The sequence below is a fragment of the Rhinolophus ferrumequinum genome (assembly GCF_004115265.2).
Source record: "Rhinolophus ferrumequinum isolate MPI-CBG mRhiFer1 chromosome 15 unlocalized genomic scaffold, mRhiFer1_v1.p scaffold_54_arrow_ctg1_1, whole genome shotgun sequence".
NCBI lineage: Eukaryota > Metazoa > Chordata > Mammalia > Chiroptera > Rhinolophidae > Rhinolophus > Rhinolophus ferrumequinum.
In genome coordinates, this window is record NW_022680357.1 from 15,999,625 (window position 1) to 16,055,521 (window position 55,897).

The window sequence follows — 55,897 nt, forward strand, 5'->3', positions numbered from 1 at the left end:
AAAGAAAAGGAAAATTCTTATCATCCAGAGAAAACCACTTTGAATACCTTGCAAATGAGCTATTTAGTCATATACGTACACGTTTTTAAAACCAAACGAGGGCAAATGTTGACATGTCATTTTGTTGCTTACTTTATTGCTGAATAGTGTTGGGTGACCACCTTCCCAAGTGCAAGAATACTTCTCTACACCGTGATTTCAATGACTACAGAGTAGGGGATGGTATGAGTCCACCACTCTTTACGCCTTTTGTTGGTCAACAGACGATTTCTAAATTTTTACTAGTAAAAACAACACTACAATGACTATGTTGTAGCTAAAATAGTGCTCCTTTCCTTTTTCATTTCTTTGGTCTAAATTCCAGGAAAAGGAATCTGTGTGTGTGTAGCAATGGACACCCCGACGGGCATGACTGAGATGGACGTCAGAACCCGGCCTCCTAACTCTTAGCTGTCTCCTGCCTCTAGTTCTGATTCATAACCACAGCTCAGATTCTGGAGCGTTTGTCCACGTCAAGAACTGAGCCTGCGTAAGCTCACTGTATCCTCACAACTCAATGACGTAGTGGTGGTTTTCCAGTTTCCTCAGTGGGGAAACTGAGTCTCAGAAAAGCCAAGTGACTTGCCCAGGGGGGTGCCTGGGAGTTCCCCAGGCTGAGTCCTCACTCACCTGGAGCCCCCAGGCTACAGTTCCCCTCACCCTGTAGTGGTGTCCCTGAAAGATCCAACCCTCTGAGATCACAGATGGCCAGCCCTGAACCGATGTGTCCCAACAGACAGAGTTTGTCTCCGGCCTGCCCAAAACTGTCTCAGGGAAAATCCAGCGGATGGAGCTTCGAGACACGGAGTGGAAGACGTCTGGGCCAGCCAGGGCCCGGGGAGGCCGCAGGGTGCTTTCCTTTGGGTCCTGCCCTTCCCCTCCCATTTCCCTTTGGGTCATCGGCCTTCCTCTGGAGATGTGACATTCCTTATGACAAGACATCTGATTTTTTTGTCTTTCTCTGGTTATTAGCTCAAAACCTTGCCATGTTAGATGTAGAAAGAAGAGAGGGAGGGAATGAGAAAGAGGTAAGGAGAGCGGAACAGACAAAAAAGGAAGAGAAAGGAGAGAAAGAGTAAAACAGCAAGACAAAGTAATTGACAAAGAAAAAGGGAGGGAGGGAAGATAGAGGGAGGGAAAAAAGATACAGAAGGAGGAGGTAGAAAGGAGGGAGGGAGGGAAGCTTATGACTCCCACAGATGGACAGATAAACGGACAGTAACCAAATCAAGTAGAAAACTGGCTCTTAGGAAGGAAATGGAAGGCTATGGCTCCTCATCTCACCCCTGAGACGGAGCTCCGTACTGAGAGGCTTTTGTGTGCGGTTGGGACATTGGCTTCATCCCAACGTCACCGCAAACCTCGGGGCGATCACGAGCAGAGGAGGGGGACCACCATGGATGGAGCCTGAGCCATGTGCCAGGCACTGTCGTAGGCATTGTATAAATACTACCGTGTTTCATCTCCATGCGGCACCTACAGACCTCAGAGCTCAGCTGTGAGAACCGCTTAAGCCCCGCAGAAACGTGTCCCTTCCTCCATGGCTCTTGTTTGCGGTGGTAGCCACTCTTTCTAGAATCAAGTGACAAAATCATTTAAAACTCAGGATCCGAAGGATTGCCCTTGGGGGAAGCACAGAAGGGGAGAGTGGCGCTGCTGGAGGACAAGGCACAGACTCAGTTCCTGGGGCCTCTGGCACCCCCAGCACAGGGACCCGAGGAACAGGAGGGTGGGGAGGATAATGAGGGGTTCACCTACAACCCAGAGACAGAGGGTGAGCCCCCTCCCCGCCCCCACCCCCGCAGGGTCACGTGAGCTGGAGAAGAAAGCGAAGGGTCTCTGCGTGTCTACGACTCTTCTTCCCGCTGCTGAGTAACAACAACAACGACAACGGTCACAATAATAAAACCCATCACGGATCGTCAGGCACTACACCAGGCGAACACGTACATGATGTTCACTGTCACGCTCTGATTCAGGCACGACTGCTTTCCCCATTTTACAGAGGAGGAAACTAAGACTTGGAGAGGGTAAGCGATAGCCCCCAGAGTCACCCCGCTGGGGAACGACAGCGTCAGGTACAAACACACGCTCATCTGCCTACGACGCGTGCGCACGCCCTTCAGAGAGCTTGCCTTCTCTTCTGGCCCTTGACAAAGCCCGGCTCATACGGTCGTCTGTTAAGATACCCACCGGAACGTGGCTGTACTGTGATGTACGCCCTTTGGAATCCACTAAAACACGCCACGGTTTATGGTTGGCGTACTAGAGACGCCAAAGTAATTAGCAGAGACGCACTCTGCTAATCAAATAGTAAAACGTTGCTTTTCACAGTCGGGAGTCGTCCGCGTGTGAGGGGAAGTCACTGAACTGACAGCTTCCCCAAACGGAAACCAGCAGATCGCTCATTCTGACACTTGCACTGCTACCTTTACCCTACGGTGAGCATGTTTTTGACCGTAGCCCCTGACTCAGTGGCTGGTCCACACTCTCTCTACCTTCTCCAGGCTCACGAATGATGGATGACGGGAACCCATGCCTTTGGGGGAAATCTATGACCTACTCAAAACCTGGGTTCTGCCTCTCCACCCTTCTTCTCCGCACGGTTTGTAGACAGCAGTCATATTAGTCGTACATTTCACAAAGACTGGTTTACTGTGACAACCATGACATCCCCAACCGTGGTCTTTTCCAGGGTGAGATAAAGATAGATCATCTCATGTGCATGTCTAGTGTAACCCTTTGAGACACCCCAGTCACCCCCAGAGCCGAGAAGTAATGATTGCCAAGTCCCTGTGGCACAGTATGGGACGTGCACGACTCGTGTTAAGGCACGAGATATCCCAGGCTTGCTGCTGTTATTCAGACAGGAGGAGGGCTGAGCCTGGAGAACGCCAGTCACCTCACTTACACCCTGTATGATTTCAAGACCAGGTTCCAGTTGCGAAATGACAGAAGGGGTGGCCGTTTGCTCACATGATAGAATTTGGACTTCATCTGGAGAGTAACATACTTGGTCAACCATGCAATTCTAAATGATTACCCTGGTAACCGAGTGAACGTATTAAAGGATGATTTGAAAAATGCTTAGAAGAAGAATTCCTTCCTGGAACTTGGTGACTTAGTGACTAAATGAGGCCGGTGAGGTTGAGGGACGGGAGCTGCCGAAAGATGGAGTCTAGGTTTCTGATTAAGTACACCGGGGTAGGTGGTTATGAGACTCGCCGGGACAGGTAGGGTTAGAGGTTGGGACATGGCATTCAGTGGTGGTCATATTCATTTATCTCTGTTATCTGTGGAATCCTGAGTCTTGGACAGATCTAGTAATCCGCTGCGTGTTTGAGTTTGAACTCAGGGGAGAGGTCAAGATTTTAAAGATTTTCAGTGTGGTTTAGGCAATGATTGAGAGAGAAAGGCTAGGAGTGAGATGGGCAGAGTCCATATGGGGTGACAGGAACTGTCAGCTGACGATGATTTCTGGGAGAAAAACAATGTTGAGAGAGAAACTAGAGAAAGAGGTTCCCATGGGCAATATTGAGAAAGACGCCTCAGAAAAGGCGGGCTGTGAGAACAGAAAGGCAGGAGACAGCGACTCAAGAGTTGATTCACGTTGCCGAAAATGGCCAAGAGTCACAGCTGAAAAGGATCCATTGCATTTGGCAGCAAGCTCATAAGAAAATGTGTTTCCAAAAACAAACACACAAACAAAAAAAGAGTTTCAATAGAGACGTGAAGAGTAGAAAACAGACAGCTGTGGGCCACCGGTGAGGGATGACGAGATAAAAGCAATGAGTGGAGATGACTCTTTTTAATAAACATTAATTGAAAGGAGAAGGAACCCAAGGAAAGATACAGGGTCAAGACAGCAACTTTTGAAGGAGAGAGGGACTTGATCACATGTGGCAAACATTGCTTTTCTCCGACTGTTATGGACTGAATTGTGTTCCTGTCATGCAGGGTCTCCAGTCCTACTCCCCGCACAACAACGCAGGACATGGTGAGGCCAAAAAGGAACAGCCACGGAGCCATAGATGGGGGAGTCACACCACTATAGTCTCGCTGGCGGCTGGGTTAGAGACACAGGAAGCAGGAGCCACACGATCTGCAACCCACTGTCCTCTTCTCTGCCAACCAATCAACGCAGCCACGGCAGTTCTATCAGTGGCTAGTGGCTAACCAGTAACAGCTGATGGCCAGCTAGTCACAACGGATGGCCATCTACTACCCGAGCCAGCACCTTTCCATGTGAGGATGAGAGCCTGGAAACTGCTGTCTGGGACTCTGTCCCCACAGACCCCCAAATTTCACATGCTGAAGCCCTAATCCCCAGGATCTCAGAATGGGACTGTGTTTGCAGACGGGGCTTTCTAACAGGAGATTAAATTACAACAAGGTTATTAGCGAGGGCCCTGATCCAGTCTGGCTGGTGTGTCCTGATAAGGAGATTAGGACAGAGAGACACAAGGGGTGCATACACAAAGAGGCAGCAAGAGAAACCACCTGCACGAGAAACCAGCCCTGCCAGCATTTTGATCTTGGGCTTCCAGCTCCCAGAACTGGGGGGAAATAAATTTTTGTTGTTCAAACCCCCCAGAGTATGGTATTGTGTTACAGCCGTCCTAGCAGATAAATACACCTACCCAATGGCCATTTCCAACACCGCCTGCACCCCATTTTGTTCCCTGGTAAAAGAACCCTGATTTGGTTCAGAATCAGAGGGAGCTCACCACTAGGACGTAAATTATGAGTGAGTTCAAGAGCCCTTTCCCAGTTCACTTCAATTAAGTCAATCAGAGCTTTGCTACTTCTGTGCCTTTTTTTCCCTTCATGGTAGAGTTTGTTACTCAGCAAATTTTCACCCTCTACTCACCCACCGCCCCCCACCCAAACCCTACCGGAGGTAGGAATAAAGTCCTTCACTCCATGAGCTCAAGCGTGGTCCTATAACTGGCTTTGGCCAACAGAGTGTCAGCAGGAATGATGCAAACAAGAGGTTTTTGATGTGCTGACATCGTGACTGGATCTGGAGCGGCACTGGTCCCAGAAGGAAGCCCTCATGGTACAGATATAACCCCAAAACACAGCCTGAAGCTGAGCCCCCCAGACAATCTGCTGACGTGTGAGACAAACCCCTGTGCGCTGGTGGAAGCCGCCGAGAGGCGGGACTTGTTTGTTACACAATGTCATCATCGTAATAAGTAACTGACAAAAGCTTAATTCCCATTTTTAACAGAGACCCAGGCTAGTCTCAAACACGGGCAGGTAACCATATCTAAATGGGGTTTTGTGGGGACAGAGCCAAGAGTCCAGTTTCCAGGCTCTTGGCCTCACGTGGAGGGGTGCTCACTCGGGGAGTAAATGGCCATCAACTGTGGCTAGTTGGCCATCAGCTGTAACCAGTGAGCCGTTGGCCACGAATATAACTGCCGTGGCTACGCTAGCAGCAAATGGGGGCCAGCAAGGAGATGGTGGCTGGCAAGCGCGGATTGCAGTTAGCACAGCGGGTTGCGGACAGTGTGGCTCCTGCTTCCTGTATCTCCAACCCAGCTGCCAGCAAGACTATAGTGGTATGACTCCCCTACCTATGGCTCCGTAGGTGTTCCTTTTTGGCCTCACCGTGTCCTATGTTCTTATGTGAGGAGTGGGAGCAGAGACCCCGCGGGCCACCCCACATGACTCCCCACACAACACATGGCACAGCGAGCAGGGTACGGAGCCGGCCAAAGTTCTCCGAAGGGCGGTGGCGCAGTTTGTGTGTATGAACACTCAGTCCCAGGAAGACCAGGAGGAGCAGCTGCTGGAGAGCTGGAACCCCGTGGAGGGGTGGGAAGACGTGGATGGTTCCCCAACCAGCATAGGCTGAAGAAAGCGAAGGTTGTTGCGGCCCCGTGAGCTGGAAAGTGCTTGCTGGGGCAGCCCGGATGCAGGACTTGTAGTCCCAGGAGGAAATGCTTGCTGAGTCCTCCGTGGGAGCTGAGGGTGAAGTCAAGGTCATCCCTCACCCCCAGGACAGCCTTGGCGAATGACTATGGACTATGGGGAATTGCCTTCCATCCCTGATTTAATGGACAACTTGACTGTTTGGGAACATACCACCATGTAGTGGAACTGGCGGATGTTTGCTTTTGTGTCTTGACCGGCCACCATCAAGAATATGTGAGAAACCCTGGCTATGCCCTGAGAACCCTGACTGTGCCCAGGAAGACTGGCTGTGCCCAGAAAGACTAGTGGTACCTGCGAAACCCTGGCTGTGCCCAGGAAGTCTGGCTGTGCCCAGAGAGAGTGGCGGTGCCCTGAGAGCCCTAGCTGAGTCCAGGAAGGCTGGCTGTGCCCAGAGAGAGTGGCGGTGCCCTGAGAGCCCTGGCTGAGTCCAGGAAGTCTGGCTGTGCCCAGAGAGAGTGGCGGTGCCCTGAGAGCCATAGCTGAGTCCAGGAAGTCTGGCTGTGCCCAGAGAGAGTGGCAGTGCCCTGAGAGGCCCTGGCTGTGCCCAGGGAGACTGTTGGTACCCTAAGAAGCCCAGGAAGTCTGTCTGTGCCCAGAAGGACTGGTGGCACCCTGAGAAACCCTGGCTGTGACCAGGGTATTGCATTCACCTCCAGACTCCTCGCACAGGGCCCCTCATGGAAGACGCGTGTCGTGTAGATTGTGAGGCAAGACCCTGTAGGGGTGGCGTGTGGGGACAGAGCCAGGAGTCCAGTTTCCAGGCTCTTGGCCTCACGTGGAGGGTTGTTCACTCGGGTAGTAAATGGCCAACAACTGTGATTGGATGATCATCAATTGTGGCTAGTTGGCCGTCCGCTGTAACCAGTGAGCCATTGGCCACTAATATAACTGCCGTGACTACGCTAGCAGAAAAATGGGGGCTGGCAAGAAAATGGTGGCGGGTTACGGACAGTGTGGCTCCTGCTTCTTGTGTCTCCAACTCAGCTGCCAGTGAGAGTATAGTGGTATGACTCCCCTACCTATGGCTCCGTGGGTGTTCCTTTTTGGCCTCACCGTGTCCTGTGTTCTTATGTGGGGAGCAGAAGCAGAGGCCACCCCGCATGACTCCCAGCATGACAGGTTTAAAGACACCAATTTGTGCTTTCATGGTACTTCTTTTCAGTTTCTTCCATCGTGGCAATTAAAATTAGTTTCTTAATTACAGTAGTGGTGTGGAGTTTCATTTGGATGATTAATATATGTTTTGTTTTTTCATTTAATTTTTAAGGGAATCAATGTAAAGGAAAATATTGAGTAAATAAGACTACAGGTAATTGTGCATGGTTATAGCAAAACTAAAGAAAATAAAGAAAACAAAGGTGAGGCACCTGACTGAAGTTTGAGAGACATTACAGTAAGAATGGGGCAAGATTACAGAGAATGGAAGGGATGGGACCACACTGAGAACCGGAAAGAAAAGTGTAGCGGAAGGACCCAAGATGGCAGAGTAAACACTGTGCCTGCTTCCTTCTGTGAACACGTTAAAATTAGAACTAAATTACAGAACACTCAACCTTGAGAACCATCTGAAGTCTGGCTGAACATAAGTTTTATAACTAAGATATGAAGAAGCCAGGACGCTGAGTTGCCCCTAGGAGGGGCAGACGCAAAACAGGTCCCACACGTGCATGTGGTGGCTGAGGACCAGCAGGGATATCTCGGCCGCGGAGGGTCCCCCCCAGCGGAGTGAGGGATCCCAGCCCCACGCCAGGCTCCCCAGTCCAGAGTACTGGTACCACAAAGAGGAGCCCCCACAACACCTGGCTGGGAAAAACACTGGGGATTCCGACCATCCAGGTGAGATGGAAGGTGGCAGGAAACCCAGACAACCTCTTAAACGGCCCGCGTGCAGACTCACTCGCTCACAGTCACTCACCTTGGGCTCCGGTGAGGGGGACGGTGACTCGGGGGGGTGGGCAGCCTGAGGTGTGCGGCTTCAGAGCAACAGCTGGAGGACAGTCGCCATTTCGCGGCGAGAGGTCCTTCTCCTGTAGAGCCAGCTGGGAGCCATCTTTTTTGTGTTGAACCCGCCCCCTACGCTTACCCCTACTGACTCAGCTGGGACCCCACCGCACCCAACTCTCCCAATGCCAGAGGCACTTTCTCACAAGCAGCCAGCCCCGCTGGCATTGCATTCTCTCTTAGAAAACTATCAGAGTCCGACAGACCCCAGGTGGGGGCGACTGGCCTCTGTGTGCTCTGAGACTTTTGCTGAGTCGCTCCAGGCTCAGCACTGGCACCAAACCAGAGTCTATATTTACCTGGTGACCACAATCTTCCCACTCTACTGACTCACTAAGACCCTGCCTCACCCGACTCGTGTACTGTACGAGGCTTTATCAGAGGCTGAAACTTAAGAAAGCAGGCAGGTGGCAGTGTCCTGGCTTTTTACAGAGATACCCCAGGCCCGGTACTGGTAGCAGCTATCCTCGGTTCACAGCACGGCCTCTTCCACATGCCTCCAGGTTTAGCACAGGCAGTGAACAACCATGGATCACTTTGTAGCTCCTACAAGGTAGTCCCCCACTGGTCACAGGCAGTGGGTGACCTGGGCCTGCACCAGAGCCCCTCCCAAGAGGTCCCAGAGCCAACATACTTGGAAATAGACTTCAGACCACAGCAGAGCACCACCCAATTAGCCCCACAAGTGGCACACGCAAAGGGCAGTCTCAGCAAGCAGCAGAGCCCACTGGAGCAAATTCCACTCAGTAGGGTAATGCACCCCACCCCTACATTGCACAGCAGCCCATAATCTGTGGACGTGGCCAAACCCCACAGCCAGTCAGACTGAGAGCCAATGCCACCCACTCATGTGCCAACAGCAATCAAGACTCAACTGTAACAGGAAGGTACACATAACTCACAGAAGGGACATTCCTGGAGCACCCAGAGCAGGTGACCAGGCAGTCTGTGCCAGGGCCCCACAGGGCATCTACTACATAAGTCCATTTGGCCTTGACTGGGAGACAGAGAAGATCTACCTAATAGATAGAAACATGCAGGGAGAGGAAGCCAAAATGAGGAACCAAAGAAATATTAATACATCCCAAATGAAAGCACATGAGAAAACTCCAGAAAAAGAACTACATGAAGTAGGCAAGCCACCTACCAGAGACAGAGTTCAAAACAATGGTTATAAGGATGCTCAAGGAACTCAGTGAGAACTTCAACAAAGAGATAGCAAGTATAAAAAGGACAAAGGAACCATAATAAGAACCAGTCAGAAGTAAAGAATGACTAAAAAGAAGAATACACTAAAAGGAATTACAAACAGACTAGATGAAGCAGAGGATTGAATCTGTGATTTGTAAAATAAGGTAGCAGAAAACACCCAATCGGAACAACAAAAAGAAAAAAAGAATCCAAACAAATGAGGATAGTTGAAGAGACCTTTGGGACGACATCAAGCGTAACAACATTCTCATCATAAGGATACCAGAAGGAGAAGAGAGAAAGCAAGGGATTGAGAACCTAGTTGAAGAAACAATGACTGAAAACTTTCCTAAACTGGTGAAGGAAATAAACTTTGAAGTCCAGGAAGTGCAGAAAGTCCCAAACAAGATGAACCCAAACAGGTCGACACCAAGACACATTATAATTAAAATGGCACGGGTTAAAGACAAAGAGAGAATCCTAAAAGCAGCAAGAAAAAGGCAACCAGTAACTTATAAGGGAGCTCCCATAAGATTGTCAGCTGATTTCTCAACAGAAACTTTGCAGACCTGAAGGGACTGACACAAAATATTAAACATGATGAAAAGCTAGGACCTACAGTCAAGGATACTCTACCCGGCAAGGCTATCATTTAGAATTGAGGACAGATAAAGAGCTTCCCAGACAAGAAAAAGCTAAAGGAGTTCCTCACCACCAAACCAGTATTACAAGGAATGTTAGGGGGACTTCTTTAAGATGGAAAAACAAAAATCAAAATTATGAATAATAAAATGGCAATAACTACATATCTAGCAACAATTACTTTCAATGTAAATGGATTAAATTCTCCAATCAAAAGACATAGGGGGGTCACAACTTGAAGCTGAACGGCACCCTCCACAACTAAGATTGAAAGGACAACAACTTGACTTGGAAAACAGGCCTGGAAGTACACACTGTTCCCCAATAAAGTCCTGTTCCCCTTCCCCAATAAAATCTTAAAAAAAAAAAAAGACATAGGGGGGCTGAATGGATAAGAAAACAAACCCCTTACATATACTGCCTACAAGAAACTCACTTCAGATTGAAAGACCCACACAGACAGAAAGTAAAGGAATGAAAAAAGTTATTTCATGAAAATGGAAATGAAATAAAAAACAAAAAAACCCCAAAACTAAAAAAGTTGGGGTAGCAATACTTATACTAGACAAAACAGACTTTAAAACAAAGGCTATGACAAGAGACAAAGAAGGACCCAGTAATCCCACTTCTGGGTATTTATCCGAAGAAACCCAAAATGCTACTTCGAGGGAAAGAGTTCATCTATCTGCCTGTCAGCATGTCCAAACTAGAGCTTGCCATGCTTCCCTCGAGGGTCCCTGTCTCAATGAATGGTACCCTACTTACCCAACCACCACAATACCATTCTTTCTTTTTTAAATTTCATTAATGATTTTTATATTGATGACATGTGGACATGTTGAAATGATAATATTTTGGATATCTTGGGTTAGGTTAAATTTACTGTCAGGATGAATTTCACCCCCGTGGAGCCTCCTCTGGCCTCTGCCTACAAGAGAACTCACTGTCTCTCAGATCCTTTCTTCATCTCATCAGAAGTGTCCATGACGATAGTCCTGACTTATGCTCAAGGGTCAGCATCTCAGTCAGCATTTCATTCCCCTAAAAGGCAGATGCTATCCTGGTGTTCAGGAGCTGGCCGCCCTGCCTGGTCCTGGTCACTGGGGAGGGCAAAAAGCCCAGGAGTGTTCACTTCCCAAGGAGCCCAGGAGGAGACACCCACGGACCTGGATGGGCATCAGGAGTTCTGCATGGCTCCAGGACCTACTTAGGAACAGCGCGGGCACGTGGCATGAAGGCAGATCTCAGCTTCCACAACCTCAGAATTTACTGAAAATGGCGTCTTTCCCCTAGGGCTGTGGGCTGCTTAGTAGGTAGTGAGCTCCCTGTCACTCCCGGGATTCTTGCTTGCCTCAGACTACCTGATCTCCAAGTTCTCCATTTCCTTCTAGAGACGGCCTTCTTGGGCAGAGCAAGACCCGAGAAGTGACCTGATAAGGCTCAGTTGTCAGGATAAAGGTGTGTTCTTGATCGGATACCCCCACCTCCCGCAAGATTCCCAGGCCCAAGGAACCAAGAAGGATGAAAACGGAAAACAAAGCTCAACTGTGTGTAGACAATATCTGGTTTCTCCACCGGGGGATGCCAAATGCATTCATTTATTCAACAATTATTAGTGATTACTAGTACTGATATTGTCTTACCCAGGGAGGATACAGCTTTAACAAAGAAAATTCCCTCCCTCTCGGAATTCACATTCCAGTTCGCTGTAGGAGTGGGAAGACAACAAGTAAGCAGTCAATAATTAAGAGAAGCAAAATACAGAGTCAGATAAGTGGTGGGGAATGGTCTGGAGAAAATTCAGCAGGTAAGAATCCCACTGATTGCATTTCCCCCCATTTTTAGGGAAAGAAAATATCTGGGGGGGGGGTGGAATAAATAGAACCGTGTACTTTTGAGAGGGGTTTGTTTTGTTTCCGCAAGACTTACAATAAAGGCCCACAGCCACGCGTCCCTCCTTGGGCACAGTTCAGCGGGCCCGCTGGGATGTTGTGTTGTGTTGAGAGGTACAGAAAAGGGCATCATTCCTTGTCCTGCCCATACTAGTCAGGCTTGCTCTCTGGTTTCCTTTATTTCTATGCCCAACCCACTGGTAATGATCCAGGTGTCACGTTCCATTTCCTGATTAATACTCACACGGGCAGTTTTGTCCTCCTTTGGATTTACCCAGTTTTTGTCACTGAGGCTGTCGCCCAGGATTGTGCCGGTAATGCCCAGATGAAAAGCATCCTCCTTTGGGAAGTTCCTCAGTGATTTCCAATCTGATGATTTAAAGGCCACAATTCAGTGAATCTTCACTTTTAGGTAATGTATTTTTCAATTAAAGATTCTCAACTAAAAATAATAATAATAATAATAATTTACATTTCCTTGCTAACTGTTTTTATTTCATTTGTTATGAGCATATTTGACTTTAGTTCCTGAGCGTAGTTATTTAAAGGTATAGCACAGTTACTAAATTCCTTGTCTACAAATTCCCAGATATGGGTCATTAGTGTTCTCTGTTGATGTCCTTTCTCTTGGAAATGGGTCATGTTTTCCTGTTCCTTTGTGTGTCTAGTAATTTTGAATTTTATGCTGAACATTGTCTATCACATGTTGTAGTGATTCTGGATTTTGTTCTGTTTTTCTGAAGCGTAGTTATTTTGTTGGTTGGTATTGTTTGCTTGTTTTAACATGGCCATACTCAAACTCCAAACTCTGTCCCCTCTGCAGTTCCCAGAAACAGCCACTCATCAGTTCTTTTAGCCTGAGGCTGAAAGGAATCTGTGTAGTTGGGGGATCAGACATAAATTTGGGCAAAATGTACACACAGAATTTTAGGATCCCTTTCTCTGGCTCTCTCTTTCTTGAAGCTCACTCAATGCTGTTCATTTTCTCTAACAGTAGACTCCCTCCGTTTCCTGATAGCTTTTGGTTACTCACTAGTACATTCTGGGATTGTTTTTTTATGTTTTGCCCAGCGTTTATAGTTGGTGTTTGTCAGAAAGCTGGTCCTATGGGAGCTACTACTCCATTACTTAGAGTGAGAGTTCTGTAATTATATCCTACTTGTGAATGATTTGATTAACCTCTGCCAATCACCTATACGAATTGTGAGTATGTACACTTTAATTCAACTGAAAACATGAATTGCCCTCCCATAAATGTTATTTTGTGATAATATGTGTGTGGAGTTCCCAGGCCAGGAAAGCATTCTGCATTGTAATCAACGCACAAGCTCCAAGTTCTGCTTTGTTCTGCTTCAGGGTTCTTTGCACTTAGAGTCAGGACTGTTGGCTCCCAAAATCAAAACAACGGATTAGCAAAAAATTCTGGTTTGTTTGAGTTGGACGTTATTCCCAAAACCAACCTGCACTGGTGAATAAACATGGTGACCAAGAGCCAAAGATTTACAGGCAGGTGGACCTTGATTCAAATGATGTTTCCACATTTCCTGGCTGTGTGATGTTGGGCCAGTAGCCTAGAGTTTCTGAGCCTCAATATTCTCATTAGTAAAACGGTGGTAATGATAGTACCTTCCACATAATGTTTATATTACATGACATAATACATGTAAAGGCTTGTCACATTGCCTGGAACATAATCAACATTCATTAAATTGGACTCAATATTTTTCAGTCATGAAAAATGTCTGAGTCTCAATTTATTCATCTCTATAAGGAAAAGGAAACTACCTACCTTGACGCATTAATATACGTATAAATGAGGTTATGTTTATAAAATCCTTCAAACAAGAGCTCCTTACAAAGTAATTATTTCTTCTCTCTTCCCATTGCTCTTCAATAATAATAATACTCTTACAATATGCCAGGCACTGTTCTAAGCAGACTACATGTATTATCCCCGTGAATTCTCTTATCAATCCTAGGCAGGTACCATTATTCTTATTTTCAGGTGAGAAAACTGAAACACGCATAGCAGTAATTTTCCAAGGATCTGTGTAACCTAATACTTGGTGAGACAAGAATTTCGGTCTCCCCATTTGCCTCGAGAGTCTCTGTTTTAAAAAAAACAATAACTGCCATCTGGAAAGCACTGTGCATATTTTCCATATGTGAGGCATGTATGAGTGTCTTCTAAACATCATTTCTAATGGCTCCCCCCCAAGTCCGTGCAATATTGTATCTGAAACGACTGGGGGAGGCATTGATGAATTCTTGTCACTTGGTGAAAGATAAAACCGTACTGAGATTTTGCAGTGTCCTCAATTTCAGAGCCGAAGAATTTTTCTATTTTCTCCTAGGGTGGATGTTGCCCAGGTAATGTCAGAGACCATGGAATTGTAACAGCATTCTACGAGGTCAGGGAGGTAGTAGATTGGGGCAGGGAGGGTTATCACTTTGTGAGTGGTGGAAATGTCTAACTAGTATTGTTTTGTACACCTGAAACTAATTTAAAAAATAAAAATAAAAATAAAAAATTGATAATACAGAAGAAAGAAAGAAAAAGACAGTGGGAGGCCCTCCCTTTCAGTACCCAGGACCAGACAGGCCTCAGTGGAACAACTCATATTTTTCCTTTGGTGGAAGAAGCCGGAAATCAGCAATTGAAAAGGGTGGCAGTTAGGACAGAAGGAGAACATTGTCTGGAGGCTTGAGCAGGGCAGACTACGGCTTCAAGTCCTGTCCTTGCCTTCTACAGCCTTTGAGACCTTGAACATGTTAGGGAATCGTGTCAGCATCAGTTTCTACAGACAAAAAACATGACCTATGATATATGTCACTGCAGAAGCCAGAAGCCTGAGACTCAGCCTCAAGGCTCCTCTTTCTTCATTTCCTCTAGCCAAACCGTCAGGAAGTCCTCCTAATGGTATCTCAGAGTCATCCCACATCCACCACCTTTCCCACCTTTATTGCCATCAGTGTCGTCCAAGCTGCCATCGTCACTTGCTGAGACCATAGCAATATCTCCTAAGTGGCAGCCCCACACCCATTCTTACTCTTTAGAATCCCTTCTCCACAGAACTGCCAGCGAGTTTCTGAAACACAAATCTGACCATTTCTTTTCTGAATGCTTTACCTTCCTGTACTGCTGTATTTCAAAACTAAGTAACCCAGGAAAAGAATTACTTGATTGGATCATGTCTCTTTCCTCTTAAAATCTTCTCAAGGCTCCCCATTGCACTTCGTACAGAATCCAAACTCCTTATTACGGCCAGAAAGGTTCTGCGTGGTCTGTCTCCTGCCTGTGTCGGAACCTCTCTTCTTTCTTCCCCTCCCTCAGTAGTCTGCCACCCCAGCTCTCGTCTATTCCTTGAAAATGTCAGCCTCAAGACTTTGTGCTTGCTCTACCTCCAGCTTGCAATGCTTTTCCCATGGTTCCCCTTGCCCCAGTCACACTATTATATGACCTTGTTCTAGTTTCCATTTTAAATCCTCTTGCTTATGTATCGATCTTTTGCTGGTTGTCTTCTGCGTCATGGGAATATAATAAACTCCTTGGGAGCAGTAACCTTGCCTGACATGTCCAAAGCTATATGCATACCTAGAGGTGCTCATGAAATAGCTATGGAATGAAGGAAGGAATACACCATAGGTTTGTTATAGGATTAAGGAGGGTAATGGGTGTAAAGTGTTCAGGTTGACAGGAGACTAAGCTGTACAAAATCACTCAGGGAGCTAAGCTGATGGAGTCTCTGCCACATTTTGATGTGACCATTTCCACACGTGGTTTTCAGGGCTACTGAGTCAGGGGAAGAGAGCACAGGAAACTCATGCCTGCCCGTAAATGCTCTAGACCAGAAGTGACTTGTGTCACTTCCGCCTGGAATTCCCGGACCAGAACGGGACTTCAATGGCCTCACTCTAACTGCAAGAGAGGCTATGAGATGAACACAAAAAAAGTGCATAAAGTCTTCAGAGACTTCTACTGTCTCTCCCATATGCCCATGGTTAGAGATGAGAAAACTGCGGTACAAAAGGACAAGAAGCCTGCTCAATGCCCCAGAACTGGCAACGGGTAAAAGCCAGACTGAAACCCCGGCTACCTGTCTTCTTGACCCAACGCTGATGTCACTGCCAAGTTCTCTGCCAAGTTCTCCACACAGGGGGTCCACTGAGCTCCAGGGAGTGTCCCATGGACTTTCCTTCCTGTCCCCATTCTCTTCTCAAAAGTGACACTTCTTCTGCTGGAACGACAGGGTTTTTGGTTTGGTTTGGTTGTACTTTGATACTTTTGGTGTTTCATCTTTAGCTTACTGTGGCCACTCAACAAGCCCTGCCTTCTCACCCAGTCCTTTCCAAAAACTGAAAGCCTCTTCTGAGCTAGAGGTTTCTCATGAATGAATCGCCCGGCAACAGTGAGACCCAGCTCTAGAAGCCAGGCTTGCCCCTTTGCCCTGGCAGGTGTGGCCAGTGATCTGTGGTGGTGACTCTGAACACAGGTCTTCCTCTGCCTGGTTCAGTGGAGGTTGGGAGGCAAAAGGTACCGGGGAAGTTGGGCCAGGCTACTGGCGCTCCCCCCAGCTGCACCCCCAAAACGCTCTAGTAGAAAACTAACCATACAAGCCAGTACCTGTGACAATCCAGGCTTATTTGGTGCAATAACAATGTCAACTCAGCGTCTACATTTCTGGGCTAGGTGCTCGACGGGCTTTCCACCATGCAATCCTTTCAGAGAACCCACGGGACAAATCCTGTTAATGACCCCAACTCGTCCATTTTTCAGACGAGAAGACCAAGGTTCGAATAGGTAAATGGTTTGCACATGGTCCATCTCCTAAGTGGCGGAGCCAGAATTTAAGCTCAAGACTTTGGGGTTCAAACGCCCTGCATTTTATTACTACACCTAACTTCCAGTGAGAATCCCAAATGAATAGAAACATCCAGCGTTGATTATGCCAAGCACTGCTCTACATGCGTTTCACGAATCATTTCATCGAATCCTAACGATGACAACAACAAAACAGGAGACAGGTGCCATCACCATTTTACAAATAAGGAAACTGAAGTGTAGAGAAAGGAGGTCTGTGAAGGTCAAACAAGTGGCAGACCTGAGGCTTACACTCAAATCTTTCTGCCTCCAGAACACAGGCTGTAACTACGAGCCACTTGGCTTTCGTTCAAATGAAAACACTGGCAGTACGGGGCTGGGAAAGGGGAGCAAGGAGAACCTGCTCCCTTTGATGATTTGTTCATTTACACCACAAGTCATCCGCCGAGAGCCAGCGGTGATCTCATTATAGTTTGTTTTCCTGATTATTTCCATAGAGGCTGGTGATTGCTTTCTGACCTGTTTTCTCTGTCTTCTCCCTTCTGAATCATCAAATCGCTGCCAACTTCTCTGCCCCGATCTGTGGCCAGGAGCTATTCCTGAAAACTGCTGACCGGAGAGAACTGAAGGTACAGAACTGTTCTTTCTCTACCAATCCAAGAACACTTTCACCAACGGTTTCCCAGACAGTACCAGGTAAGACGGAGGCGAATGACAGGCAAATGACAGCTTGTGTGTGTGTGTGTGTGTGTGTGTGTGTGTGTAGGGGGGTAAGTATATACAGAGCCCTGAACTTAAAATATGAAAGTCTACTTTCAAGTTCTGGTCAAACCAACTTAGAGGTTGGCCGTCCTTGGGCAAGTCTCTTCTCTGTAACTTCATTTCCTTAACTGCAAAAGGAGGATGGCGACGTTGTTATTTGATATGCCTAGCAGAGTGACTGGTACATAGAAGGTGGTCAAGTTAAGGTTTGGCAGCTCTGCATGGGGTAGGCTGTGGGAGGAGGGTACAGAGGGGAGTAAAACAGGCCCAGAAGATGACTATTTGAAAGAAAACTCCACTACGCAGAAGTGGGTTCAGATTGCATAAAAGGGAGTGGCTTTCATTTAAAGAAAATGTTTTTAAAAATATCTAACTAGGGGGTTGGCTTCAGAATTTGCTGGGTGTCAGAGGGTATCTCAACATGTATGGAGCCATCCCCTTATTATACACAATGCTGGCGAAGTGATTTATGTAGATTTTGTCACTCCTTCTTGTGGGAAGCTGGGGGATACGTGTTATTCCTGTGCCTCCAAGTTCACAGGCAGGAAGAGTGGCCAAGTTCACCCAGCTGGTAGGCGGTGGAGCTCCGGAACTCTAGGTTCCCCTAGGATACACTAAGTGTGTCGTCTCATGAAATAAATAGCTCCTTTCTGCCGAAACATGTGAAATCAAAGCTCTGAGGCAGGAACTGTTTGAGGCACTTTGTACCCGGGCATAGAGTATGAGTCTAGCTACCTCTCAGAGTCACGCGCCAAACTGACCAAAGTACTTCAGAAGGCTGTTCTTTAAACCTGTGTCATAAGATTTCTAGAGGGTGGCGATGCTGGCGGTCTAATTAATCTCTGATGGTATCTAAACCCCTATGTGGCACATAGTAGGTCCACAATAAATACTTGATGAATGAAAAATAGATTTATCTGTTATTCTGAGATTCTGTGGGCACACTGGATTTTCTCTCCCCAATTTCCATCTTCTAGTTTTCTGAATTATGACAAAAAGGGAAGAATCTTTTATTTTGTTGAGTACCAACAGATCAGGCCTTATTGTGAGGAAAAGGAGAAATGAGACATAGAGATATAGAAATGAGACACAGATGTAGTTTCAGATATAGTTACACATATCAATAGTTATATGTAGTGATGTGGAGAGCGATATAGTTATAAATACAGATAGACATATGGTGTCATTAGAGACAGTGGCAGATACTGCTATGGCTATACATATTGACATAACTATAGATACAGAAATTATAGACAGAGACAGACATATAAAGACGGGTATCTCTGACGTGGAGCCCTCTTCACACCCTGGGACACCAGCTTTCCTACAGATCAGTGTGGACGCGGGGCCCTGTGGTGTCCACGTCCGGAAAGCTACTCCTGCTCCTTGGTGTGAGACTCCAACTCCAAAGGGTGAGCAGCCATTTCTTTTGGTGACGCCTAAGTATTCCATGCGAGTTTCCCCAGAGAGAGTATGAATTCACAGTCACGCCCGGATGTGGAGTTCTCGTCTGAGTCTGAGTCTGTGCTTCCATGGGGTGGTCAGGTCCTCATGCATTCTCCACCACCACTTTAGGACACAGGTGCTGTGAATATTGCCATGTTTTAGAGAGAGGTTAGGAAAACTCCCCGGAGTCAGGTAGGTGCTGAGGGAATGGGCAGGACTGTGAAGCTGTGCGTTTGGCCCCGACGGGCACGTTTGCAGCTGCCACCGTCTTCCTCAGCCGTGTGCTGTGTTAGGCCTCTCCTGGGAGCAGACAACGGCAAGCACCTGTGTAAAATAATGCCAAAAACACGTCTTTTGATTTGACTAAGAGAGATGTGTTAGAATTTCAACATAGGAATTTTAAGGAGGTGCCATTTCCTTGTTTGTTCTCTCCTTTTTGTTTTGGTCTTTAGCCATTTATTGAGGGGTTATTTGCATGGCGCTTGGGTACTTTACGGAAGGTGCTAAGGTTATTCACACACCTGTGTATAAAAGTAGCAACGGAATCTGGTATTCTGGCTTAAATCCGCCTGTAGAGGGACGTAAGTGTTGGGAAAAATAGCAGGAAAGGCAGGCTTCTAGAACCAGCTCTGCTACTAAACTCACCTCGAAAGTTTGGGGCAATCCTGGTCCCTCTTAGGACATTGGCCTACATCAGAGTGTTTAAGCTCAAGTGTCCACAGAGGCTGGACAGGTAAGTGGAGAAGCAAGTATGTGTGAAGTGGTGGACACCCTGTCATTTAACATCAGAACATCTCATTTATTTAAATGAAGCAGACAATTCTCGGCTCCAGCCAGTGGGTGCCAGGCTGAAATACAGGCCCAGTATTGCTAGACCTTCTAAGCGTTCAAGACAAACCTGCATTCCATTCAAGGCTTTAAAATGAAATCCCCCACGTTACATGCTGGCAATTCATTTTTTTTTTCCCTCCAAAAATGGAGGGCCAAAGGGAATATGTCTGAGGGGCAGGTCTGGACCAGCTGGTAGCTCAGGGTCTTTCTTGCCCAGCAGTGCTCTATAAAATAAAAGATGGCACTGTTGATTGACAAGCACCAACAGGAAGGGGACACATTTTAGTTCACATGGCCCAAGGACTCACGCTGACAAGTGAACGCTAAGGGGTGAAGTTTGCATGTATCTCTCCTCTTTTCCGCTGACAGTAACCCAATTATGTATCTGGCAGTAGCTTTCCTGCTAGGAATCCATAGCAGGGCTCTGGGGAAAGCAATAGGATTAACGGGGTTAGGTTGCTATGGCTCTAAACCACCTGAAAACAAACCGAGTCATGTTTTACTGATCCATTCGACGGGCGTCCTGTCAAACCGAATCATCTGGCTGTTGAAACTGAGGGGGAAGGAGGCTGAACCATTTGCGGTCACAAAAGGCTTCAATCTCAAAGCTATTTGTGAGGTGGCTTTCCTTCAGTCCACATTCTCATGGAAAGAGAGTGCTAGCTGAAGCCAATTCTTACAATCTAACTTCAAGAAAGACCCTAGTCGATGAAGGTTCTGCTCCCGTGTTAGAGGTGTTTGTTGGGACCTGCAGTGGCAATGGAATTTAATTTTTATGGCTCAGCGCTGATGGATCGGCGGTGGCTGCCTGGAACGCCATCCTGGGGAAGACCCCGAGGCCAGGACCCCGTCCGGTAGGGAAGGCGCTGTGATATTACCCTCATCGGTCCTGAGGATGGTGTCCTTATCATGTCAAGTGACTGAAACCTAGTCTCCAGCAGGAAACATTGTTGGCTCCTGGAATCCGGGGCGGGATAGTAACAAGCGAGGGGTACAGGTGCAGAGGCTCTCAGCAAGCCCACGCCCCGGCAACCTGAATGTCTCTGAGATGCTCTCGGTTCCACGTCTCTGCACGTCATTCTTTTCTCATGCAGGGCAGTTACGTCCACACGACAGGTATCATAAGCACTGACAGTTCCGAAACAGGCATTTCCTGGCTGCCACCAGAGACGGGCTGCCTGCACACTCGGGCAACAAGCTCACACACACAACCTTGCGGGGAGACACTATGATGAGGCCAGTCTGGATTTGAAAATCGTGGGCAATGACTGCTCAACCCTGGACCAGTCACCGAGGGGCGGGGGCTGAGGTCATCTGAAGACAGAACAACTTTCACGAGAACCGCAGGGCGGGGCTCACCAGGGAGAGAGGCCTCGGAGCGGGGCAGGCTTGGGGGGCAAGGCTTTCCCAGTGGCGAGTCGTATCCGCCACCAAGGGGCTGGCCACGTGGCTGCCCTCCTGAGCTTAAATCCCAGGGGGGTGAAGAAGGAGAAGACCCTCGGGACTGTGTGCCAGCCTCAGCTAGTAGCTGGAGTCCCTTCCCATAGTTCCCTGCCTTGTGGTTCCTCAGCTGGGAAGAGACATCCTAAAATCCCAAATCAGTGAGGTGTGCCTTCCAAATTCTGGGGAGCTGCAACAAAGCGACCGTTCTAGCAGTTAACCAGACCTGGGCTTTCCTGGCGCAGAGGACAGTCCCGCCCACTCCGTGACCAACCTATCGGCCATCTCTTCCCGAGGCAGGTGGTGACCTGGGACTTCTGTGGCTGCTCCCGGAGACTGCTCCCCCATGCAGTGGCTGCTGAGGTCCCGGGCCCTCTGGGGCCTCCACACGTCCTGCCGTGGCTTCCGCCCTCCACCTTGGCACTTGCACTACCAGTCTTTGTCAGGCGCTGGAACCCCGAGATGGAGTGACCACCATAACCCCGAAGAATTCAACTTTGCGAGGGATGTGTTCGACTACTGGACCCAGATGGAGAAGGTGAGGCAGCCGCTGTGACGGGGGCGGGGTGGGGGAGCGGGACAGGCCTCACGGGCCTCCTCTCGCTCCTCTCAGGCTGAGGAGCACAGTGTGGCTTCTGCCTCCGCTCCCCAAGGTGGTGGGAGAAGCTCATGTTTGGGGGTTCCTTCCCAGCCTGGCCGCTTCTTCACTTCTTCTCCGAGCCTCAGCGGTTTTCTCTGTGTTGCTGGGATCATGTCATGTAAGAAACAAGATAGCAGGGGCAAGTATCTGATACACAGTCAGATCACTGGGCCCGAGGGCAAGTTCTCATGTTGGTCTGAATTCTAACCTTCAACTCATGGGATGGTGAGTCTCAGCAGAACTCATCCCATCAAATTTGGGCTTGACTTCAGGCTACATCCCGAGGGAAGGGACGGACCCCTGATGGTACACGTGCGTATCTGACACATATTGCTCGGTCATGAAATCCCTCTTCCTGTGAGGGGAGCAAGTCCAGCTGGCGTCCTTCCTGTCAACTGCCTACCTGAACGTGGCTTTAGGGTATGTACAGAGAAACCTGGCCCTGCAGCCTCGAGAGCTTACATGTCTCTGCAGGAGGCTCAGTTTGCTTTTTCCCAAGAGAGGAACAGAGGTGACACTAAGAGTTGGGGTAGATGATGGGCAGTGTTCTGGCTACTAAGTCCCAGCTGGTGACGTCCACTGTGTGAAAATCATCCAACACAGTCTTTGTACAAAGAGAGAATACACCTGAGATGGAGTCGGAGAGTTGGTGCCATTTTGGAGTTTCCATTAACATGCAATCAGATGTTAGCAGTCAAAGTTTCTATGACTTTCATGGCGGGTTCCTCCCCACCTTTCGTTCCGTGTCTCTGAATTTCCCTAATAACTCCAAGGAACACAGAGCCTTGGTTTAAAAGGAGCATTTTTTCTATGCCACGTGAAGCATTTTCCATTCAATAGTCTGACTGGATGGGCACCTTCACCTCCCCCATTTTCCAGATGAGGAAACTGAGGTTCCAAGGGTTTTACATAACCTACGAAATCACACACCTAATAAGGAAAGGAGCAGGATTTGGGTCCGGGCTGTCTAATTCTAGAATCCAGTTATTTCACCGGGTCTCACAACCTGATGACGCTGAAACATCTCTTCCTTCACTCTGTAAACTGACCTTCAGTACTGCCCAGCCCAGAAATCTCATGAGGACTTTCTGGACCAGGAGATGGGCCAGAGAGGGAGGAGACAGAGAGAAGGAAGGGACCCCTTCACTCTTTTCCGCCTTTATCTGCCTCATGTTTTTATTAGTTAGTTCCCACGTCCACCCATGGAGATAACCAGCCAGCACGTGCCCCCCTGTGGAAAGCCAAGCGTCACTGGGTTTTATATCATCACGATCAGTCATGGTCGGTTCCTCCATTTCTCCAAATGTCTCCCACCGCCAGCACCCCCGATCCCATTAATTTTCCTTCTCACAACACTTTCTGATCTGTCTGTTGCCACTTTTCCGTTGCCTTCATCGTGATTTGTGTCCCTCGAGTAACAGACCCACGGTGCCCGGTACCTGAAGGTCCTTCAACAAATATCTATGAACAAATTAATTTTGAAACCTGCCTTACAAGCACCATAGGTCCTGCCACTACACCTCGGAAAGACGTTCCAGAGGCCGTGCCACTTCGATTCCCTCGGGCTTCCTGGTCCTACCCTTACTGCCTAACAAGTGTCACCCAAACACCGGTCCATGGCCTAATCAACAGCACCTCCCAAACCATCATAAAGTGATAGAATTTATTGGGACTCACATTTCAACACATTTTACTGTAAGTTAGAAACACAACATTTTTATGCGAAATCTTGTGTGTGTGTGTGTGTGTGTGTGTGTGTGTGTTGGCTAAGAGTTCATCATAGTATTAGGTTGGTGCAAACGTAATTGCGGTTTTTGCGATTATTTTTAACCTTTTAAATGGCAATTACGTTTGCACCAACCTGATGGAACAAAAGAAAGTGCTTTGTAAGCCACAAGACATGGGTCCCCGGGTGGAATACACTCCCTCTTCCAGGCCACCAATTTACAAACCCTGAGTATTCTTGGAAATTAAACGCTGTTATTCAATAGGCGATTACACACAACTTCAATTGCTGCCTGGTGCAGCTTCCCGTATCTACTCGCCAGAGGTCACATTCAGGTCCAGTTGCATTCATTCTGACCCTCTGATGCTACATTCATTCATTCAGTCATTCACTCATTCATTCATTCAGCTAAGACTTGGCAAACATCTAACAGGTGCCAAGTTCTATTCTAAATAATAGACTTTGAAAGGCAAACGAAACACACAGCTCTTCCTTCTCCCTCTGCAGGTAGCACGGTCCCCACTTCCTGTTGTAGGAGAGAGGGGCACAGCACTTGTAATATTAACTTCTGTTTGTTTTGGTAAAAATCATGGCAGGAGTGAACTGTTCCTACCGACCTCTGATGCAATTTAATAATAAACATTGCGCAATAACTATTGTCAAATAGATATTAACCACAAATCTTAGAAACAACAACAGCTGAATGCCATTGTCCTGTGCTATCGGACTCTTTGTCCTGGGATGTTGACCCAAAGAAACTGAATATTACCCAACGTTCCAGGGCCCTATGTACCCAATAGTCATGGCTGCCTAGATTTCCTTGAGCCAGTGGGTCTAGGTTTCGTGGGTCCTGAATTGAATTCTGTCATTTTACATAAGTAATATTAATAACAGTGCCGGGACCTGTTAAAAATTGTAAGGGATCCTCAGGTTTCTCTGATACTACTCAACTTCTGTCCCAGCATCCCATAAAAAAGTCCTCCACAGTATTCACAGAGTCTGCATGTTGGGTGATTCTCAGACACACGTGGTATCACTAACACTAGATTGTCAGTCTCATGAAGTCGTGGAATTTCTACTGTTTTGTGAACAGTTGTACCGTACCCCCAGCGTGTGGAACATGCCCGGCACGTTACATGTTTGGTGAATGAATCTGAACGCACGGACCGTCCTGCCCAAAAGCACAACCAGCGCAAGGCAGAAGCCAGCGCTTGGCTGTGACTTGGTTATGTTTCAGCCATGGGCCACGCACGTTCCCTGGAGGGGCTGTAGACAGGCACGTGGGAACGGGGCGCTCTAACTCTGGCAGGCCTCCTGCAGACAAGGCAGCAGGGTGCAGGAAGCAGTTCAGGTGAGGCTGGGGGTTGCTTTTGTAAAAATCGCATCTCATAATACTACATCGTCTCTCCTGTGTGGCCGCAGACAGGAGTGCCGCAGGATTTCTGCTGGCTGGGAGGTACTGGAAGGTACGTGGCTCTCCAGTTTGCTCCCGAGGAACCTGGCAGGCTTCTCTTGTTTATGCTACTTGCCTGGCCCCTGGAGGCCTGGAGTTTGCCACCTCTCGTCTAAAAACAAGCTTATCCCAATTTATCTGACTATTCGTGGCACGATCCGTGTTGCTTCTCAATTAAACGCACGCAAAAAGTTTTAACTTCTGGGTCTTTAGAGTAACCGTGATACGTTCTTTTGAAGCCTGGGTATAAATCGGTGAGTGCACCCATGTGCGCTGGTACTCAGATCCGTCCAGCCCAATGTTCAGCCTGTGCCACCATCCACATCTAAGCCCCACGTCCCCAGGCAGCTCTCAGATAAGCCAGAATGTTGCAAACAAAGTTTCACTCTTTTCCTTCCATCCCAAGAAGGCTTCCTCCTAAGCGCGTGGCAACACATGTTGCGGGGAGTGGGGGCGGCTGCAAAAGTGAGCAGAAGCACCAAAATTTCCCATCATTCTGAGTACAGCTTTTACTGTTTGGGCATGTGGTCGCTGTACAGCCCTGACTGTTTCAAGAGCTCCTACGAAGCGTGTGGTTTTAGTGTGGGGTTTACTTGATGTTTCTCCAGGGGGCCTGGCGCTTCCCGATCTGCCTTCTTTTCGTTGATCTCACCTCTAGAGGTCACTTAATTTTAAAAGTCGATTCCCCAGACTATTCAGAAACTAAACTAGCCTCTTCTATTTTATTGTGTAGCGATTATAATAAGAGTGCTATTTAGTGAGCAGCTACACTGTTATATATACACTTTGCCCATTTCAATAACTCATTTAGACTTCACTACTTTCTAGGGAGTATTGTTGTCCCCATTTCATAGATGAGAAAACTGAGGCACAGAGAGGAAGCCACTGTCTATCTGGAACTAAGACAGTACATAGGGGAATGGAGCCTTAAGTCTTCAATTGGTGACACTTCATGGTTTGAAGTGACTTCAGAGGAGGCGGCTTCCACGGACCAGAATAAGTTGGTTGGATCACACCCAACCCCTAACATCTCTCGGCTTTCAGATGGGGTCACCCTCCCCCTGGAGTGTGACCATGGCAGTGGGATGGGGAAATGGGTGCCCTTTGCCTTTGCAGCAGGAAGTAGTAACGCATGGTGTATGATCTTGACCAGGAGGGCAGGAGAGGGCCAAACCCAGCCCTGTGGTGGGTGAATGACCGAGGGGATGAAGTGAAGTGGAGTTTCAAGGAAATGACAGACTTGACCTGCCGCACAGCCAACGTCCTTACACAGACTTGTGACCTGAAGCAGGGGGATCGGCTGCTCCTGATTCTGCCTCGAGTGCCCGAGTGGTGGCTGGTGACCCTGGGCTGCATCCGAGCAGGTCAGTGACTCTGAGACACCCCGAGGGACCTCAGGGATGGCCTACAACCCACTGGGCCTGGAGTAGTAGAATAATAGTTGTTTACCCCTACATTTTTCTTTTGCCCCCCAGTCTTCGTCTTTCTCAGACTCCCTGAAATAGATTTTACTCCTTCCCACTTACTCTCTCCCTCATACTCACAAGCTCTCAAATGTAGTGTCCTAGTTCTCTTTCATTCACACACACACACACACACAACCTCTTGCACAGCTTCAGACATTATTTTTCTAAGATTTATCCATTGTTAACATTTTGCCACATTTGAGCTCCCGCCCCCCTGAGTTATTTAAGAATCAGCTGCCGACACTGGGTCGCCCATAGATACCATGGAAGTATCCGTAAACAGCGGAGCTCGCGGACGCTGAGATCCAAGCCCTCCCCTCCCCATAACCATAGTAGACTTACCACACGAGAAGTCTGACACTGACACAACATAGTTGCCTGACATGTAGCCACTGTCAAAATTCCTCCACTGCTTCAATAACTCTCTTCATAGCCATTGTTTCCTTTAAATCCAAAATCCAACTGAGGATTATGCTTTGTATTTAGTTGCCGTGACTTCTTCATCTCCTTTAATCTAGAATGGTGCCCCAGCCTTTTCTGCACAACGATGACATTTTTGACAAGTCTAAGCTAGGTGTCTTGCAGCAGGTCCCTCAAAATTTGAATTTCTGACTCTTGCTTCGTGATTGTGTTCGTGTGAAACATTTTTAGCAGGAGTTCTAAAAGGGCAGTGTTGTGTCTTTCTCAGTGCATCGCATCAGAAGGTAGCTGAAGCTGTTTTTGTCCAGCACCAGTGATCCTGTTTTATCCCATTTGAAAAGGTGGTGTTCACCTCTGTAAAGGCACCTTTTCTTTTTGTAATTACCATGTTTCCCCGAAAATAAGACCTAGTTAGACCATCAGCTCCAATGCGTCTTTTGGAGCAAAAATTAATATATTAAAATAAGACCAGGAATAATATAATACCAGATATAATATAATATAATATAATATAATATAATATAATATAATATAATATAATATAGGGTCTTATATTAATTTTTGCTCCAAAAGACGCATTAGAGCTGATGGTCTGGCTAGGTCTTATTTTCGGGGAAACACGGTAGTAAGTAACGTCTGGTGTGATATTTATGAGATGGAGTGAATATCCTGTTTCTCAACTGTCTCTCACCCTATGGTTTGAATATCCATTGATGATTCTTGACTGAATTGAATATTATTATGGTGGTTTTATATGAGGATTCTCTATTTATATCATTCCCTCTACATTTATTAGTTAGCATTCTTCTGTAGAGATTTCCCTTTCCCTTTTAATTGTCTGTCATCTGTCTATCTATCTATCTATCTATCTATCTATCTATCTATCTATCTATCTATCTATCATCTACCTATCATCTATCTATCTAATTTAGAATCAGTATGGGGCTCAGGGATTCTTTTTGAATCACTTCCGTTGAATCACATGTTGTATGCATGTTCCTACAACAATGTATTAGGCTCTCGCTCCTATATTCTCTCTCTCATACACTCTCACAAAGAAAATAGTTGGTGAATCCATCAAGGTCACATGGAATTGAAAATTAGCAGCAACAGTAGAGGGAGTATAGAGAAACCGTGTCCTCTGTAGAGCTAAGAGATGGCCCATGGGAGGTCCAAGGCAGGAGTTGAGCCCTCGGGGGGGTACGCACAGTTAGAAAGGGGCAGAAACAAAGAGAGGAAATTCCAAGAAAGGGCATACCACGTGCAAAGGCTTGCAGGTGGGAGGAGCCTATGTGAAGAACAGCCATGCGGAAATACGAGAGTCATGGGAGAGAAAGGTGGCGAGTGGGCAGTGCATTCGGAGTGTGGCGTTTTCCTGGAGAGAGGGCACAGGTGTGAGTGACGAGAAGAAATGTGTAGGGGGAAAAAGGCAGTGTCTGTGGGAGGTGAGCAGGTAATATATGGAGGATGGGTGGTAGGGCATCCGGTGCAGAGATGAGAATCCAATAGACTTGCACTAATTGTTGGTGATAGAAGATGGAAGGGAAGGAAGGAACACCGTGGTTAAATGTGGATACGGGAATGAAGGACAGATGACACAAGGGACTGACCGAGAGCAGAAGGACGGGCACAGGGGTGCAGTGAGTCTTGATGCCCAAGACACTGGCATACTTGCATGTATATTCCCAGAACCCATGTGAGGTTGTGCAAAGCAGGGGCCACCTGTCTCCTGGCCGCTTCCATCTCGAGTAGAAAAGGTTAGGGCGAGCATTTCAAGACTTAATGTGCCCAGGGACCACTTGGGGCTTTTGGTGAAATGCATGTTCTGATTCAGCAGGTTTGGGGTGGGGCTGATGCCACTGGCCTACAGACCATACTTTGCACAGCAAGAGCTTAGGCGATTTCTTTGCCATCAGCCAGGCCTGAGCCCCTGGCTGTGGAAGAGAAACAGAAACAAACAGCTCCTTTCTCATCCCCAGGGATTATCGTCATACCAGGGACCACCCAGATGATGGCCAAAGACATTCTCTACCGACTACAAGTGTCCAAAGCCAACAGCATTGTAACCACAGACACCCTGGCCCCAGAGGTGGACTCCATGGCTTCTGGGTGTCCTGCTCTGAAAACCAAGCTCCTGGTGTCTGACCACGGCTGTAAAGGGTGGCTGGACTTCCGTTCCCTGATTAAGTGAGTTTCTAATCTGATGGATGTGCTCTCTGAGCATTGGCGGGGGAGGCCGTCCCCCACCCCAGACGCATGTAGACAAGCAGAGAGTGCCAGGAGGCTCACCAGGTCTGACTCCAGAAGACTTCTCTTCCCAGCTATGTCACTGACTAGCTGTGTGACCCTGGGCTCCTTCCCTCCCCTCTCCTGGCTGTGGCCGCTTTCTCTATGATATCAAGACATTGAACTTCCATGCTTCTCTCACTAAAGGGTGATCGTCCCTGGGTTGTGCAAAGGAGACGTGTAAAGTCAAAGAATTAGTGTATTGCATCCTCCTTGTAGGTGGGGAATCTAAACTATTATTCTTATTTAAATATATATGACATATGTATATATGTATGTATATATCATATATATATATATATATATACGTCAATAAGTTGAATGAAACATTAAAAATGAATTTTTATGGTAAAACTTGAGACTGTAAGGAAAATTAAGGCTGGCTGCAGTTGGCAGGAAGTTTGGGGAGCAAGCACTTTCCGTCTTCCAGGGGCTGGGTGATATTAGGGACACCTCGCAGGAAAAGTTAGACAAATGTTGGAGGTGAGAAAGGCCCCTTCCCACCCCAAAACTCTGATTCTGTAAGCCTGGTACGAAACGTCAGTACCAGGCCGCGGCTTCAAATCCCAAGTGGTGTTTAGATTTGATTCTGTTAGACATTTTAATGCCACACACACTGTCAACGTGAGAAACGTCCAAACCCGTAGAGAATTTTGATAGGAGTTTCTTTGAGTCACACTGACAGCATATGCCAGGAAGCTCTGGAGAGTGACAGTTTTACAGCTTCTTTTATTCATTTGGAAAAAGTCAAGGTGGGGCTGGATTACAGGAGAGCTAACAAGATTTTGTGCTCTCTTGAGGGTTAATACCCCTTTCGAGGGCTATCAAGTGTAGCTTCGAAGAGGATATAAAATAAAATTAGCTCGGTAGCGGTGAATGTGATCATTAGGAACTCTTCTAGAAGGATCAGTATGGTTATGGATAGTTTTTTTTTGGTTCAGTGATTCGTGGGCTAGGTGATGCTGGCTGGCGATTAATATGAGCGGCAGGAGTCAGGGGTTAATATGAGCAGGGGTGTGGAGAGAGAGTCAGAGAGGAAGACGACAGAGGAATTTAGGCTGCTGTCGGTGAATTGGTTTAGTATCGGCTGGCTCCGTAGGCTAATTGTCAGGCTGGATACTGTAGGGTTGATTCAGATTATTCTGTGTTTTGATAGTCACACGAGGGGGATTAGCAGTTGTAGGGATAATGATTTTTAGCATTGCAGTAGGCTAAGGTTTTGTACGTGATCAACGCCATAGGTGTCAGACACTAATAACAAGCAAAGATAAGCCCAGGGCGGCTTCGCACGCTGCGAACACTAGTGGTACAGTCGGTCTTCTGCCTGATGTGGTCAGACGTGTGTTTCGGATTATTATTACAGCTACTATGACGAACATAGACAGTATTATGCCCTCTAGGCACAGGAGCGAGCATATTAGGTGGGACGGGTGTAATCACAGGCCCAGCAGGGAGATTGTGAAGGCTAATATGGTGTTTGCGGAGATGAAGGCCACTTATAATTATGAGTATATTCATAACTTAATGAGTCGAAATCGTTTGTTTTATTTAAACTAACTATCATTATTCGGTTCATTCTAGTCCTTTCTGGGACCATTCGTAGGCTAGGCTGATGGCCAGTAGGGAGATTAGGAGTAGGGATGTGGTAAGCATGACTTCAGATTGTTGGCCCATGGCAGGGGTAAGAGGAGGGCAATTTCTAGGTCAAATAGCAGGAATGTAATAACTACCAGGAAAAATTTCATGGAGCAAAGCAGGCGGGCAGATCCTATGGGGGCGAACTCGCCTTCGTAAGGACTTGATTTTTCTGAGCAGACGTTGGTTTGTGGGAGTCAGAATGCGATAGTTACAAGCAACGGGGCCAGGAAGGTGTTTGTTAGAAGGGTTAATATGAAGTTTATTATTCTTTTTCGGGGTTTCCCGAAGCTAACTGATTGGAAGTCAATCGTACTGTTTGATACTAAAAGAACAGGATCTGCATCAATAAATAGCCACGTACAGGACTAGTCACATGACGTCTACGAAACATCAGTACCAAGCCGCGGCTTCAAATCCCAAGTGGTGTTTAGATGTGAAGTGGAATTTTAGTTGACGCAGAAAACATACGATAAGGGAAGTTGAACCAATAATGCCGTGTAGGCCACGGAAGCCGGTGGCTATGAAGAATGTGGAGCCGTATACTCCGTCGGCGATTGTGAAGGAGGTTTCGTGGTACCCCGAAGCTTGTAGCAGGGTGAAATAGAGGCCGAGGAAGATAGTAATAAATAGGGCTTGAAGTATGTGGCTGCGATTTCCTTCCATGAGGCTGTGGTGGGCTCAGGTGATAGATACTCCTGAGGCTAAAAGGACCAATGTGTTGCGGAGGGGGACTTTTAGGGGGGTGAGAGGGTGGATGGCTATGGGTGGTCAGCATCCTCCTAGCTCGGGGGTAGGGGCTCGGCTTGAGTGGTAGAAGGCTCAGAAGAACCCTGAAAAGAAGAAGACCTCTGAGACGATAAATAGGCTTATTCCGTATCGGAGGCCTTTCTGTGCGATTGGGGTGTGATGTCCTTGAAAGGTGCTTTCTCGAATGACGTCTCGTCATCATTGGGATATGGTTAGTCTATTGGCCAGTAGGCCAAGGGTTAGCAGTAGAGCGCAGTTAAAGTGGAATCATATACCCAGGCTGGGTGTCAGAAGGAGGGCGGAAAAGGCTCCTGCGGTCAAGGGCTGGGGTTAACCACGTGGTACACGTGGGTTGGGTGGGTCATTAGGTGTTGTCGTGTAGGTAGAGGCTAACCAGCAGTGTAAATACATAGGCTTGGATTAGGGCGACGGCGAATTCTAAGGTTGTCAGTAGGATTAAGCATGATGAACGTAACGAAGGCGGTAGCTGTGCTGACGCTTAGCAGGGCTAGTGTGGCACCACCGATTAGGTGCATTAGGAGATGTCCGGCAGTAATGCTGGCTGATAGCCGTATGGCGAGGGCCACGGGTTGAATAAATAGGCTAACAGTTTCGATAATTACTAGTATGGGAATTAGGGGCCGAGGGGTTCCCTGTGGCAGGAAGTGGGCTAGGGAGGCTTTAGTCTTGTGGCGAAGTCCCAGAATAATGGTTCCGGCTCATAGGGGGATAGCCCTTTCAAGGGGTATTACTTCTGGCATTTCCAAGGTGTGTTAACCTAGATACACGACAGTGAGGGACAGAACCTCTCACTAAAGGTTTAGCTGAACCTCTCACTAAAGAAGTTACAGGCCTGGGGCGGGGGTGACTCCCCACCCTGACCTGCCCAGCTGGGAATTTACAATCAGGCCTCCCTGTGAGGTTATGTTCCGTAGCACAACACAAGCCATGCTGGGTCTCCCTTTTGCTCTCTCTCTCTCTCTCTCTCTCTCTCCTTTTTTTTTATTTTTAAATTGAAGTAAATTGGTTTATAACATTAAATAAGCTTCACCGGGTTTGTTTTCTTGAAGTAACCCGTCAGTTTTTAGAGCTCTTCACTTCGACCCCAAAGGCAAAGGGCACAGCGAAGTCACTCCTGACACTACATTCTAAAGTCGGAGAGTTAAATGGAAGAATCCCGTAAATTGCCCAGAGTCAGGAGGGGACCATGTGTTAGCAAGACCCAGTGTTCCCTCCAGCTTTTGGATCATTTGCAGTTTCTCTGAATGGCGCAGGGAACTTGCATTGGGAATCATAACAGGCCCAGACCGTCCCAAGGCTCAAGGCAGACGGAGGAAACTGCGGATTCTATCTGCGGCCTCAAACTCACCCCAGGGAGGATGTATATATATATATTTCTTTCTCTCTCACTCTCCCTAGCTTTCTCTTCCTCACCCTTCAGCACCAAGGTTATGGAGTTAAATTCCTGTAAAGCTAGTTTATATAAACACAAGTGTGATCAAGAACACAGCCTATGGGTCAGGCTGTCTGGGTCTGAACCCTGGCTTCGACACTTGCTGGCTGTGTGTCTTAAGGCAAGTTATCTAACCTCTCTGAGCCTCAGTTTCCTCATCTGCAGAATGGGCATGCCAAGAGCACAGTCAGTGCTAGAAACACACTCAGTGCTATTTCAATGTTTGTTAACCTAAAAAACTAACCCACTGTATTTTCCCCGTTTTTTAAATGAAGGAATGTCAGTCCAAATCACCCGTCAACTGTGTTGGAAGCCTCACACCTGGAGAAACAGTTTTCCCTCCAGTGCTGCAAAACCCCCGTTTTCTGACCTCAAACCCATATTGTTTCTTTCGCTTCTCCCGAGGACAGAAAACCAGGAAACATGATTTCTCTCCTTTTGTACTGAACCCCTCTGTAGAGCAGCGTCCCCAGACCACACCTGTGTCAAGTCACAGAGCAGGGACCCAGTGGTCATCTTCTTCACCAGCGGTACCTCGGGCTTCCCCAAGATGGTGAAACACAACCACAGATTTGCCTTACGCAGCTCCCTCCCTTCATGGTAAGAAAGAGGGCACCAGCTTAGAGACTGGGTCACGGTCGGGGCACAGTGTGCGTGTGTGCACACATGCATGTGTGTGCATGCATGTGTGCGTGTGCACATGTGTGTGTGCATCTATGTGTGTGCATGTGTGCACGTGTGTGTGCATGTGTGTGTGTGAGTGTGTGCATTTCTGTGTGTGTGGGCAAATCCTGTTTCTCCTTGCTGCTCTCTTTGGCTCAGACCTTGGAGGGTCTAAGCGGCGAAGGCCTGGACTCCTAAGTGTTTGCTGACAGAACCCTCCAGATGACAATGGGAGTCCTGCCCGAGCACCTTCTCAGGACGCGTGGCAGAAACGTGGGTACAGGCAGCAGGCACCTGCGAGTCGCACAAGTGACAAGCCATTGTGTCCCTGTCAGCGGTGCCAGAGCTTGGTGTGGCAAGACAGAACATTGTAGCAAATGGCCAGACGTGACAGGCCCTCTCTCCTCCTCCACAATGGGCAACTCAGACGTGGAGTGTCCCAGTCAAGAGCCGGCAGAGGAACTAATATCTAGAACCAAGCCACACCCTTTGACCTAGAATAAATAACTGTCGAGGTGGAAGCTGTGTAGCCCGTGGTTAATCATTTAACCAATTTCAAACCAAACCTCCTCTGCCCAGTGAGTAATATTCAGACCAGACCAAGTCCTATATATTTCCTAACTTATCAACCAGACCAGGGGCAGAGAAGTGGGTATCTGCGAACAGTGGGCATCTGTGCTAATGACACTCGAACAGTGCCCGCTGGAGGAACGGGGGTGGGGAGAAAGGGGGGGTGGTTCCGTGCAGTCAGAATGATATAAGCAAAGGCCCAACGATAGAAAACAGCAGCATCCACGGAACTACAGAGATTTGAGAATCGCTGGTACTCAGAGTGCCAGGTGAGGGATAAAAGGGAGGAGGAGATGGAAAGTGCGCGGGACCCAGTCCCACAGGGCCGTGTGGGCGCCGGTGTAGTTTGGGGCGTACGAGGGAAACATGGGGAGGTACTGAAAGGTTTTCAGCACGGGAGAGACCTACTCAGATTTGTGTTTTGAAAAGATCCCTGTGGCTGCAGCATGGAGAATGGGTGGGGAAAACAACAGATTGAGAAAGACCAGTTAGAAGGTGTTAGACTAATTCAGGTGCAAGGTGGTGGTGGCCTGGACAAGGTGCCAAAGACATGAAGGAAGGTGACACATGGGAGACTGCAGGAGGCAGAACAGACGGTGTGCTGGCTAGATATGGGAGAGAAGAGGCGGGAGTCGAGGTGAACGCCCAGGTTTCGGGCTGGGACAGTTTCACGGACACGAATGACATTCACTGAAATACAGAGAACACTGGAGAAGAATTAGTCCAAGTGAGGCGGCAGAGGTTAGAACCTTCTGGGTTTGAGGTGCCAGAAGAGATGTTCAGTGGACGGCTGGGGCTACAGCTCAGAACAGACGTCCCCCCGGTGAGTAACGTGGGGTGAGGGAGTGTGAGCAGCTCACCAAACCGCACCCTACTAACAGAAAACCTCCTCCGAGCCGCAGCCTGCTAATGGCAGGGTCGTCTTCTCAAGGAGTTCAGCACACAGAGGTCCCTCAGAAGCAGTAAAAGGGGCGTGAAGAAAAGAGCCACCTCCCTTTGGCTAAGTGTTTCCAGTTCCTTGCCAAGACGAAGTATTAATCAGCTTGGGTCCCCTCCCCTCTCCCTTTTCCTCTCTCTCCTGCAAATGACAAAGCCCAATGGAAACGTCTTTAAGCCAAAGAGTGAATACGGGGATTTACAAGATCGGGAAACAGAGCACTCCAGGGTTCGGTGGCAGATATAGCTGGGTGGCCTCTGGATTTGGGTTTCCTTCTCTCCACTTACAAGCTGTTTCTGTTATGTTTTGATGCTGTTCTCAGAAAGCATCCCCAAGTAGCTGCCAGCATACCCCAGGACTATATCAGTCACAGATTTGAATCCACGGGAAGAGCAGGAGACTTTGTCCCAGTGTCCCCAGCCTTAAGGGTCATTGTGGTTGAACCACCTCAAGTCCCACATGACCAGGACCTGTGGCGGGAGTGAGTCTGGAGCCCAGCACAAACCACAGCCCTTGCTCACACCCTCCCGTGGTAACACAGCTGAGACCACCATATTTTGGAGTCAGCAGGCACCTGATGCAGCTGAAGACGAGTGACATCTTCTGGTGCATGTCAGACCCAGGCTGGATTATGGCCATGATAGGGTCCATGGTGGAACCATGGACAGCAGGGTCTACAGTTTTCGTCCATGAACTGACCCAGTTTGACCCGAAGGTCATCGTAAAGGTAAGAAGACTAACTTTTCAGTAGCCACAAACTCCCAGAAGAAAACCATGTGTCAAGCTCAGACAGCTGGACCCTGGTGAGAAATAGCTTACACCCAGGTTCTGGGTTTCTCGAAATGCAAGGTGCTGAATCAATCATTGTATCAGAATCACCGGGAATATACATTTTGAGAAATTAAAGCCACCAGAACAAGCTCGGGTCTCCTGGTTCCCGGCTCCTGGGCCAGGTAGCAGGTGTGTGTATCTATGTGTGTGAGTGTGTGTCACTCAGTTTAATAAAGTATTTTAAAACAGAGCCCTGGAATTATGATGGAGCTGGTCTCTTTTCCCACGTTTAACATTTACTAGTGGTTTACTTGCCACTCTGAGCCTCAGTTTTCTCATCTGTACGATGGGAGTTCTCAGTCCTAATAGTTACTACTTCATAAGACTGTTGGGAATATTAATGAGACGATACAGGCAAAGAGTGTAACGTGCACAGCCCTGAGGCCGGCACCTAAAAAACACAGTAATTGGCAGCAGCTGCTCTTCCTATGACGTATATGTCATGGTGACAACTGAAGTCACTGGCTGACGTCTGTAAATCTGTGTCTCCACTCACACCCCAGCCTTCCATCTCAGAGGCAGACCGGCCTGTCCAGCTCTCAAAGTCCCGCGCCACCCCCACACAGACACCCAAGAGATCAGAATTTAAATGCTAGTAGTTGGCCAATAGTTTTTAATCTTAATTATGAAAGTAAAATTCCTTCTCTCCTCACTGTCTAGACAATGTTCAAATACCCCATCACTCAATGCCTTGCTGCGCCCACTGTGTTTCGAATGATTCTGCAACAGAATTTCGCCAGGTACGGTAGAAGGGGCTTGGTCGTAGCAACAATTGTTGGGTAGGATTTGAGGGAATCTGAAGCACTGTGGTCTGACTGTTTTAAACTCTGGTTCCTTAAGGGGTGTGTGTGTGTGTGTGTGTGTGTGTGTGAACTGTGAGTAGTGATAAATATCAGCCAGCCTAATTAGTTTATTACGCAGGACTCAGAGATCCAATCGAAGCAGTCAGTGTGGGTTTTTCTTTTTTAAACATTCTTACTGTGAAATGACAAACATACAGAAAAATACGAGACATGAATGTACAGATTAAGGAATTGTTGAAAATAAAACACCTGTGGAACCAGTCAATCCAAATCACAAAACGAGAGCTCTGCCAGCACGCGAGACCATTGCCACTAATGGAAGCCACTGTCTCTTTCATGGTCTTTATTTTCCCTATAGTTTACCTCCTAAGGAAACTGCCCTAAACAAATCACTCTATTTTACTTGCTTTTGAATGTTACACGTGTAATCGCACATTATTCTGTAATATCTGGCTTCTTTTTTCAACCTTATATTTCTAAGATGTGTCCACATTACAGCATATTGCTATAGCTAATTTTCATTGCTGCGGCTAATTTGCATTGTTGTATATATAATATCCTATTTTATGGAAATTCCACTTTTTTTTTTTATCAGTTCTACCGTGAATGGACATTTGGGTCGTTTTCATTTTGGAACGAGTGATGATTTGTGGAATTCTAGCACAATTGCCCAGGTGCACATCACCTTGCATTCACGTGGCATTTTCCTAGGAGAGAAACTGCTAGGTGCCTGGCACTAATTCTATTTTCCAGAGTATCCAATAAGTGTATGCTCCCATTATTTCCACACCCTTGGCTGTATTTGTTCTGGTCAAAATTTTTCAATGTTCGCCAATCTCATGGATGCACAGGGTTATTTTGTTATAGTTTTGTTTCTGCATTTACCCGTGTTTGTGGATTTTTAGCTAAGCTGAACCTAGTGAACCTTAAGTACCTTTTAGAGAGTCTGAAAGGGAAATGGCTGCTTCAAAAATCAGAGCTAACATGCTGTAGACATGGAGTTGAAATAGCCGAGTTCAACAACTACCCTTATAAAGCCCGCTCTGAAATACAACTCGATTTTATTCAGGAAGCCTCAATCTGGCTGGATTCTGTTTCCATCTGTATTTCAAAGCTTATACCACAGCCACTTTTTGCAACATTCCCCAGTAAAAATCCAACCAGGGCACAACGAGTGACTCCACTGGAAACTCTGCCCACTTTATCTACGCTGGAGAAAGCTCCAGAAGGAGGAGGAAGACATGTCCTGTGGAAGCAGCCCTCCTGTGCATCACTCTGGATGGTGTACCAGGAGAGGGTGACAAGGTTGGGGATGTGAACCTGGTGTCAGCCACGTCCCTCCTCCCCAAGAGCTGGCCGGGCTCAGCCTCGTGCCAGCTGCTTCTCAGACCTCAATCACTTCTGCCCATCTCCTTCAGGGAATCCATCCTTACTTTGTGATGGCTTTGGTACTAGTTACGGAAATTTCCGTGGGGAATGTGGAGGGGAGAAGGTACGGGACGCGGTGTGCCTGCTACGTGTGTTCACAGCACACTTTTCTGTTCGCTCCCAAATCCCTTCTCTCGGGGCTGTTACCTGTGACCCCTCCTCTTTCCTTACACTCGGCCCCATCTTCCCTGACACCCGACCCCTAACTTGCTTTCTCCACGCAGAAGCACCAAAGCCCTTCGGTTCACAGAACCCCACTTTCCACGGAAGGCTGGAAGTGCGCCCCGTGATGGTTTATAAAAATCTCTCTCTTACCCTCTTGGACGGCTGCTTCCCTAAGACAAGGGCTGACAAACACAGCTTTACCTTGTGTTACATCCACATCCAAATGGGATTTGAAGCTCCCGAGTTGGAGCCATTAGCGTCGCTCGCAACCCACCACCCCCGGGGCCTGAAGAGCTAACAGGGGGCTGACAGGAATGAAGGGCTTGGCCGTGGCCATCAGTACACTGGCCAGAAGGCACGTGAGACAGCCAGGAAGCAGAAGGATGGACGGTCCACAGGACAACGCTGCGAGCCACCACGCCCGCGGCCAGGTCTGAGGCTCGGCTGATACCTTGCTGTCCCCTAAGTCTCAGGTTCCCCACCCTGGAGTACTGCTGGTGTGGCGGCGAGGCCCTGCTGCCCGAAGAGCAGCACAAGTGGAGACAAGAGACGGGCATCCAGCTCACCCAGATCTACGGACAGTCGGAAACGGTAGGTGGAGGGTCCCCGCTGGGCCAGTCAGGATGTGCCCGACCCTGAGCCCCGAGTATGTGCAGAGGCCCCCACTGTGTGCACAGCCTCACTCGTATCCATGGGAGGCTCCAGATGTCCAGGCTCATTGGCCCCCTCGTCAGTTTGCAGACAGACAATTCACACCCAGCTCATCAACCTTCAAGACACCAGTGGGTCGAAGGCTACTGGGCGGAAACTTAACAAGGCGTCTAGGCCATCGTGCTATGTCCCCGTGACCAGGGGACCGAGAGGCGAGGACCATGGAGGTGCGCTCCAGCAACATGGAGCCCACCACCCCAAGTCCTGCCCACGTCACCATCCCTTCCCAGGGCAGTGACCGCAGGGACAGGCCAGAGCCGGCCCCAGGACTTCATTCCTGGACGCTGATGAGGCCAGCGCACAGGTTTGACTGGGAGACACTGGCAGGAGCGGAAGCAGCAGAGCCTTTCTTATGTAATACATCAAATACGCACACACACACACACACACACACACACACACACGAGTGCACACGCACAGTGGGATCCCAAAGAATGGCACTGAGCAGGCAGCTGGCAGGGTATTCAGACCATCACACCTGTCTGCAGCCAAAAGGACTTCACCAGTGATGGCCTGAGTGGGTGTCTCTCTTCCAACATTCTCGGTCCATTTCTGACACTGGACAGAGCCACGTCCCCCCACCTCCCTCCCCATCACCCCTTTTAGCTGACAGAGGGACGACTGCCATCTCAGGACCTGTCGCAACGTGGCTGTGTTCGTACCAATTCACATCCTTATCTGACTTTCTCTTTTGCAAAGAAAATAGAAATTCGTCACTTAGTTGGTCTGCTTCCAGAGCTGAGATATGGGAAGACTCTGCGCCTGTCCCGGCCTGGCTCCCCGTTTATTATTTGGACAAGGAGGAGTGTGGGGTGAGAACCCCAGTCCCTTTGCATCTATTATTTGAAACAACAGAACACCCCCTCACACCTCAAAGCACTTTCACACCGACTCACTCATCTGTGCAATGTCGTCCACGTGCCCGAAGTGTGAGCGCAACATAGCAGAGGGGTAAGACCGTCCTCTCCTGGGAGCCCAGACCCCAGGCCAAGTCTCAGCCTTGCCAACTCCCCACTTCACGACCACAGGCATGCCACTGGCCCTTCTAGACACTCAGCTTCCCCAGCTGCAACATGGCAGCTAGAATGCCAGTCATGCCCGGGCTGCGATGAGGGAAATGAAAGTACGGGTAACGCTCTGGCCACCGTGCCCGGCCCCAATCTAGGTTCACATGGCAGTGCATGCTGCTGGTGAGGTAGGGGGTGAGCTAGATGCTGGGAGAGCAGAGATGAATGGGGTAATCTGTGTCCCCAGGAAGCCTGTTCTCTACGGAGGGAAACAGAAACCCCGGAATAAGTCTGATGCCCTGTTGGCTACAATAGAAATGTGGGGGGAAATACTACAGAAGGAGAACTGCCAGCTGGCTTCTCTTGGGGCCTGCGGACTAGCTGCTTGAACTAAGTTGCTCGTCCAACGTGCTTGGTGGGCGCTCATCACTGTGCGGGGTCCCCCGTACTCCCACAGGCACCCTGAGAGGGGAGTGTTACAGTGATCCCCCTTTGACAGAGGAGGAGATCCAGGGCACACAGCAGGTGAGCGCCGGGGTCGAGATTCAAACGCTGGTCTGTGTGACGGGAAAGCGCTCAGCTGTAGAAAGAATGGTATTTTAGGGGCTATGAAGGAGGTAAAGAAAGATTCGTCAGGAAGGTAAATCAGGATGGGGCAGAGGTAGCAGAAGTTAACGCTCGAAATAATTTCAACGCTGTCCTGAGTATAGTTGAGGCGGGAGTCCTATCACTACTGAACAGCCCTGAGAAAACGTTTGTTAAACGGACCCATGACCTCCCACTGCCCAGCGGGCACGTGCCTGGCAGGCAGTGGGCACTCCACCACCCACGACACATGCCCACCGCCCGGAGCTCACTGCTAGGCCTCCCCGCAGCGGCTCGCACAGGCCCAGCCCAGGGCCGGCTTAGCACATGTCTGAGCCGAACATCGACACAGAACTGGGTCGATGTCGTGAGCCGAGAACCCCGACCTTGGAGCTTCCGCATCAAATGGCATCTGTGAGCAGCAGGGCTGCTGTGCGTGGGTCTTGCTGCTTTGGGATCAGCCTGGACTCTGTGAAGACCCCTATTGTCTTTCTTTTGTGACAGGGCATAACGTGCAGCACTCCCAGGGGAATGAAGGTCAAGCCTGGTTCCTTGGGGAAACCCATCCCACCCTTCGACATTCAGGTCTGGCCCAAAAGGCACTGGCTGGGGGCAGTGAGGGCGCAGCCAGGACTGGTCCCTCGTGGGACACCGGGCGGCAGAAGCAGCCGTGCCGCCAGCCCAGTTGTCCTTGCTTCTCTCCTCCTATTTTCCCGCCAATGTCCTGGGGAGGTTGCAGTAGTGCAGCTCCCGGTGATGGCCGAGGCCTCACACCAGAGGACGGGGCAGCTCTCTCCACCAGTGGCTTTCCCTGCTCAGGGTCCTCTTGCCCGAAGACACACTGCGATGTCTGTACATCGGGAAACAAACAGACCCATGACTTGGGTTTCACCAGGAGCTGATTTCAAAGACTTTTGAGTTCTCTTCTATTTTCGGACAGGGCTCCTCCCCAGGGATCCCCAGTGGTGTCGCGTGAACAAGTCAGGCACTACTTGGAGGGGGGATAGAAAGGGGGGGGCCTGCAGGGTGGGATTCACTGGCCTCTCGCTCCAGATCATCGACGACACGGGCAACGTCCTGCCGCCCAACACCGAAGGCAACATTGGCATCAGGATCAAGCCCACCAGGCCCATAGGCCTCTTCATGGGCTACGAGGTAAGGGAGCCCCCAGCCCCCTTCCCGGCCTGGAAGGAACAAAGCCGGTGATGAGGCAGCGGACTCTCCGGAGTCGCCTTCACGTCTCCCTTTGTTTGCGCCAACTGAAGGAAGCCTGTTCCCATCAGTCTCAAAGCTCAGGCTGTGTCCCCACGTCCCTTCCTGTCCTAACCCATCGGGCCCTTATGGGTAGACGGATGGATTAGAAAGAAGCCTGGCTTCAGAGCCACCAGACTTGGGGGCCACTGATCTTCTGTGGTTAAGAGGAAGGCTCTGACCAGGTTCAAATGCCACCACCATCCAGCCCTGGGAGCCCAACAGGGTGTGAACAAGTCTTTGTAACTTCGCTCAGCCGCCAGGGGGCGCCTCACTTTACGGAGAAAGAAACTGCAGGTTGGAAGAGTTACGTGACTTGCTGGTGTCCAATAAACGGCAGGGCTGGGATTCAAACCCATGTCCTTTGGGCCCCAAACCCGAAAGAAATCTGGGGATTACAGAAAACTGTGAGAGGCTCTAGGAAAACCTGTTGACACTCTTGATCAGACAAACTCTAGCCCTCCTAGGTTAGTAAAGGCCACTAAGGAAATTCTCAGCATCCGAGATTGGCCATGGAAGCGTGGACCCCCCTGAGACTGATCTCAGGCTCCATCTGCTTTCTCCAAAAGAAAAGCCGTGGGAGGCTCTCTGGGTATCACTGCTGCCCTCACTCCGTGACCTCCAGGGAGCGCTGCTCCGAGAGGGGTGACCCCTCACCCTAAAGCAAACATGCACGCTTTAGGCTCAGTTCGCAGGAGCAGTTTTAAGCTAGGATAAAAGAGAAAATAAACACAGACTAACATATTTATAGATCAGGGATTTTCAACCCGGCCTGCAAGTCAGAGCCATTTGAGAAGTCTTGTTTGTTTGTTTTGTTTTGTTTTTAATTAATGCTTGGATCCAACAGAGAGTTTGGTTAAGCTGAACAGGGGTGGTCCGGGGCTATGACTTCTATTTTTATTTTTTTAACTGGACATGACATATATTATTTTGCAAAGATGTCCTCACATATGCTCACACCTAGTATCTCATTTCACATGCTGTCATGACAATGAAATGGAATTGCTGGGTCACATCTATGCTTCATTTTTCAAGAAACTGCCAAAACGTTTTCCATGTCACTGCATCAGTTTACGTTCACATCAACAACGCACAAGGGTTCCAGTTTCTCCACATCCTTCCCCACACTTGCTATTTTCAGGGTTGGGTTTTAGTTTCCTTTTGTTTGATTGTAGCCACCCTAATGAATGTGAAGTGGTATCTCATTGTGATTTTGATTTGCATTTTATCTTCTCCGCAGAATTGTCTATTGAAGTCCTTTGCCTATTTTGTTTTTTAACTTTTATTTATTTAAGTGTGTTTTTCCGGGACCCATCAGCTCCAAGTCAAGTAGTTGTTTCAATTAGTTGTGGAGGGCGCAGCTCACAGTGGCCCGTGTGGGGATCGAACCAGCAACTTTGTTGTTAAGAGCCCTGCGCTCTAACCAACTGAGCTAACCGGCTGCCCCCTTTGCCCATTTCTTAATTGGGTTGTTTTGTTATTGCATGGTAAGAGTTTTTTATTCTGAATATTAACAGTCTAGATGTTAATTAATCTCTGATCAGATATATGCTTAGCAAATATTTTCTCTATTCTGTGGGCTGTCTTTTCACTCTCCTGATAGAATCTTTGGATGCACAGTGTTTTAATTTGGTAAAGAACATTTCATCTATTTGTTTCTTTCACTGTTTGTCCTTTTGGTGTCAATAAATCATTGCCAAATCCAAAGTCATGAAGATTGTCCCCTCTGTTTTCTTCTAAGAGTTTTATCATTTTCAGCTCCTATGTTTAGGTTTCTTATCCATTTTGAGTTAATTTTTGTATGTGTTGTGAAGCAGCTTCATTCTTTTGCATGTGGGCATCCAAGTTTCCCGGCATCATTAGGTTAAAAGATTGTCCTTTCCCACTGAATATCTTGGCACCTTTGTCTAAAGCAATTGACAATATATGTGAGGGTTTCCTTCTGGGTTCTCTATTCTACTCCCATGGTCCATATGTCTGATTTTATGCCAGTTTCACATTGTTTTGATTACTGTATCTCTGTAGTAAAATTTTGAAATCAGGAGTACAAGTCCTTGAACTTTCTTCTTTTAAATAAAAGACTGTTGGGGCTATTTGGGATCCCTTGAGATTTTATATGAACTTTAGGATGGGTATTTTTATTTCTATAAAAAAACACCACAGATTTTGACAGGGGTTGCTTTGAATCCGTGGGTCACTTTGGGTAGTGCTGCTGTCTCAATATTAAATCTCTAGCCAATGACTGTGGAAGGGCTTTCCATTTATGTGTCCTTTCATTTCTTCAGGCAATAATTTTTAGTTTTCAGTGAAACCTTGCACTTTCTTGACTAAATTTATTCTTAGTATTGTATTCCTTTTCCTGATACTGTCAATAGAATAGTTTTCTTAATTTCCTTTGTTCATATATAATTTTACTGCCTTCAATTAGTTCTTTGTCCATTTTTTTTCTCTTAGTTCCTTGGCCATATTTCACACACTTTTTTTTTTCAGCAGTGGTCACCATTTTATTTTATTTTATAAGCATAGTTGGTATGCATTATATTAGTTTCAGGTGTACAATATAGTGATTTGACATTTATATACCTTAAGTAACACGTTTGATTTAAGTGATTTGTCTCGTGAGTCTGATGTCTGGACTTCCTCAGGCATAGTTTCTGTCAATTAACTTTATTTCTTTGAATGAACCATGTCTCCTGTTTCTTTGTAGGCCCCACGATTTCTCCGTTGAAATTTGGGCCTTTCACTGTAATAATGTGGTCGGTCACTCTGGAAATCAGATTCTCCCGCTTCCCTCGGGAGGGAGGTTGCTGGAGTGGTTTCTTTTGTTTTTTGACTGCTGAGGCTATCGTCATAGTAGTCCTTTGCTTTGAGACTTCCTTTTTATGTTTTTGGTTTTTTTGCAAAGACTGTGGTTTGTTATGCGTGACCATTGAAATTTCTGATCCTTTAGCTCATGTTCAGTGAATGTTTCAGAGATTTCCTTGAGTGCCAGGAGCTCAAACAAAGAAAAACATGAACAACCAAAGAAAGGAGCGAACGAGCGCTGTACAGATCGGCTCTGTGCTGGGGGCCTCCTTCACCACTCAGCTGAGCTCATTCTGAGCCTAAGAACGAGCAGCCTGAGCTGAAAGCTGAAGGTCTTGAGACTTTTCTGAGAGATGCATCTTGCCTGGTGCACGGCTCTCTAAACTCCCCCGTATACATATCTGTCTTGAATATCCTAAATTCCCCCCCAAAATCTCAGCCCAGCTTCTCATCCAGACCTGAAGGCCAACTGGATCTCTCCCATGATCTCTGGCCTCGGGCATCTTTAGTTTTGTAGTCAGCCTGGTAGCTTCTAGGAGCAGTGCCACTGCTTTCCCCACTGGTATTCTGACTTCTGTGAAGTGAATGCAGTTCTCCAGGTATCCCCAGACAGGTGAGACCATATGCACACAATCACTATTATTTTACTTTAAAATATTTGTTTAAAAATTTTTTTTGATCGATATTGCAAGTGAAAAACAGTTTCACTTGCCAAAAAGAGAAGGCAATTATAACCACAACTATAACACAAAGAAAACGATTTCCTGAAGTCCCGGATAAATCCTGTTCTCACTAAAAGATCTGATCTTGAAACGGAACTTCCTCTTGGAACTTCCAGAGCTTTTCAAAACACGTCAGATGGTCTCCTTGATATAATCAGAACAACTGGAAGGACAGCTTGCAAAAAGGGATGGGATTCAATGTTTCTCTTTAAATGTTTTTTACTGGAACCTCTTACAATCATTTCATATTCCACAAGAGGGATGACCCCAACACATTGCTTAGAGACAAAGTGCACACGCTGTAGAGCAAGAATTAAATTCAGACACCAGGCCTCCCCCTGACCAGCTGAGTGACTCTGAGCAAGTTATTCGCCTCTCTGAGCGTCAGTTTCCTCTTCTGTTAAATGGGCTAGAGACACGTCATCCTCACACCAAACCTGCGTACCAACGTTCATCGCAGCTTTATCCATCACAGCTAAACACTGGAAAGAACTCAGATACCCTTCAATGGGTGAGTGGCTAAGCAAACTACGGTTTGTCCCTGACATGAACTCCCGTTCAGCCATAAATATGGAAACGTACTGGTGGACACAACCACGTGGATGACTCTCGACAGACTCATTCTGAGTGAAAAAAGAGCCCATCCCAAAGGCCACATATGTGATTCCTGCTTAGGTACCATTCTTAAAAATGACAAAACTATAAAGACGGAGAAAAGATTAAGGGACGTGGAGGGGGGAAGGGGAGGGAAGAAGAAGCAGGGGTTGGATATAAACGAGCAACACGAGACATTGCACTGACTGTGCTGCTAGATGCACAAACCTACACAGAAGATACAATTGCATAGGACTAGATACTCACACACACACACACACACACGCGCTGACTACAGGGAGAAAATGAGAAAACCTGAGCAAGACTGGAGTATTGCAGCGACCACAATATCCTGGTTCTGAACTATAGTTTTGCAAGATGTGACCACTGGGGGAAATTGGGTAAAGGGTACAATGGGATCTCTCTGTTACTTCTTCTAACTGCAAGCAAATCTACAATGATCTTAAAAGTTGAATTACAGGCTTCATAGACTTTCTGTGAGGATGAGCTGAGACAGTGTTTGGAGAAGAAAACTCAGTCAGAGAACGTTTACTGACACCTCCCATCTGTGCAGCTACCGTGTGACATATCAAGTCAGTAAGATTCTGTCCACTCATTGACCAGTAACATGTACTGAGTGTTTGGATGTAACGAGAATGGACTCGGAGAGATTAAAATACTTGCAGAGGCACCAGATAGAGTGAGAAGCAGGATTCAACCCCAGATCCTAGCCCCAGGTTGCAGCTAAACATCTCTGAACGCACTGCCTTCCACAAGAGTCCCTTTCTCTTTGCAGGATGACCCAGTGAAGACAGCCAAAGTTGAGTGTGGGGACTTTTACAACACCGGGGACAGAGGAACTATTGATGAAGAGGGCTACCTCTGGTTCTTGGGGAGGAGCGATGACGTCATCATTACCGCTGGGTAGGTGTGGCTGAGTGGGAGCCAGGAGCTATCCCCGAGTGCCGGGTGGGGTCTAGCTTGCTAGCCACTGCTCCATGCATTGGGGAATGGCACCCTCGGCCTACTTCTGAACAGAGCCGTGTCTACAGGGCCCTGGCCCAGGTTCTCTGTGCACCTCCCTCAACTCCTGCCTCCAGAAGAATCCACCAGAAAGTTCAAGAAGGTCTGGAAGTGCAATCACAACAAGATGCTGGGGGGAGGGAATAGAATGGGGAAGGGAGACCTTGTTTTGGTCCCTATTGTTTCCTATTGGTTGGGGGAAATTATTTGTGAAAGTCCTCTCCTTAGAGCGTTGTAAAACCCAGAAGATGCCGTTGTTATGCCCATCTCACAGATGAGAAAACTGAGTCACTGACCAGTGAAGTAAATTGCCTAAAGTTTCAAAGCTAGCACAGGGTGAAGCCCAGATTTGAACTGAGGTAGTCCTGGGAGCCAGCTCCCTGTGCCAATCCCCAGGGCTCCGCGAGGACAGCTTTCCCCCTGGTCCCTCACCAGAGGCAGTGAGGGGAGAAGCTCTGGGAGCGTGTGAGCCTCGTGTTTCTGAAACCCGGAAAGCACAGGTCTCCACGTTTTGGTCCCACTACACGGCCTTTTCACAGACCTCTGGCTCCTCGTGACAGTTGCCCTTTGTGCCAGGCAAGTTGTGACCTTCTCAAACATGAGATTGAAGGGCCCGGGTCATTCCAGCCCTGGCACCTGCCCCGAATCAGAGAAGGAACCATTGGTCCCGCAGGTACCGGATCGGGCCCTCAGAGGTGGAGAACGCCCTGGCGGAGCACCCGGCGGTGGCTGAGTCAGCTGTGGTGAGCAGCCCGGACCCGATCCGAGGGCAGGTGAGGACGACGCGGAGGTTATCGTGTGTGCGTGCGTGTGTGTGCGTGTGTGTGTGTGTGTGTGTGCTGGAAGGCGGGCGGGGCGCGGGAGAAACTTCTAGACCACAGCTACCCAGACTCTGCCTAGGGTGGAGGGAGGGGCATGGTCGGTGTGCGTGGGGCATTTATACTGTGTAGCCAGCAGGAGGCACTGTTGGCATCACCTGTGCCTGAAAATAGAGGGTGAGGAGTGTTTTGATAGCAGCTAACATTCATTGCGCCCTCACTATGTGCCGGCTCATTTAACCCTCACACAACCGAATGAGTTAAAGCTTCTTATTCTACCTTTCTGTAGATAAGGGAACAGGCAAACAGAAGTTAAATCACTTGCCCAGATCACACAGTGGTGGGGCCGGGATGGGAATCTGAGCAGTCTGGTCTAGAGCCTGCGTTCACGGAATCAACAAGTATTTATTGAGCACCTACTATGTGCCAGGCCCTGTGCAGTTAAAGGGGCCATGAATAATAATATAAAAATAACTTAGCGACAACTGTCAAATACCCAGAAGGTCCAAGTCACAGAACTGAACGTAGAACAATAGTAAAAATGATACGGATAATAACGAAGTTACACCAGCTGCAGGTTTTATATGTACTATCTCGTGGAATCTGTACCTAAACCCGAAGAGGGATGACCCTGTGCTGTCCCCGGGCCACAGAGAAGGACTCAGAGGTTAAGTAATTCCCAAGGCAGAGTGGAAATTGGACGCGTTGGCATCTCAGCTTGCTCCTGTCTTTTTCCAAAGGCTCCCAGGTCAACTCGTGTTTCCTGTCATTAGATAAACATTCACTTTGTAAACTAGATGGTTGGCTGGCACTCACCCTGAGCCTCTGGTTCTGCACTGCAGGTGGTGAAGGCATTTGTGGTCCTGACCCCCCAGTTTGTGTCCCAGGATCCGGAGCAGCTCACCAAGGAGCTGCAGCAACATGTGAAGTCAGTGACGGCCCCGTACAAGTACCCGAGGAAGGTGAGAGAGGGCAGGTGCTTCCTCCTTTCCTGTGCTCTGCCGCCCCGAGTCTGGGAGGCGAAGCTTAAACAGCCGACAGAACTAGCGTTTTCCTCTGCAGAAGAAGCAATTTGGCTTATGGGTGGAGTGGAGCCAACTGTATTAGATGGAACCTCTATCCTGTGTCCAAAACCCTCAAGGAATCCATTGCTGGCACGATAACCTGAGGGCAAAAAAATCAGACAAGTGCCCACGCTACCCGAGAAGTTATTTAAAATCTTTGACAACTAGAAAAAGATATCCAATTTAGCAGCTTCCAAACTATTTTTAAACATGGTTCATACCAGGAAACATATTCACTATTGCAACTCAATACATATTCACATACAGAACAAATGAATGTTAACGAAATGATATTTATCCTTACAACATGCCATCCACTCTAATATTTTTTATTCTCCTTCATTTGTTTTAAATGCTGTGTGCAAATGACAAAAATGTCCTATAGAGAAATGATTACATTATTTGTGAAATTTAATATTATCCTCTCATTTAAAATGATGATGCAGAGCTTTCATTTTTAACATAAAGATATCACAAAATATTAAGAGAAAAAAGTGGGCTCTAAAAGAATATACTATACGTTATATCATCCTATTTGTTTAAAAACAAAGTTTGAAAGGATACATATGCCAAAAAGGTAACATTTCCTCCCATTGCTATAATACTTTGCTACATTGTCTGACCGTTTCTAGTCAGTACCTATTGTAAAGCTAAGCAGCTCACATTTACTGAATAGTTACTCCCTGTGCCAGGCCCTGGACTCAATGCTTTACATGCATTTCTACTTCATTTAATCCTTTCTACAACCCGAGATGGTCTAATCATCCTGATTTATGGACAGGACACTGAGGCTCAGAGATGCAATGTAAATTGCCTGAGATTAGAGTTGATAAAAGGTAGAGCTGGAGCTCAAACCCACGTGTAGCAACAAAGTTCTTGCTTCCGATATTAGCTCTACTGCCTCCAGCATGGAAGATGTGTACCAGTTAGGACCGGCCAGATAATATTGTGGGTAACAAACAGCCCCCAAGCCTTAGCGGCTTATTCTAAGGAAGGTATGTATCTTCCTTGCTCATGGTCTGTGTCCACCATGATTCTCTTGGGACCAGGACAAATGAGCAGCCACCATGTAGGTACCTGCTAGGTGCTATCAGAGATGGTGGCCAGTGTCAATGCTTCCAGACTCTTCCGTTAGAGGTGACATGCTTCACCACATTTCATTAGTCAAAGCATGTCACAGGGCTGCAGCCAACTTCCAGGGGTCAGGAGGAAAACCTGACATACTTGGTAGGCCCCGAGTTAAGGCCATCACATAAGTGCCAGCCTGTCTGGGGGGCTGTGCAGGGGTAAAGGACGGGAGTGGGGGGGCTGGCAGGAAATGACTGTGGGGCTCAGCCAGGATGGTTTGCTTTTCTCCCCACCAGGTGGAGTTTGTCCCCAAGCTGCCCAAAACTGTCACTGGCAAGATTAGAAGAAATGAACTTCGAAAAAAGGAGTTTGGTCAGATGTAAGCGGCAATCAACTCAGAACCCGCTTCTGAGTGTGACTGGGGGTAAATCCCTGGCTGCCTCAGTTTCCCCACTCTGGTGGCGGTGTTGAGAGAGTTGATTTGGAAGGGTCCCAGACTGGCAGCATTCCAGCATTTTTGTTCTTTTAAATTAACATCAGTCACTATCCTACCTCCAAGTCTCCTGTCCCTTGGATTGCCCAGGTGAGCGCTCAGATTGGGGCTGGAGGTAATAAAATACTGATGTCAGCATCACCGGATACCCTGTGTTGTGCCTTCGTTCTGTACACGAGCTTGTGTTAAATGCGGTCCCTCCATAGTTCTCCTCAACCCACAGTGGAGAGAGCACAGGGGGCCCGATTCTCCCTCCTGGCTCGTGTTCCCGGTGGCCCTGCACATCCGGCAGAGGACCAGACCCAGAGGTCCAGAGTGATACTCCAAGCAGCTCCAGGCCCCTGCCGCTGCTGGATCCCAGCCTCGGCCCCGCATGGGTGAGGGAGTGACCCACTCTCCAGGGCCTCAGTTTCCCCCCAAAGGCAGCCTGTGATCCAAGAAGCTGACCTAAGAGGCTAAGTGTAGGTTCTCTCTATCCTGACATTTCTTCCAGGGATCCAGGATCGCTCAGCTCCTCCCCAGGGGCCCAGAGTCCTCCCCAGACAGCTCCCCTCCACACTTTATAACTCTTTTCTGCTCTCAGCCTTCCCTGCCCGTGGCCTAGGGTCCTGTGAACTGACCCTTCCCTCCATCCATCCTTGGAGCCTGCGATGGGCCCATCAGGGGGGCACCAGAGGTAGGAGGGGCGGGGACGCAAGGGACTCCCGTCTGGATCCTCCCTCTCTGAGTTTTACTAGTGATGACAAATTACCAGTTCTATTCATGCAAGACACATGCCCCAAAGTGTGTGTGTGTGTGTGTGTGTGTGTGTGTGTGTGTTGATTTGAAAGGGTCTCAGACTGGACCCAAAGTGTATGCATGTGTGTGTTATTTTGTTGCTAAGAAGTCTACTAAAAATTAAAAACTCCAAGTCCATCAATGGAAAATATTCCTTTAGATAGACATATTTTTTTTCTCAGTATAAAGGGTCTAACAAGGCAGCTGATGACTAGAAGACTAAAGAATACCCACATTCAGACCACAAATTGCTCCTTAGGAGGAAAATGCATTCGTGAGCCAAGCAAGGGCAAAAGGAAAGTCCCCAGAACAAGAGTTTTCTAGCAAATGTTGAGAAAACTACCATGTTCCAGGCATTATCCAAAGTGCTAGAGATAGAACAGTGAAGAGAGCAGATCTAAATCCTTCCTTGTGTGAGCTTCTGTTCCAGCGGGACAAGGGAAGATAATGACATGGCTCCAACACCATTGGACCAGAAGAAACTCTCCCTGTTTCTCGTGATCTGAGCATCCAGCCGAGTAAATGAGGAACATGGTGAACCAACAACCCTTTCACCTTAATATTCAGAGTAAAGTCTGAAGCAATATATATGGTAACCTAACCCACAGCATCTGGGGCCCTGAAACCCAGGTCATTCATTGCGCTTAAACTCTTAAACACTGGTTTTCTATTTCCTTTCATAGGCAACAAGAACTCTTTCTTCCTCTGGCTGCACCTGGGGTTCGGCCCACTGGCCTAGAGAAAGTGGAGTCGATGTTTTGATCACTTCAGGTAGCACCTAAGGTTCCCTTCGCCCCCTTGGGAGTCCCTGAAGCTCTGACTCTCCCAGGGCGATTATCCACTCTGGCCAGAAGGCTCGGGGGGACGAGCTTGAAGGCAATGCTAACAACCATGCTTCTAACTTGAATATTCACGTGGAAAATACTGCAGCTCCTGGTCAGCTGTTGGCGATCGTGCCATCAGTTCCAAGGGGAATGAAGATAGCGACAGCCCCACCTCTATTTATTTCACCCAATTACTATGGGCTGCTGTGTATCTATTGTATCCTGCCTGTCTATCTCCAGGAGCCTGGACAGAGTCTGATACAAAGGATGTTCATTCCTAAATACCTGAGGAGTACGTGTACCCTAAGGAATCATAGGCTTCAACCAAATACGGAGACATACACACACGTCACGCTCATGAACAAAGGCAGGAAGGTCAGTTCAACTCGTTGTCTCCCAACATACGCTATAATGGCTAAACCGGTTCAGTCACTATTCTAATACCACGCTGTGAGGCCAAACCTGATTAGTCATTCTAACATTCGTCAAGCACAACAGCAAATAACGGCTGATTAACTGGTCATCGAGTGCCGCTGCTCACTCACTACAAGAAACCAGGAGAAAAGGCTGATTTAGGAAACGGGACAGGCAGTGGTACCAAAGGAACCTGGGAGATCTCATAGCGCCCGCAAGCTTTCAAAGACGGATAGGGTCATGTCAAAAGGTCATGACCAAAGGACACAGATGCCAGCCTGATGGAGCTCCCTTCTGGGACAATCTGAGCCGTACACAAAATGATTGCATTGGACACCAACACTATGTGTGTATATGCATGTATACACAACTATATGCGCTCATAATCACACTTTAAAATTGATATGAAAGAATCAAGCATTAAAATAAGACTTGGTCCTGGGCAACTACTTAACCTCTCAGAGTTCCAGTTGCCTCATTTATAAAATAATGATACCAGGAGTGCCTACTTGTCAGGATTTCGGGGAGGATTGCACAAAATAATAGCATATGGAATCCTGGGAAATTAGAAAGTACTGCACACGTGTAAAGGATAGCTGTTATTACTATGTGGACCGTTTCCAAGTGAAAGAGATCCCTGAGGATTTCTAAACTTCTAGCTCCTGGGCCGGGGTGTTTATAAGACTCTGAGGAGTGATTCAGCATTCTCAGCCTGGGCTCCCAGCAGCTGACCTAAGGGGCCAAGTGTAGCTTCTCTCTATCCCGACGAGATTCTCATCTGCCCCTCAAAGCCTACGCTGGGTTATATTTACTGTAGTTCCTCACTCACCAGGGAGGGAGCACACTCCCCAAAGGCCCCTCTCCCCCCCCCCAATGATCTGAGCTGCATGTCCATACGCCCCCTGGGGTCTCGTGCATAACGAGGTCCCTGGTGCTATCTTCACTACACGAAATCATGGCCCTTCCAAAAGAACCGTCAGAGGGCTGGTGGCAATCTAATGGTGGTGACTTGTTTTCTTGCCTTCCTAGTTTAAGCAAGAGGCTCCCACAGGGCACCTGTAGAACCCAGTGAGAAAGCTCAGCATACACACTGCCCCCTGTAGGGAGGACAAGCCGGCTCATACAATCCACGTGAAGCATTGGAAGGCCTTGGAGGTGCACAGAGGGTTAGATGGATCCCGAGGGACCGCGGCTGGACAACTCAGCCCCAAATTTGGAGCAGAAGCACTAAGGGAGAGAAAAGCTAAGGGATGGAATTCAGGAGCAGGTCGCCCCGGAATTTGTGAGTTTCCTTTTTCAGGACGCCCCTGAAGGAGAAGATTGAGTACTGGGTCACATGCCCGGCTTCCGGCCCTGAGACTGGCGGACAACAAGCATTCAATGAGTGAGGCAGATGAGGATGGCAAGAGCTCAGGTTTGGGGGTGCCTAACAGAGACGGCGGACAGGAAATAACTGACGACTGTCTATTAACTATACCTGCCGCTGACTTACTGTCTCCTTTAAACTTTATGAACATATACATGTCTGTGTGTACTTTTCCATAAGATATTCCCTTACTTTTCGTATCAGTGAAATATACCCAAAAAAGGCTTCAGTCTATTTTTTTCAACGTTAATGTCCCCTACTTCGCCTTTCCTTTTTAATTAGAAAATGCATTTGAATATTAGCATCTGTCGATTACCCGTCACTCTGCAGGAGCCTGACTTCTTTACCATTACTCATTAATGGCAGTGCGTGTCACTTTGTTTAGCTCGGTTCTTTGATGAAGCAGAAATTGTCTTAACGACGATTGTTAAAAGACTTAAATATATATGGATTAGTCCAACAATTAAAAAAAAATAAATAAGTGAGGCAGATAGCTAGAATTGTCTGCCCGGTAACCAGCTTCTTGGAATAGGTGATCTGCTCCATTCTATGACCACCGTGGTAGCTTCCATGCTTTTTCTTGACCCCACCCCCACTCTGGCTTCTGTCGGTTGGTCCTTAATCCAACCCAAGGCTCTTCTCCACAATTTTTCAAAGTATCAATAAAATCATAAAGTCTTGCATGGCAGGGTTACGACGCAAAACCTAGGAATTAACAAAGGCCCATGTTTTCTACCAGGTGGAGAAAGCCAATTTCCAAGGAAAGAAAATGCAGTGAGTGCACACAGAGTAGCAGAGATAACAGTGACATTTTCCCGAAGGATTAGACTCGCTACACCCTCATCTTCCCAGGGTTTGGCTGATGGAAGCATTCTTTTTTTTTTTTTTCAGTTTTTATAATTTCATTGAAGTGCCCATCAGTAGACAATTGGATAAAGAAGATGGGGTCCCTACAATACAATGGGGTATTACTCAGCCATAAAAAGAATGAAATTGTACCATTTGTGACAACCTGGATGGACCTAGAGGGTATTATGCTGAGTGAAATAAGTCAGACAGAGAGAGACAAATACCGTATGATCTCACTCACATGTGGATCCTAAAACACAAAATAAACGATCAACATTCTTGATTCCGCAAGCCAGTCCATCCTTCCCTACCCCCAAGCTTATAGCCTGGGATGTGGTCACTTACAACCAAGAGTCTTGATCAATGTGGTTTGGGTTCCTCCAGTTTCACGTGGGCCAGAAACAAGAGTTCAGCATCCAATCAATCCTTCTATTTCACATGTGGAACAGCCCCCAACTCCCATGCTTCCCTGGAATCCTCACTCACCCAAGTACCCGTTCGAAATGCCTCTTATGTACAGAAACATTTCCCGGCTCCCACGTCTCCTCTCCACCACCACCACCACCAGGATATAATCAACTACTGAAAGCTGTTCACACGACGCATGCAACCCTTCCGTGCACTAACTCTTAATCACACACCTCTCCCAAACCAGCATGTGATGTCTTCCAGGAGAGGTGCCATGTCTTACTCATCCATGATGCCCAGTTCTTAGAGCGCAGCCTGAAATCCTGTAGTGATTCCTTGTTTCCCTGGCCTGTCTCTCTGCAGGGGTAATGTGGTCCTCATTGGGCTCCCCAACTATTTGAAGAAGGTATCGATCCAACTCCCACCTCAGCAGAGTCTCTGGACTGAGCTGCTGTGTTCCACTTATTTCTCTGCTCCCGAGCCCTTCCAAGAATTTGCTTTTATCAAATTGTACATTGCCGAAATGCTATCGGCTCGGGTACACCAATGCACTCACGAGGAACTCGCTGCTGAATTTAGTGTAAGAATGGTACCAAAGATGAGGGTCCCGGGAAGATGGAGGAGGAAACTCTCCCTCTGGTCTAACTCTAAGGAAAACGTGGGATTTTTCTAGGGGCTGTATGTGTCTTACGGACATTGCGTGTGCCTGGTCTGTTTTGATTCGTCAGCATGTTGTTTTACGTAACTAGGACCACAGTGTGTCAGGCTATGGCCACGCCTGTTACACTAAAACTTAAGGAGGCCCAACGGGACAGCAAGACACTCGGAAAACACAGGTGTGTGCACTACCGCATGTCAAGAATTTCCTTTCGGGATGAGAAGT

At 47.9% G+C, this 55,897-nt stretch overlaps 1 protein-coding gene across 4 annotated transcripts; it reads left to right on the top strand.

Annotated features, from left to right (window-relative positions):
- Positions 1-17,096: 17,096 nt before the first annotated feature.
- Positions 17,097-50,522, top strand: ACSM1 (acyl-CoA synthetase medium chain family member 1). 4 transcript variants are annotated; one of them, XM_033101065.1, is made up of 15 exons: positions 17,098-17,226; positions 18,612-18,704; positions 21,310-21,547; positions 25,982-26,192; positions 28,694-28,901; positions 33,298-33,438; positions 35,576-35,735; positions 36,500-36,579; positions 38,703-38,826; positions 41,043-41,123; positions 41,592-41,693; positions 46,707-46,834; positions 47,607-47,706; positions 48,594-48,713; positions 50,180-50,522. In XM_033101065.1, exons 3-15 carry the CDS (start codon positions 21,356-21,358, stop codon positions 50,264-50,266), a joined length of 1,734 nt encoding a protein of 577 aa, XP_032956956.1. In that variant the 5' UTR covers positions 17,098-17,226; positions 18,612-18,704; positions 21,310-21,355; the 3' UTR covers positions 50,267-50,522. The 4 variants fall into 4 exon arrangements, with proteins under 4 accessions (XP_032956955.1, XP_032956954.1, XP_032956956.1 ...); XM_033101064.1 differs by lacking the exon at positions 18,612-18,704 and having other exon boundaries at positions 17,097-17,226; positions 21,306-21,547; XM_033101063.1 differs by lacking the exon at positions 18,612-18,704 and having other exon boundaries at positions 17,097-17,226.
- The last annotated feature ends 5,375 nt before the right edge of the window (positions 50,523-55,897 follow it).

Bases quoted from the DNA above. Each gene is read 5' to 3' on its own strand.
- ACSM1 (XM_033101064.1), top strand. From the start codon at position 21,356: ATGCAGTGGCTGCTGAGGTCCCGGGCCCTCTGGGGCCTCCACACGTCC. The intron at 21,548-25,981 runs GTGAGGCAGCCG...GATCTTGACCAG, and splicing joins ACTGGACCCAGATGGAGAAG to GAGGGCAGGAGAGGGCCAAA. The intron at 41,694-46,706 runs GTAAGGGAGCCC...TTCTCTTTGCAG, and splicing joins GCCTCTTCATGGGCTACGAG to GATGACCCAGTGAAGACAGC.